At 48.4% G+C, this 67475-nt stretch overlaps 9 protein-coding genes and 1 non-coding gene across 12 annotated transcripts; 3 read left to right on the top strand and 7 right to left on the bottom strand.

The window, feature by feature from the left end:
* Nucleotides 1–4561: 4561 nt before the first annotated feature.
* Nucleotides 4562–6786, bottom strand: LOC100825812 (F-box/LRR-repeat protein At3g26922). Of its 2 annotated transcripts, none has more exons than XM_010233678.3 (3): nt 5776–6786; nt 5474–5623; nt 4562–5339 (listed from the first exon to the last, which is right to left on the bottom strand). In XM_010233678.3, exons 1-3 carry the CDS (start codon nt 6727–6729, stop codon nt 4875–4877), a joined length of 1569 nt encoding a protein of 522 aa, XP_010231980.1. In that variant the 5' UTR covers nt 6730–6786; the 3' UTR covers nt 4562–4874. The 2 variants fall into 2 exon arrangements, with proteins under 2 accessions (XP_010231980.1, XP_010231981.1); XM_010233679.3 differs by having other exon boundaries at nt 5477–5623.
* Nucleotides 6787–9107: 2321 nt separating this feature from the next.
* On the bottom strand, nt 9108–11110 carry LOC100835408 (F-box/FBD/LRR-repeat protein At1g51370). 2 transcript variants are annotated; one of them, XM_014898758.2, is made up of 4 exons: nt 10063–11110; nt 9817–9960; nt 9564–9706; nt 9108–9485 (listed from the first exon to the last, which is right to left on the bottom strand). In XM_014898758.2, the coding sequence occupies exons 1-4, from the start codon at nt 11062–11064 to the stop codon at nt 9338–9340; spliced, it is 1437 nt and encodes a 478-aa protein (XP_014754244.1). In that variant the 5' UTR covers nt 11065–11110; the 3' UTR covers nt 9108–9337. The 2 variants fall into 2 exon arrangements, with proteins under 2 accessions (XP_014754244.1, XP_003569299.1); XM_003569251.4 differs by having other exon boundaries at nt 9108–9706.
* A 471-nt stretch (nt 11111–11581) lies between these two features.
* LOC100835717 (F-box/FBD/LRR-repeat protein At1g13570-like) lies at nt 11582–15797 on the bottom strand. The gene is made up of 4 exons (XM_003569252.4): nt 14774–15797; nt 14538–14681; nt 14094–14450; nt 11582–12004 (listed from the first exon to the last, which is right to left on the bottom strand). Exons 1-3 carry the CDS (start codon nt 15647–15649, stop codon nt 14103–14105), a joined length of 1368 nt encoding a protein of 455 aa, XP_003569300.1. The 5' UTR covers nt 15650–15797; the 3' UTR covers nt 11582–12004; nt 14094–14102.
* Nucleotides 15798–33202: 17405 nt separating this feature from the next.
* LOC100825504 (strigolactone esterase D14) lies at nt 33203–34589 on the bottom strand. The gene is made up of 2 exons (XM_003566789.4): nt 34312–34589; nt 33203–34213 (listed from the first exon to the last, which is right to left on the bottom strand). The coding sequence occupies exons 1-2, from the start codon at nt 34429–34431 to the stop codon at nt 33521–33523; spliced, it is 813 nt and encodes a 270-aa protein (XP_003566837.1). The 5' UTR covers nt 34432–34589; the 3' UTR covers nt 33203–33520.
* Nucleotides 34590–38667: 4078 nt separating this feature from the next.
* Nucleotides 38668–45364, bottom strand: LOC100835101. The gene is made up of 2 exons (XM_003569250.4): nt 44748–45364; nt 38668–38991 (listed from the first exon to the last, which is right to left on the bottom strand). Exon 1 carries the CDS (start codon nt 45231–45233, stop codon nt 44757–44759), a length of 477 nt encoding a protein of 158 aa, XP_003569298.1. The 5' UTR covers nt 45234–45364; the 3' UTR covers nt 38668–38991; nt 44748–44756.
* Nucleotides 42832–42966, top strand: MIR9484 (microRNA MIR9484). The gene has a single exon (NR_127086.1). It is a non-coding gene; the product is annotated as a microRNA MIR9484 (primary transcript).
* A 658-nt stretch (nt 45365–46022) lies between the features above and the next one.
* LOC100834796 (protein SODIUM POTASSIUM ROOT DEFECTIVE 1) lies at nt 46023–47141 on the bottom strand. The gene is made up of 3 exons (XM_003569249.4): nt 46781–47141; nt 46626–46701; nt 46023–46515 (listed from the first exon to the last, which is right to left on the bottom strand). Exons 1-3 carry the CDS (start codon nt 46955–46957, stop codon nt 46388–46390), a joined length of 381 nt encoding a protein of 126 aa, XP_003569297.1. The 5' UTR covers nt 46958–47141; the 3' UTR covers nt 46023–46387.
* A 1418-nt stretch (nt 47142–48559) lies between these two features.
* Nucleotides 48560–54630, bottom strand: LOC100834495 (protein MLN51 homolog). The gene is made up of 12 exons (XM_003569248.4): nt 53935–54630; nt 52794–52893; nt 52435–52721; nt 51524–52314; nt 51309–51423; nt 50760–50879; nt 50364–50407; nt 50223–50268; nt 50052–50124; nt 49890–49967; nt 48995–49081; nt 48560–48886 (listed from the first exon to the last, which is right to left on the bottom strand). The coding sequence occupies exons 1-9, from the start codon at nt 54489–54491 to the stop codon at nt 50097–50099; spliced, it is 2088 nt and encodes a 695-aa protein (XP_003569296.1). The 5' UTR covers nt 54492–54630; the 3' UTR covers nt 48560–48886; nt 48995–49081; nt 49890–49967; nt 50052–50096.
* Nucleotides 54631–60379: 5749 nt separating this feature from the next.
* Nucleotides 60380–61503, top strand: LOC100825199 (WW domain-binding protein 11). Its single transcript, XM_010235139.3, has 2 exons — nt 60380–60915; nt 61014–61503. Exons 1-2 carry the CDS (start codon nt 60417–60419, stop codon nt 61292–61294), a joined length of 780 nt encoding a protein of 259 aa, XP_010233441.1. The 5' UTR covers nt 60380–60416; the 3' UTR covers nt 61295–61503.
* Nucleotides 61504–65883: 4380 nt separating this feature from the next.
* LOC104583289 (formin-like protein 3) lies at nt 65884–67239 on the top strand. Its single transcript, XM_010235138.3, has 2 exons — nt 65884–66497; nt 66604–67239. Exons 1-2 carry the CDS (start codon nt 65963–65965, stop codon nt 66927–66929), a joined length of 861 nt encoding a protein of 286 aa, XP_010233440.1. The 5' UTR covers nt 65884–65962; the 3' UTR covers nt 66930–67239.
* The last annotated feature ends 236 nt before the right edge of the window (nt 67240–67475 follow it).

Here is a 67475-nt window from a genome sequence, read left to right as displayed (position 1 = left end):
CTTGACTTAATTCTTGTGTCTTAGAGTGATGTAATGATATCATTGTTGTTCCAACCTATGGTGAACACATTGCGTGTATGTTGTGAAGTGTTCATCATAGGGAGGCACTGGGGTTTGATTTATGCGCGAGTTAGCATTTGGGACTAAATTGCATAAATTCAATCTCGGGGTCTCACACATACCCTCAGCTCGAAAGCTTTCTCATCCATCTACTCGATCAGTAGTACCAAGGGATGTGCTGGGACATCTCTCCGATAAGAGAACGGCGAAGGAAGTATGGGCCACCATCAAAAACCTCCACTAGGGATCTATTTCAATGCCGACAGTGTCAGATCTCATCGTGCGCTTCAAAGATCACGATGAATGTGTTTCTTTCTGACTTGGTGACGCAAAAGATATGGAACACCTGATGTTGGAAAGAGCAAAGTAGATTAGCCAGAACTCGATGACGAAGGGAGCCTCATTGGACGGATCTGTTGGGTTTTCCCAAAGATCAATCACATGAAGACGCACACGCTCACATGACAATCACCGGATTATGGCCAAAGGCACCTATCGCGCCTTGTCTTTTTTATTTCTTCTCAAATCTCACGGTCTCATGTAGGGAACATGGTCTCACCGAAGAGACTCATCACTGGTTACCGTCTAACAATGCTCTTGAGCTTCATCTCCTCTCGTCGAGACATATGCAGATGACCATCTGCTTCCTTGTATGCGCGCACATCCTTCGCCCACGGTGATACACCTCACCGGACAACCTTTCAACTGTGACATGCTTCCAGCGCAATAGAGCTAGTCTCACACGATGAGCACTTGGACAAAACCACGATTCACGGACTTGACGCTGCCTGAACGTGCTAAACTACACACACATGACTCCTCGAAGACGATCTTGACGAGATTCCCCGGTACCGCACCTTGGCACCACCTAGTGCCTCGGGCGCGGGCATCGGCGGATGTGCGTGGAGTAGCGTTCAGCGGATTTGGATCAAGATATCATCACGGTGGGCCAATTTAGCTCCTAGTAACGGGAGATCATAGTACTGATCGCTGGAAAGTATAGGCATCAGTGTAAACCCAACATGATTAAGCATCAGTAATAAGAAGGACACTCCCTCAAGTTTGTATGCAAGGAAAAGTCAAAGACACTCAGGAAAACACTAAAGAAAAAACTAAGAAGATTGATAGGAAGAAGATAAAGTGATTCAAGTGACGTATCTATAGGCATTCAAGTTAGAGTGCCGCAAGCCACAAAGGGAACAATCTTTAATTTGTCGCCAAAGAACATGGTGAGGAACTGGCATTCTTGATGCCCTAGGCATGCGAGCTAATGGAAGATCAGAAAGTCCCTCTGACTCCATATGCTGAGGAAGGAAGATGGAGGCAATGTGTACCTGAACATTGGTGCAAGCAATCACATGACCAGGGACAAAATCTTATTCTCTAAGATTGTCGACGAGATAGGAGGCATTGTTCTCTTTGGGGGAATTGATCAACCATCAGGATTATTGATTGAGGTAATGCATGTTATGTTTCAAGCTCGTACTATTGAACACAAGGCACTACTAGACGTGTATTACGTTGCCATGTTGAAAAGCTTATACTCTAAGACACATACTACTTGTGGGGATATGGTTGGCTGCGAAACTTGCTCGTTTGGGTGGAAAAGCGCATAGAATCATCTCTATATTCTTAATGTTAATCTATCTTAATTGATTTGTGCTTCTTGGTGGATTATGACGATGAAGCTTAGAAGTAGCATGGAAGGTAGGCCACTTAAATTTCAAGCTCTGCGGATGCTTGGTAAAAAAACATATCGAGTGTGGTATGTCAAAAACAAACGCCCCGCTTTGGTTTTGTTGACTGGTAGCCTCTTGGATGGTCCGGTCTTTTGATGAGATTGATATCTCTCAATTTTTGTATGATGTGACGTTGACGATCCGACTACAGCCTGGTGGCTTGCGCCTTAACAATCTATACACCAACTACAGAAGATTATTGATCAAGACCACGAAGGTCTTTGTTCCTACAATCAATGGAAGAACAAGCAAAACAAGATTAAAAGCAAACACAATCTGATATTGCGAATATACTATATTAAACCGATGTCTTAACGAAACGATAATTTGGGGTACCGAAAACGGTAAAGCGGGTGGTCTAACCAACACAAGCGATTACACGAAGTTGCAACGATGGCTAACTTTTGACCAAATAAAACCCAAGGCTCCATAAGGGACCCGTGAGGTATATAAATGACGAGAAAGAGATATTTTCATGCACCTTGAGGAGGAGGCCAAAATCTAACTCTATCTCTAAATTTCCTAACAAACTACAACTCTTTTCAAAAGAGTTTGTTTTGTCCGCTACGGTCAGCATGCTTCGAATCTCCTTGTGCATGGGACTGGATCCGTGAAAGGTCGCAAAGTTAAATTTCAAACAAGTACTTGTTTGGTTGTTTTGGATTTCGGATGCGGCCTAGATGATTAAATCAATTTTGAGTCTCCCGACAACTCGGACCCGAGTCGGATTAACTTTGAATTCATGATATATTTCTCCAGATAGCTCCGAATCATTGATAACCCACAAGTGTAGGGGGGTTATTGCAGTACCCTTTCGATAAGTATTGATTATCGATCCCACAAGAAGCAGCAGGTAATCTAACCCACTTACACGGCCTTTATGCAGAGCAAATAAATTACAGTTAGCAAAGTTTCATTTAATTGGAATAACTAACCTACTAGATTGAAGGAATTAAAAGAACAGTAAAGTAAATAACAGAAAATTAAATGACTTCTCAGAGAGAGCCCAATTCCCCTTCTCTAGAGGACAAGCCCGCGGTATGCATGGAAGTGTGTGTTTAACAGAGATGTAAGATCCTAGGGGCAGCATGGATTTCATTATCAATCATCTTTCAGCAACAAGATTAAGTAAATAGTCAAAGTAAATTATTCACAGTGCGGAGCCATAAATAGGGGTGCAGTATTAGTGCAATCCCTCTAATGAATGATGCGGGATAAAGGAGTGACAATTGCACGTATCCAATTCTATGACTGAGCAAGAAGGAGGACTTTTTCGGGGACCTTGGAGTTTAATGCAATGGTTGGACTTTATATATATGGTAGGACTTTATATATATAAACATGGTATTAAGATATAAAGTCATAGATGTTGCTTCCAATTCGGATGCACGACGGGTAGCCCTGGGCCGTGGCCAAACAATAGTGTCATAGATGTTTACAACTTTTGCTTAAAAAATTGTTTTTAACTTTTTAATGCTAAAATGTTTTTTTTGTGAAACAGTTACAATTAATTAGATACAAAATGGCATTACCGGTAAAAAAAGATACAAAATGACATATTTCCAATTTTCACACGAAATAGACCATATTTTTTTGGCAACTCTCCAATTTTTGCGGGCACATGGCAACTGCAGTGAATCCAGTAGTGTATCCTGGAGGCATTGTGTTTTGTGGGCCGTCGCTGAAGAATGTAGTAGGTAGACGTCGAAATAGGCCGTCGGTCGGCGGATGAGGGCTAGCATTTTGGGGCTGTGATTATTGTTGGAGGGGCAAATTTTTGGTTGGTGCATGTCGCAATAAGGAAGTTGTCTCAAAGTACTTTTGTAGGATATGATGGTGAGGGTATAGGTGAATATTTTTATAGGACATTTTTCCAGACGGTGGAAGTGAGGTGTTCTGATGACTGGAGCAATCTTGCTGCTGATCCGGAGCCTCAAAGTTTCGGTCGGAGACCACAGAGAAACGATACGAGGGTTGGAAAGGAAGAATCTGAAGCAGTACTAGTCTATAGAGAGAGGTGTGAGAACTATAGAATAGGGGTTAGCCACATTGTCCTACCTATCTGCCGCCTATCTCCGAGGACATACTCAAACATGGAACCTGCCGAGCATTTCTAAATTTTTTGCTAGAACCATGTAGGATATGCATCACCATCATCGCCTCGAGCTTGAGCAATCGAAGGGGTTGAACACTAGCTGTCATGTATCTTGCTCGGGATCTTCTGGTTTAGCTGCCAAACATCATGGCGTTGCAAATTTGTATCCAAATTTGTTTATTTTCAGGCTATGCAATACTTGTGGGAGCATTTTTCTCGTGGTTCAACAAGTGTGGAAAAACGTTGTGGTGATTGTTGCGACTTGCTCGTTAAATCACTACTCCCTCCGTCCGGAAATAATTGACGTTGATTTGTATAATAATCTATACAACTCCACGTCACTTATTTTGGAACGGAGTAAGTATTATTGTCAGTACAACTCGAAAGTAATAATGGCATGATCGTGTATCTTAAAAAAGATTGATATGATTCCTGCAACAGGCACAGGATAATTTACACAGTAGACATGGATGCGCAAACCTGCGCCTATCCACAACTTCCTTTGTACCCATTCAGTAAGCAAGACTGCATTGCAGTGTCAACCAGCTAACTAATCCTTTGTTCTAAACTACGGCCACATCGACAATGTTTGTACCCAAAGGCCACACAAAGAAACGCAAATTAACAAGATGGGTTTGGTCAAAAAAAAATGAACAAGAACGGAAGCAAAAGGAACCCCAGCAGCTTTAACCATACATACGCCCCATAAATATTGTTGCGTGATTGTAAAACCAACAATGTCAGGCAGGTCACACCACGATATAGGTACCAACAAACTACGGAGTAGCAATTAAGTTCGAGTCTGAGAAAAGCTAGTACTAGCTAGCGTCGAATGCAGATAACAAAATAGGAGAGGAGAGAGTAGCAAGTCTTTTGCATAGCTGCTGCCAGTCCAACACTACTAAGTTCTTCAGACAACAAACAACCAAAATGATCGATGCTCTAGCTGCTAATTAACGCTCATCAGTTACTGCATTGCCTTAACCAAGAAACGGGTCACTCAGAGAAAGATCAGATGCTCTGCGGTAGCTCCAATCATGCCCTCGACGTGCACGCACCGCCAACTCACACTCCTTATTGGCCCACTTCATGGTACCCAGCATCCCCAGCATCTCCATGGCCTCCGCCGCACCCACGGAAGGCTTCCCACCGGCCAGCACCAGCACGACGTTCTGCAGCATCTGTGCTCTCCCCAGCACCAACTTGAGGAATCCAAGCTCGTTGACCCCAAAGCTGAACTGATCCAGCACCAGCTTCTTCACATGCGACTCCAGGCACTCGATCGGACCAACCTCCTGCCCGATCATGGAACTGAGCTCGCCAATGCCTTCGCCGCCCTCTTTGTTGTCGTCCTGCTCTTTGTTCTCCTCATTCTCGTCGCCTTCTGAGTTGTCATCCTTCTCCTCCTCTTCCTCGTTCTCGTCGCCGATGGCTCCACAGGACGACTGCAAAATCGAATCAAGCGAAGATATTGGACTGTGTAGCAAAGCGAGTTGTTTACTTATAGTGGTTGTGAAGTCATGATATGCAAATTAATTGCAATGTGAATCAAGCGAGACCAGGGCCAGATCGAACTCACAACCATAACGTGTAGCGTCTCAACTTTGGGAAAGCACCTCAGGAAACTGAGCAAGGTCTTCACTTCCTCCACGTCTCCGAAACCCACCTTCAAAGCTAACACCTTGACACTTGGAACCGTAGCATTTGGGGTCACATTTGTTACCGCAGCCTGCACATAAACACAACGACCGTATAGAGATTAGAGAATGAGCTGAAATCATTTGCGCATCAAATCAGCACATGGATGATGTATTACGATGGATTGGTCAAGACACTGAATCATAGACATATAAGAAGGGGGGAAATTGGCCAGAGCGAGACCTTGATGATGGTGTTGCCGATCTCAAGCATGTGGGTGGCCGTGTCCAAGTAGCCAAGCACGGTGAGCTCATGAGCATTTCCAATCTTGACCTTCATTGTGCGTCTACTAGTTCCAGCGGAGTGGAGGATGAGCCGCTGAAGGTGTGGGGCGGCCACGACGGCGAGCTCTTCCGCCATGGACATCCAGAAGATCATGCAGAGCAGGCTCTCGCTGCGGATTCGAACGCTCGAGGGGAAGCCGTAGCTGAGGATGAGCCCAAAAATCTGGAGATCCGGGCTGCAGTCGAATAGGTACTCGAGGTCGCACTCCTGCATGATTGTGTGGCAGATGCCGAGCTCCTGGAGGTGGGGGAAGACGGCGGGGCCGCGCGAGAGGCGGGAGGTGTCGGCGAAGTGCCAGACGCCGAGGTAGAGGCGGCGGAGCGAGGCGCAGCGGAGGATGGTCGCCGGCAGGGGCACGTCGAGGGGCCAGGGGCGGTTGACGAGGACGAGGCTCTCCACGCCCTTGGCGGCGAAGAGGCGGAGCCACTTGGCGAGCGCCTTCTCCCGGTCGCCCATGAAGTTCCAGGAGAGGTGGACCCAGCGGAAGGGGCCCGGGTGGGAGACGAGGACGCGCGAGACGTCGGCGGCAAGGGTGCCCCAGTCGATGCCGTCCGACATGTACGACAGCCGGAAGAGGTGGCGATCTTCGAGGGCGAGCGGGGTGGAGCGCCAGAGGCCGCGCCAGCGAGGGGAGAGCGTGGTGGTGCGGGCGGCGTCCTTGACGGGGAGGCGGGAGATGATGTTGCGCAGGAGGTCGTCGGGGAGGGCGCTGATGCGGTCCTCGCCACCTTCGCCGTCGACGGCGTCGGAGGAGGAGGACGAGCCGGCGTCGTAGGGCAGGAAATTGCCGGTGAAGGGGGTTTCCGGAAGGCAGGGATGTAGGAGTTGTAAGATGTGTGCGCCGGCCATCATTGGGAGCGAGCAGCGAATGGGAAGGCGCCGGTTCCTTCCTGCCGACCAGCGAGAGGGAGATGGAGTAGTCGAGTGGTCTGTCTTGTTCTTATAGAGGCGGCCGGATCGGGAACTTGTTAGGGTTTCGCGTTCGTGGGCCGCCGGATGCAGAAGGGAGCGTCTGGGCCCGTCTCGTTTGTTTGTTCCTTCCTCCGTCCTTCACGGCAGGATGTGTTAAACTAATCACGCCACGTTGAATACTTGAATCTAAGCTGGATCACTGGCTCTTGCACTTTGTTATGCCCTAAAAGTACGTGCATTGATGTCAAAAGAGCGCCATGCTGATTGATGAGTTTGTCAATTAGTACAGTAATAATTATACTAAATTACTAATCCCAAGAACACAAAGTTACCAAATAATTTAATCGACACAGCAGGTGAAGATCTCGGCCTGTGCATATGATAAGACGTCCATCGTTATTAATTAATTAAAAAGCAACGAACGTCGAACATGTCAGACAAAAAAAACTGTACCAACCTACCACAAATTTTGTAATAAGTGACTCAGAGGGTGGATTTCACGGATGTACAGGTAACGACTGTCACTCAATCAAACAAAACATACACAACTTCAAGAGAGCGAGCCTAGCTCACTTGGTTAGGAGAGTGGGTGTACAATCCCAACACCTGAGGCGGGTCAACTTTGACTGATCATAGATCTTGTGTTTCCATCAGAATTTCGCGCGTACTTTCGTCGAAGCCTTCATTGCCAACAAACTCTCTACCTGCTGACTACATCTCGTTAGCTCGATACCACTAGAAGAGATGCTTGAAGAACGAGACATTCCATCCCATCCCATTTCTGGTCGTTGTCGCACCACCTTCAATACACCTCCTATGGTGACAAAGGGACGTCTTCCTGTCGACACAAACAACATATATGGCAAGATGGGCAGCACGCACAGCACATGGCCAGTGATCATATTTGTGTACAACCTTCCTCCATGGTTAATCATGAAGAGGAGTACTTCACCCTTAGAGCAGCGTTGCTGACTTGTGTGCATGACTACCCAGCAAATGGTAATACATCATGCCAGTGCACAAAAGGGTACAACGCATGTACAAAGTGCGCGGAGAATACAATATCGGAGATGTTGCCCACATCACGCAAAATTGTGTACATGGGACACCGACGGTGGTTGCACCCTAAAGACCCGTGGAGGCTTGATGCGGTGAGCTTCAACGGAAAGGAAGAGCACGAGGGTAAACCTAGGGAAAAGTCTGACTTTAAAATCTACGATATTGTCAAGGATCTGTAGGTTAGGCCTGGGAAAAAAGAAAATGTCAAAGATAAGGACGGCCCGGACACCTCCGTGTGGAAAAGGAGGTCTGTATTCTGGGGCCTGCCATACTGGCCACACTTGCGATGCCGACACAGCATTGATGTGATGCATGTCGAGAAAAATGTATGTGACGTTGTGTTGGGATTGCTGATGAACATCCCTGACAAAACGAAAGACGGACCGAATGCAAGAAAAGACTTAGAAATTTTGAAGATACGGAAAGAACTGTGAGCAGAAAAAAAAGAGTCACCGGAAGACAAAAATGATTTCGTGACGGTGACTACACGTTTTAATCCTGCTTGTTACAATCTGAGCAAGGACGAGCGAGTACCTAGCGTGCTCCCATGCCCACATGCAGGAGATTTACCCTAGTAATTTGAACCGTCATCGATTTGTATCGAATCATGGGGAAGACTTGCGGACCAAAGGATCCAAATGGTCCTGGCAAATACCAGGTCGATTCACATTGCCCAACACGGCCAAGACTCAGAACTATCTTAGCCGACCCAATCTAGTTGTTGTTCTTTTTCTTTCCTTTATTTTCTTTTTTTGGCGAAGTGATGAAATCTAGCTCTGCACTACAGGCTTATTGCTCAGGGCCTCGAAGCTGGGTGAACTTTTGTCTTCGACACCTTCCTGGCTAGATTATTCTATCCTCTCTTCTTAATGCAAAGGCAGAGCACCTGCTATTTCCGTTAAAAAAAAAGATTATTCTATCCTGCCCTAGAACCTTCTCTGTATTGTTTTCCGCGGAGTGGTTATTGGGTCGTAGACAAAACGGCAACATTAGACCTTACAGGCAATGACAACACAAACTGACAATCACCCATCAGAATGAATGAATCAACAACCGAAGAAGCTTATACTAGTTTGTGCAAATTTGCACTATCAGTACCACCTAAGCCTGTACCAATCTGCTATGAAAACAACTGAACAATACAAGAATAGATAAAGTCGATCACGAGAATACAGCAGCACCAAGCCACCAAGCACAACACATGAGATGCACTATATCCGCAGTGTAATCAGTTAATGGCAATACAGGAGCATGAGACATTGCGTGCACGATATCTCTAATTCTCTGATAAACTGCATTATTCAATACTGTGTTCTCTTTTCCGCGAACCAGAAAAACATGTATAAGCCCAGAATCAATAATCTAGATAAGTGCCTTGCTTACGGATATATGGTACTCAGACAATCGAAGTACTTGACTAGTTTAGCAAAAGAGATGGAAATGATGTATCACGATTGGGTATCAGCTATGGCTAGCACCTGGATCAGCCTCAGCAATCGAAAGGGTCACTCAGGGAGAGATCAGACGCTATGCGGAAGCTCCAAGAGCTGCCCCCGTTGCGCACCAAGATTGTGAATTTTGGGTCTCTGTTGGCCCGCTTGGTGCTGCAAGCCAAAGGTTTCAGCTTGGCCACCAGCCTGCCCTCAGAAGAAGGATCTCCATCAGCCAACACAACCACCATATTCAGCAGATGCCGTGCTCTCTCAACGACGAACCTGAGGAATGCGAGTTCGCTGCGGTTTCCTCGGAAGTTCTTGAACACCACCTTCTTGATGTGCGACTGCAGGCATTCGATGGGCCCAACATCCTGCCAGAACTTGAAGTTGAGCTTGCCAGTGGGCTCATCAGGTTCAGTAGACTGCAGAATAATCATTTAAATAGTTCTATCAATTACATACCGCAACGACGCGCTAGAGCCTATAGATGTTATAAAATTGCTGGATGAGGAGATTGGGGTTGGAATCTCACCATGACATGCAATGTCTCGACATTGGGAAAGCATCTCAGGAAGGTCGGTAGCATCTTGGCCTCCTTGCGTACTCCAAATCGCACCCTCAATGCCAGGATCTCGACACTTGGAGCGGTGGTGAGGGGGCTGGGCTTTGTCCCAGACTACAGTTCATGTGCAATTCACCATGAATCACAATGACATGGATGATTACAATACATCTGTGCATATGTATGTAACACATAGCTGCGAAAATTATGCTATACCTCGATGACGGTGTTGGCGATCTCCAGCACATGGATGCATGGCTCCAAGTAGCCGAGCACCTTCAGCTTCGGTGCGTGGCCAATCTTGACCCTGATGCGGAAGTTCTTCTCGAGCCCGGCACCAGGGCACTCGTTCCACAGGATGAGGCGCTCGAGACGCGGGGCGACGACCACGGCGAGCGCGTCCGCGATGGACATCCAGAAGAGCACACAACGGAGGCTGCGGCTGCGGACCCGGACGTCGCGCGGGGTGTCGTAGCAGGAGACGAGCGCGAGCTTCTCCAGCACGGGGCTGCACTGGAGTAGGCGGTCAAGGTCCTTGGCCTTGATGTCGGTGCGACAGAAGCCAAGCTCGACAAGGTGCGGGAAGACGTGGGCGCCGCGGGGAAGGTCCTCTGTGTCCGGGAACTTATTCCAGAGGCCGAGGTACAGGCGGCGGAGGGAGGCGACGCTGAGGATCTCGGCGGGGAGGTTGTTTTTGAAGGGCCAGTTGGGGAAGTTGACGAGGACGAGATCCTGGACTCCCTTGGCGGCGAAGAGGCGAAGCCAGCGGACGAGCGCGCTGCCGTCGCGGGCGGCCGCGTAGTTGCAGACCGCGGTGAGGCGGACGCAGCGGAAGGGTCCTTGGTGACCGGCGAGGATGCGGGAGACGGTGTCGGTGAGGGCGTGCCAGTCGGTGAGCGCGAAGCAGTAGTCGTCGTCGTCGTCATCATCATCGTCGCTGCAGGGGAGGATGTCGCTGTCGTCGAGGACGAGAGGCGTGGATGCCCGTAGGCTGCGCCAGCGCGGGGAGATCGCGGCGGTGCGCGCTGCGTCCTTGACGGGGAGGCGGGAGACGATGTCGGAGAGCAGCACGTCGGGGAGGCGGCTGATGCGGTCCTCGCCGCCGCCGCAAGGGGAGGTGGCGGAGAAGTCGGCGGAGAGGGAGCCGTCGGAGGTGGAGGATTGCGCCGGGGGGACGCAGGCCAAGATGGACCGCATGATGGCGCTCATGGTGCCCATCGTCGCCGGCCGCGCCGGGAGGGGACGAAAGGGAGGCTTTGGCCTTTGAGGAATGCAGGGGAAGGGAGCAGTTGATGGAAGCGGTGCCTGTTTTTGTCGTTTTGCATTCTTTGCAAGAGACGCTGTAGGGTTTGGTGCCTGCTGGGCCGAATGTTGGGGACTGAGTTTCTCCTGGGCCCATCAGCCGAGTTATTTTTTTTCTGTCGAAAGAACCGGCACTAATTAATTACTCCATCAAAATGTTACATGTATCTAGCCGTTTTTTAAACATACATACATTCATATTTGGAGAAATATGAGAAAATTAGTATGCATCCGAGGGAGTAAATTGTTTTTTTACAGCCAATACAGCTACATTTAAAAAAGATTGTGCAGTTATCAGTGTATTTTTTTTTCAAAAAAAAGACAGTACTGATCAACTAGTACGACAACCAGTACTGGTTAACAAAAGCATGAGTTGTGCCGACATAATCAAACGCTAAATGAGCTAAGCTGAACGCAAATGAATATTCACTGATTTAGATATTTCCGTCGTCATAAACTTTATAGCAGTTTCGTGTTTGGGCATTTCACATGGTTCCAACTCCACTTTAAAATTTAAAGGATTGCCCAGTCGCCTGAACATTTTACAAATGCCCTGTTTTAACAGCAGGAACCGCAGAACTGGTCAATAAAATTTAGGCAATCACATGTCATCATGAAGGCTTTTATTCCGAAGAAACTTAATTCGAGTTAAACATGAGTAGGGATGAAATTTGCAAGATGTACTCCAAGCACGAGCAACAGCACACACACAGCATAAGCTTCACCAATCCAGATTAAAATGGCTCTGTCCTGTCACAATTGCTGCTCGATTCGGTTACAAGCTTCACGATTCCAGATTAAGATGGCTCCTGGGTTGACAGTCTTCTGTGGCAAATTGGAAGAGCTAACGCAACACCTGAAAGATGGCATGTGTCACAAGTCTGAACTCAACAGATCAATCAAAATATAGTAGCTATACCTACAAAACCTATTTTCTTGAAAAGTAAAATAAATTCACTTTATTTCACATCACAAAATTGAGAGATGAAAAAACTATTAACATTACCGAATATAATATTTAGCTTGCAGTACCATAGGGAAGTCTGAAGGTGCAAAACATAAAGATAAAGTGAGCAGTGCATCAACTGGAAATTCAAAGTGGTGCACAAGAACACATGCTCTCAGGTGAAAATACAACATTCCGAGTGTCAAAAATATTCAAAACAATTTACACATACATGTTCCTGTATTTTATATGCTTGTAAACTTTCATGGAAAATATAAGAATTGTGTCCTGTGTAAAAAGAAAATGTTACTGCATTAAAACTACTCCCTCCGTCCAACAAAAGATGTCTCAACTTTGACAAAATTTGAATGCATCTATACACTAAGTCATGTCTAGATACATCCAAATTTTGACAAACTTGAGACATCTTTTGTTGGACGGAGGGAGTACTTTTTTAAGAGCATTGGAGTTGTCTATTTTGTACAGAGCGTTGAGCGTTCATTTTTCGATGAAAATTAACAAACAAAGGACACAAGATTGTATATGTGCAAAAATTCAGAATTTCTTGACAAGTTTAAGTTTTTTTGTTACTGTTCATCCTGGAAGCATGTGCTTGCAGGAGCCAAAACACTGTGCACTACACAGGATGCGCCGCTCTAGCTGTGGACCAGAAATGTACACACACCAGAAGCTGTGGATGCCAAAACCAACATGTGGGCAGGTGCCGACTGTAGCTGATGAAATGCAATAGTCTACGGAGTAGAGCCATGGATAAGGACTCAAGACCATTCTCAAAACTCCATGGATCTCCTAAGTTGAGTGTAGCTGCTAGGCTGATGCAGCTGCACAACAGGCGTGCGCAGTTGCATATTTTGTTACATTCCCACCAGCCATGTTCACTTGGTTGACAATTGCAGATGACAGCTCATATGAATATATCCAAATCGTAAATGGTTCTCATGAGAACAGTGAAGGGAATATATTTGTGTTAATTATACTACGTAAAGCGTGCATCATCCTTGTCCTGCTGCTTACAGTAGATCAAAAGTATGATGACAAGCCAAAGCCAAAAGATTGTTTGAGATAAGGTAAAACCACATACAGACTAGGAAACCAGCAATAGTGAGTACTACAGCGTACAAAAGTAACAGCACCTTACCATAAGTTTTACAAAGCGATTATAGTTTCCTGTTAGGAATTTGCCACCACCTAAGGCCCATAAAAAAGTACAAAGCCCTAAAACAACTCCAACCCAGTTGTCTAGGGGGCAATGTAAGACAATGGGATGTGCTCACTTACAGACCGCAGATTGATCATTTCATCATTGTCTGATCTCTGGTCTCTATGCTTGTTCCATCTTGTATTTACTATGCTACCTCTTCTACGCGTTCTCAATTTTTTATGCTTCTCGTTCTAGCTAGCCCCGTCCCTGCTAAAATGTGACATGTCTCCCTCCCATATACCGATTGATCAGAATAATTGATGTTTGAGGCTTTGGGCGTAAGACACATCGATGTCATAGCCAAGAAAGGTTTCTCAATCAAACACCTAGACCATTCAAAACAAATAAACACATTTCTGATCAATGGTACCAGAACAAAGCACGGTTATCATGCTTTTTTAATACGTCAAGATATCGTCGCCACAACGACGCTAGAACGTTGTGGCACCCCTCCAGGCCTTGGCATGTAACCTCGCAATAGGATCGGGCCTGTGGCGTCGCTACGTCCGGTAACTTTTTATGACATATGGAAGGTCACATTTTGAGCTTACTAGACAAATAGTAACAGCTAGAAGACAGGGAGTCTATAGCAATTAGCAACACAGAGGGACTTCAATGGGGATAAAATAGTGCAAGGTTTGTTTGACTAGAAACCAAGTATAAGAACAACTCTCATATTGCTATGAGATGCAGATTTTGCTACTGAGGGGCCCATGGAAACATGACACAGAAAGTAAGAACATACTGTACGAACAACAGAGTGAGGCTTGAGAGTACCTCCCAAAATCAGCAATCAAATGGGTCACTCTGTGATATGTCACTCGCTCTTTGGAAGCTCCATGCATGGGACACATCTTGCCTCTCCACCGTCACTGTAGCATCTGCAGATACACACCCTTCTGAAGATAAACGACTTAGCACAACATCTCTAGAGCAACCATCAACCACAAAAACGCGCATCTCCTCCAACATTTGGGCTCTTTCCATGACAAACTTTACAAATGCCAGCTCGGTATCCTCTCCTCGGGCAGCTTCGAACACAAACTTTTTGATATGTGAATTAACACATTCGGTGTAGCCTACTTGATCCCAGAATTCGACATCAACGTTCACTGGTGATTCAGAAGGAGTGGACTGTATTCAAAGAAAGTGAACAATTTAACTCAAAAAGGCGCAAGCGCAAACCATGATGTAAATGATGAAGTGACTGGGAATTGATACCATGATATGCAGGGTTTCTAGGCACGGGAAGCATCTAAGTAAGGCCGGCACTAGCTTGACTTGCTCCTCGACTCCAAATTGCACCTTCAATGCCAATGTCCTGAGAGTCCGAACCATAGCATTTGGCTTAACCTTTATCCCATCCTAAAAATATAATGCATGGGAAAGCAATTATGTATTGTATTACCATCTAATTGTGGGAAATAAGATGATGCCACAAGCAAAATTCAGATCACCTTGATGACAGTCGGACCGATCTTGAGCTGATGCAGTCCAACATCGAAGTAGCCAAAAACTTTCAGCTTCGGCGCGTTAATGATCTTGACGTGAGTAGAGGCATGGACGGTCGGCTCCAACAGCAACCGCTCCAGGTTGGGGGCATCGTCGAGGTGCACCTCTCTGACCATGGACCTCCAGACCACCAGGTATTGGAGGCTTCCCGACCAAATGTGGACATACCTTGGGCAGTCCTGTGTCAGCACGAGCGCGAGGCTCTCAAGCTCGGGGCAGCGCGGGAGCACGGCGTGGAGCTCGCGGTCCTGCACGGAGCAATGTACAATCCCGAGCTCCTGCAGGCTGACGAAGGCCGGAGGGAGGCCGGAGGTGTCCGGGAACCGGCAGAGGCCGAGCCAGAGGCGGCGGAGGGACGCGCATCCGAGGAGGCCGGAGGGCGGACGCCAATCACATTCCTCCTCGGTCCAGGAGCCGTTGACGACGACGAGGTCGTCGACGTTCTTGTCCGCGAGGGAGGCGAACCAGGAAGCGACGACGTCGGGAACCTCGGAAGCGAGGCGCGCGGAGGAGAGGCGGGCGGAGGCGACGGGGCCCGGGTGGGAGGCGAGCGCGGCAGTAACGGCGGCAGGAACAAGGCCGTCGTCGTCGAGGCGGAGAGGGGTGGAGGCCCAGAGGCTGCGCCAGCGGGAGGAGAGGGCGGTGGTGCAGGCAGCGTGCTTGGTGGGGAGGCGGGAGATGATGTTGCGGAGGATCGCGTCGGGGAGGGCGCTGATGCGGTCCTCGTCGTCAGAGGCGGCGGGGGAGGAGGAAAGGGATGCGGTGGTGGAAACGGGGGATGGCGGGAGGTAGGAGAGGACGGCGGCGAGGGTTTCCTCCATGGTGGTGGTGACGACAGTTGTCGGCGGACTCGGCGCAGTACTGGAGGAGGCGGCGGAATGGGGAGAGATCTACCGGAGCATGAGCGGAAGACATCTGGGCCGGAGCCCGGATGAGGGTCAGTGGGCTGCAAAACCTCCAGGTGACGCCGACGCCATCTGCACCCCCAACCACCTGTCCATCTCTTTTTTTTTTTATCTTTACTACAACTTAATTTGCAGTTCGGTACGTGCGAAGATTTCCGACCGTCGGTCAGCCCACCCGCCCGCCCGCTCGATCGCAAGAAGGAAAAAAATCTTCCCGCACAAAAAAAAACCTCGCCCGATCTGTCTCTCTCGACTTGGTGCTGGCACCCTCCCCTCCCCCGGCGCGGCCGCCTTCCCTGTGCACGTGCAGCTGCGCCCCAGCCGGACCAGCCGCTCAACATCGCCCGTGATCACCCACAGCCGCTCTCGCACGCCTCCGCAACCGGCAGCACCAATGTCGGCCCGCCAGCCAAGCGCCGCTGCCCCAGCTTCCGGGCACCCAGCCCCCGCTGAGCCTTGCCGGCCGCCCACCGCAGAAGAGATCCGGGGCCGCTGCCCTAGCGCCACGCCCCGAACTGACCGACTCCGGCTCCTCTACTCCGGCACCTCGCCCGCCTCTCCGGCCACACGACGTCACCACAACCACCAGCAAGCAGCGATGCCAACGGCCCCTCCGTGCCTCTCTGTCGGCGCGTCGTCACCTCTGGCAACAGCAAGGCGGCGATCCTCCGCCGCTGCTCTCTCCACGCTTCGTCATTATAGGCAGCATCAACGACCCATCTTTAGTAAGTTAGCAGCAAGAATAGGTCTTTTTGTCAGTTCGATCTTTTTGTACTGATGCGCCTGTGATGTTATAATAATCATGAACACTTTGCTTATTAATCATGAACACGTAGCTGATATGAAATAATAAACGTGTGCTAAAACTTGGTTGTTGTACAGGAGAGAAAGGTAACAACCAGCTCAAATATTGATTGTTATACAACCTGCTGAAACTTCACCATGGGAACTGTATGTCGGTATGTATACCTAATGGGTGGACCCAGAAAAAAAACATTTTAGAGGGGGCAAAAACGGATAAATGGGCTAAGTGAGGGCATTTACTTGTAGTATGGGCAATATGCTACTGGACCAAAAAAAATAAGTGGGGGCATTTGCCCCCATAGGCCTTAACGTGGGTCCGCCGGTATAGCCACATGTGTTGTTTAAATACACAAAGTAGGTGAAGGATTAATAGTAGAGTAGCAATGCTTGCTGGTGCATTTTTCCAAATTTCTTAAATAGACGCAGAGATACTCTCTTTGAGTAATGCACTTTCCCCTTTTGTGTAAACATCCTTTTGTTTGTCCGGTCAGATGGTGGAAAATAACAGATTTGGGTTATGTTTACTTCACCTTCAGTGGAAATCTTGCACTATTTTCAATTTTGGAACAGAAACCGACAATTCTTCTACTTGTACTAGATCATCAACTGCTTGGTGCACTTCAAGTGGACAGCTTTGGGAGTTGGTTAGGCACCATTTTTTATGCCATAATTTTCCCAACTCGAACAAGTTTTCAGTAAGTTGTACTTTCAGATATTAAATTGTTGTCTAAATTTTCCTTTTTGTGATCATTATTGCAATAGGGTTTAGCGGCAAGTGCAGGTTGCTCTCGTGATGTCCGGCACCGAGGAGGGTTTAGCAGCATCCCTAGGTGATTACGCTTATGTTCTTGTTGTTTAAACAAATTTTGTCCAGTGAGGGAGAGAGTGCAGGTTAACCTTTGAGAATTTAAGCTTCAGAGAAAAAGAGTTGACAGAGGTAAAAAAAGCTTATGTTCTTGTTGTTTAACCACTTGGATGGCTTGGTGATAAATCAGTTTCAGGCCTTGTGTATAATAGCAGGCTGTGTCAAATTAGAAAATCGTTAGTTCTATTAAAAAGTAAAATCTGGGAGTATGTATGTTGTACACACTACACAAGCTTGTGTTTGATCTGAGAACTGCAATTGGTCACAAAAATCCTTGATATAATTAAGGCGGTGTTGCTTCATATGTCTATGCTCTGGTTGTATGCTTGTTCAACTAGCAACAGGCTTATAATTTTTGGTTCAGAGAAATGGATGCACTGGAGTAGCATATATGTGTAAGTTCAAGTTTCTGTACAAGTGCATGGCTGTCTAGACAATCTTATTCTTTCAAAAAATTATTCACGTAGAGCCAGGGACATAGCTATTTATGTATTTTTCTGTTTGCTGACATGTTTAGGTACAAAAACAGAGTATATCTAGAAACCAATCCTTGATAGCAAGCACTTGGGTTTTTTTACTTGTGGGGTTGGGTGGATTTGTAGAGGGACGTGGGAGAATTATCCTAAGCCATATGGTCGAGGAGGTGGATGCACACTTACAGGCTAAATTTGTTTCATTTTAAAACTCAGCTGCATGTCATTTCATGTTGGTCTTTTGGAAGGAAAGACAGTGCATATTATGTGGTACAGAATTCGAAGCTAAGTTCTTCAGAGAAAATATCGTATATGGCGTGTAAGTTCTTCAAGTAGATAATGCATTGCTTATTTGAGTGTTAATTTTCCACTCTTCTGTATATGTAGGATGGTTAAATCCAAGCTTTGATCCTCCATTTTAATTTTAATTTTTCTTTTCCACAGGTGATGCTTCATGTGAACGGTGATCAAATCTGAATACATTAGCACATAAATTTCTATTGGTTACGATGCATCTTCTACATAAATTTCTACTCTGAATGTTTAAAGGATGGCAGAACTGCATGTTTCTAGAGTAACTATCAGAGGAGAGAAAAGTTCAGACTTCATAAAAAGAGGAACAAAGGCACGTTACGCTGACAGATGCCAACAGTAATGGCTCCTTTCTTTTCACCTGTCTTGATCGTAATTTGTATGCATAATTCTGATTGCATTGGGTCAGGCCTTTCCACTTTACCGTGATTGTTTTCCCAATGCTAATTTTGTGTTAAACTCATTGAGTGGTGTTCAGCTCTCTTTTGCACAAAAATTTGTGTCGTACCAATGGCCCACGGGGTCCCACTGATACGGGACGCGTGGGTCGCCAGTAACGAAGCCCCGTCAGGAAGGCCACCCAGAAAGCGACGAGTCCGGGAAGCCTGCCTCGAGGAGACGGCCTTTGGCGAAGTTAAAGGCTAAGGGCCGAGTACAAGATGCCCTTGGGAACCCCGGTCCCGGGAAGCTGAAGGAATGCCTCCCGGCAACTAGCAGGTGCGCTAGCCGGGAAGGTGCACCCCAGCAACCCGCGCTCGGGCATACAGGCGGGACCCGCAGAACAGTGAAGACAGGACAAGACGGCGGGTGCAGTGCATTTAATGTACCGACAGGAGTCTTATCGGCAGGCCTAGCCTTGCTGAGAAAGGCTAGGGCGACTACCCTGCGAACCGTTTTTTCCTACCGTGTACAGTGACAGGGTGCTGCATGGCGTCCAGCGCGGATCAACCAAAGTGTATCTCGTGTGGCCGTGACACGCATCTGGGAAACGTGTCACGCTGCATGGTTAGGCACCTGTGTTATCCCATTGGCTATAAAAGGAGGATCAATGCCACCGGTCAAAGGGTTCCAACCCCAGTTACTAGAACATAGCATCGCATTCACCCAAGTAGCCAACCCGGGAACTCCCCGGGTGATCTGTACACACTCAAACTTGTGAATACAACTCAAAGCAGGACATAGGATATTACACCTCCGGGTGGCCGGAACCTGGGTAAACTCTCGTGTATACACTTCGTGTCTATCGTCACACCAGCGATCGCCGGAGCGATCACCTTGCCCTCCGCCGAACCAAAAAGGGGGTGCTCAGCATCCCCGGTGCCGGAGACCGTGCTCCGACATTTGGCGCGCCAGGTAGGGGGGCCTGCATAGAGCTTCTGGTAACCGCCGGCATCATCGTCACCAACATCGGCTCCTTCGTCTGCATCGCGTTTACTCGCGAGCTGCGCCGGGTGACGTGGCCTCGCAAGTTCGAGCGCCGACGCTCCGGACGTACGATGGGACCGTGAACCCCAAGGATTTTCTCCTGACCTACACGTTGGGCATGCACGCCATTGGCGCCGACGACAAGGTCAGGGCCAACTGGTTTCCGATGGTCCTCAAAGGATCAGTGAGGACTTGGTTGATCAACTTGCCCGCCGGGTCCATAGCCTCCTGGGCTGACCTGCGCGAGCAGTTCGTGAAGGCGTTCCAAGGCGGCTACAAGCGCCCGCGAACCCTTGCGGAACTGCACACGGTCGTGCAGAAACCGAGGGAGACGTTGCAGGACTTCACCAACAGGTTCTCCAACCTCTCCTACTCCATCCCTGAGGCGGAAGCGGCCGCCATCACCAACACGTACGCCATCAACGTCCGGGACCCGAAGATGCGTGAGAAGCTCAACACGCACCGGATCCGGACCACAAGGTATCTCTACGCTCTCGCGCACAAGTGCGCGATGGTCGAGGAAGGGCGCTTGGCGCCCGAGCTTGCCGCCAAAGCAGCGGCAAACCCACCGAAGGGCTCCAGGAAGAAGAGCTCCCGAAAACGCGGCGGTAAGCAAGTGCTTGCCGCGGAGCCGGGGGCTCCCCAGAGGCCCGCCCAGAAGGCGGCGGCGGCGGGAGCATCGGGTAGCAAGACGGCAGCGGCCGCGCGCTGCCCCATCCACACCAACGCCACCCACGACGCGCAGGACTGCCTCACTCTCCAGACCATCAAGGAGAAGGGCGAGCAGCGCCCCGAGGAACGCCGCGCTGCCGGGGCTTGCTTCAACTGCGGGGACATTGGGCACCTCTCCCGGGACTGCCCGAACAACCCCCGCGGCGGAGCAAGCCGGGACGCAGCCGGCGGCGACAAAGGAGAACCCGCGGGGGGTCGCGGTCAGGCCCGCGGCGGCAAGGACCGGCCTCCCCGGGGACGCGACAAGCCTCACGCTGAGCAGCGCGAGGATGTCTACAGCGACGACGATGACGACGACGAGCCCGGCTTCCAGGAGCCTCGCGACGTCGTCTGCATCCACGGGGGAGCGTATGCTCTCACGTCTCACGCCGCCGTGAAGCGGTTCACGTGTGAGGTCTGCGTCCTCCTCCCCAGCATGGAGGCACAGCAGCCGTTGAGATGGTCGCATGTGCCGATCACCTTCAACTCAGACGATCACCCGATCCGTCCCTTGGGTTCAGGGTACGCCCCCTCGTAGTGTCGCTGATCATAAACAATGTGACGGTGACCAAGGTACTGGTGGACAGCGGGGCAAGCCTCAACCTGCTGTCGGCCAAGCTGGTGGAGAAGCTTCAGCTGCCCCTGGAGCAGATGAAGCCCACCGACCCGTTCCGGGGGATCAACCCTGGAGTGGTGCAGCCCATGGGGCGAATCACGCTCCCGGTGACCTTCGGTTCCCGGGAAGCGTTTCGGACTGAGCACATCATTTTCGATGTGGCTCACACCCCGTTGCCATACAACGGGATCATTGGTCGGCCAACGCTGATCAAGTTCATGGCGGCAACCCATTGCACCTACGGTGTGATGACGATGCCGTTAACATACAACGTACTCTCCATCAAGTGCGACCTGAAGGACGCTGCTTGGTGCGTGGGCGATGTCGTGAAGACCTCCGCAGTGGTGGATCCCGGCGACTACGACGTTGCGAGGACCGAGGATCCACTTGCGGGTGAACAACCCGCACAAAAGAAGGCACGATCCGCTCCCGGACAGGACACCGGGGGCAGCTCCAACTCTAGCCCGCGCGTTAGCAAGGGCGCGAAGCTGAAGGACGAGGGCACCAAGGTCAAGAAGGTGCCCCTGCATGCCGGCAACGAGGCACGCACCGTCTCCATCGGTGCGAGCCTCAGCGACAAATAGGAAAGCGCCCTCGTCGCCTTCCTCCGGGAGAACTCTGATGTGTTCGCTTGGGAGCCGTCAGATCTTCCCGGAGTCCCTAGGGAGGTGATCGAGCATCGGCTGGCAGTGCGCCTGGACGCGCGGCCCGTCAAGCAGAAGGTTCGCCGGCAAGCACAAGAATGCAAGGACTTCATCCAGCAGGAAGTGGAGAAGCTCAAGAATGCTGGGACGATCAGGGAAGTGTTGTACCCCACTTGGTTAGCAAACCCTGTTGTAGTCCCTAAAGCTGGAAATAAATTGCGCATGTGTGTAGATTTTACTGATCTTAACCGCGAATGTCCAAAGGACCCCTTCCCTGTACCCCGTATCGATCAAATAGTAGATTCTACAGCGGGTTGTGAGTCTTTGTGCTTTCTAGATGCCTTCACCGGCTACCATCAGATCAAGATGGCAGACGAAGACGAGGAGAAAATAGCGTTTATCATCCCGGTTGGCTGCTACTGTTACACGTGCATGCTTTTCGGGTTGAAGAACGCGGGCTCGACATTTTAGCGTGCCCTGTGTGAGGGTCTGGGGCCCCAGCTAGGCCGGAACATCGAGGCCTACATGGACGATATCATCGTCAAGTCACGGCGTAGGGACTCGCTCGTCGGTGACCTGCAGGAGACGTTCAACAACCTCCGCAGGATCAAACTCAAGGTTAACCCCGAGAAGTGCACGTTCGGTGTGGACTCGGGACACTTGCTGGGCTTCTTGGTTTCTCACAGGGGAATCGAAGCCAATCCACAGAAGATCGTGGCGATCGAGAAGATGGAGGCACCCCACATGGTTAGAGACGTCCAGCGCCTCAACAGGTGCGTTGCGGCGCTTGGGCGTTTCATCTCAAGGCTGGGCGAGCGAGCCCTGCCTTTCTTCAAGGTGATGAAGAAGAAGGCTCCAATCAGTTGGACCCCTGAGGCGGAAGCGGCGTTCCAGGACCTGAAGAGGTACCTGAAGTCGCCGCCGGTCCTCGTCGCCCCCAAGCCGGGCGAGCCGTTGCTGCTGTACCTAGCAGCGACGGACCAGGTAGTGAGCTCCGTGCTCGTTGCCGAGAGGGAAGAGCAAGTCCCGGGGGCTGAGGCGGAAGGACCGGGGGCTCCCGGCGTGCCGAAGGAACCCCCGGCTACCTCCTCTGCCCCCGGATCTGAGGGACAGCCCACGCAGGCTGCCCCCCGCAAGCGGCTAGTGCAGCATCCCGTGTACTTTGTTAGCGCGGTGCTGCGCGCTGCCCGGGTACGGTACCCGCAGGTCCAGAAGCTTCTGCTTGGGATCCTGCTCGCTTCAAGGAAGCTGCGCCATTACTTTCAGGCGCACAGCATCACGGTGGTGTCAGGGTTCTGCTTGGAGAGGGCTCTCACCAACCGTGAAGCCACCCGAAGGGTGGCCGAGTGGAGAATGGAGCTAGCAGAGTTCAGGCTGCGTTTCGCAAACACCAAGAGCATCAAGAGCACCACTCTCGCTAATTTCATCGCGGAGTGGACATCGACAAGCATAGAGGAAGAAGAGCCAGAAGCGAGCCTTCCCGGCAGATTGGACGAAGAGTACTGGGTCATGTACTTCGACGGCGCCTTCTGCTTGCAGGGCGCCGGTGCCGGAGTGGTGATCGAGTCACCCACCGGGGATCAGCCCAAGTTCGTGATACAGCTCGACTTCGCCAACTCTACCAACAACACGGCAGAGTACGAGGGGCTACTTGCCGGGTTGCGCGCGGCGATCGCCCTCGACGTCAAGTGCTTGGTTGTTCGCAGAGACTTCCAACTCGTGATCAACCAGGTAAACAAGGACTACAACCGACCTCAGATGGCGGCGTACGTGGAGGAAGTGCGAAAATGGGAGTCCAAGTTCAAAGGACTTCGATTTGAGCACGTAAAGCGCAAGGACAACTTTGTTGCGGACGAACTGTCCAAGTGGGCAGCGGAACGCAGCAAGGTGCCTCCTGGGGTGTTCGTGCAGAGGCAGTCGAAGCCCTCTGTCGACCTCAAGACAGTTGACGGGGAAGCCCATCCGGCAACTCAAGGTGACCCTGCAGCTGCAAGGGATTATGCCGCCAAGTTGGTGGCGTATATTAGCCGGGAGCCAGCACCCTGGGGGACGGATATTATTCGCTACCTCAGGGACGGGACCCTCCCGGAGGAAGACGTTGCCGCGGAGCGAGTAGCCCGGCAAGCTAAGATGTACGCCCTGGTGGACGGAGAACTCTACCGAAGGCGTCCTAACGGAGTCATGCTCCTTTGCGTGCCCCAGGAAGAAGGGCCCGCGTTGCTGGAGGATATACATCGAGGCACATGCTCGCACCATGTGGCCTCCAGGGCACTAGCCGGGAAAGCGTTTCGGCACGGCTTCTACTGGCCGACAGCACTAGCCGATGCCGAACAATTAGTCAAGACCTGTGAAGCATGCCAGTTTCACGCCAAGAAGAGCAACTAACCAGCGCAAGCCCTGCAAGTCATCCCGTCCTCGTGGCCGTTCACGGTCTAGGGGCTGGACCTCGTCGGCAAGTTGCCGAGAGCAGTTGGCGGCTACGAGTACCTGCTCGTGGCCATCGACAAGTTTTTGAAGTGGATCGAGGTGGAGCCTGTCCGAACCATCACGGCGCAAGCAGCCATCAAGTTCTTCAAGGGTATTGTGCGCCTATTTGGAGTGCCTAACGGCATCATCACGGACAATGGCACGCATTTCACTAGTGCGGTGTTCCAAGCTTACTGTGAGGACATGGGCACTAAGATTCACTTTGCCTCTGTTGCTCATCCCAGGAGCAATGGGCAAGTTGAGCGAGCCAACGCAGAAGTGCTGCGAGGGCTCAAGACGACAACCTTTGACAAGCTCAAAGGCCACGCGAAACACTGGGTTGAAGAACTCCAGCCCGTCCTGTGGTCACTGCGGACCACACCAAGTCGGGCGAGGGTCAAACTCCGTTTGCCCTCATCTACGGGGCAGAAGTTGTGCCGCCCCTCGAGCTCAAGTATGGGTCACCTCGGGTACGCGCGTACGGCGACAAGAGCCAACACACGCAGAGGATTGATGACCTTACCTTCATCGAGGAGATTCGATGCCGGGCTGTTGTACGACCTGCAAGCTACTAACAGGGACTCCGTTGTTATCACGACAGGAGAGTCCGTCCTCGGGGGCTCGACGTTGGAGACCTCGTCCTGCGCCGGGTACAAGGAACGAAGGCCGGGAACAAGTTGAGTCCAATCTGGGAAGGCCCTTTCCGGGTAGTGCAGGTGACCAGACCGGGGGCTGTCCGGCTCGAAACCGAAGAAGGCTTGCCGGTGCCCAATAGTTGGAACATTGAGCACCTGCGCAAGTTCTACCCGTGAAACGGTGGTGCCTTACCCACGGGTGACGCTGCGGCAGCATGACTTTAAGCTAGTGTAGCCGGGCAAGGCAAAATTGTAATCCGCTAGCACAACGTTGAATAAAGATAAGTGTTCCTTTGGTGAATATTGTGCTTTGCTATTTATGAATGCTTCTGTCTCCTGCTCTAGGTGCACAGAATTGTCTCCTCATCCTTGGCTGTGAGCAGGGGGCTGCTGGAACCCCGAAAACCAAGCTTGTTGCCGAGACGGCCCGGAACGATGCCTAGCAGTTGCCGGACCCGTCCGCAACGTGCTATGTGCCAGCGAGGCACCATGAAAACGTAAAGATGCTCACAACCAGGTCTGAGGTCGACTCTTCTGTGCCCGGGGACTGGGAGGCAGGAGGTTATCCAGTTTATACTGTTTTTCGTGCATTTCGAAAAAAAATTGTTAGGTACCTTGGGCACTGTAGGAATCTGACATGCAGGATAGAGATAAGGCAAAGGCACACTGTGACGCTCGTGGGGTGGTCACGGGTGTCGTCGTCTTGCGAGTAAATTGTACATATATGACAATTACTTCGAGGCTTGATGCAGGAAACTGAGACAGGGCCGGTGCCTCCACGCGGCGACTGGTGGTCCCGAGCGTGTGGAGGCAAGAGCAGCGCTTTGGCTATTTAAGGAGACTAGGGCAAGTGCAACACCACCAACGGGCTAGAAGGAAAGAGATGTCGCAGAGAGGCGATGGTGGTGCATTCCTCTGCGCTTGTCGCTGAGGTGTTCCCACCATCGCGGCCCTGTCACATCTCTTATGAAACGACACCAGAAATAGCGATGAGACAAGCGAGAGGCGTCGTAAAGACGTGGTGGTGGTGCATGCCTCCGCAGCTCCGAGGGTGCCGCTGGAGGGTGCACTGCCACCGCTTCCTTGCCACGGCTCTCAACAAGGTGCAACAAGTCCAAAGAGAACGGGAAGCTAATTATCTCATTTTGAGTCCTTGGTTTTTCCCTTTAGTAACACTGGTTTGCTGGGGTAGGCTCGGTCCCTATGTTGCCGGAGCATAGAAGGAAGCTTGCAGGGTGAGGACGCCCCCCACACGTGGCTCGCGGGTCCGTCCCGGAGGCGTGCGCGCTGGGTTAGTTAACCTGCCGGCGGAGCGACTAGCCGCTGCCGTTTGGTCCTAGGTTGCCACCGCGGGTCCGTCCCGGGTCCCTAGTCTGGCCAAGCACGTGGTTGGCGAGTCCTCAGGTACGCAAGGCTAAAGCACGAGAAGGACATAGCTCCTCCCCGGCAAGCTAGTCTTAGGCAAAGAAACGAGTAAAAGTGGCATTGGATATATTGAAGCTTGAGCAAAACAAGTTGCCAAATAACACTGGAGATGATAAGGGAAAGCTAACATTAAAAGTTCTAAGGCGCCACCCGCCACTTGCAGGAAAATAAAAAAAAAAGAAAAAGGGAGGAAACTACGCGGGAGGTGCTCTCGGGGTGGTTGCGTCGGTGTCAGGTGCGTCCTCGGCATCGGGGGCTTCTCCGGCAACCTCCTCAGCATCGGCTTCGTCTTCGTCGACCTTGCTCTGCATCTGCGCCACCATCTCGTCCACGACGCCCTGCACCGCTTCCCGGTGGTTCTTGGCTTCTTCTTCGTCCGACCAGGCGTCGAAGACCGACTCGAACGGGAAGTCAGGGTGGGCGGAGTGGACCCGGGTGAGAATTTGCCCGACGACATGCTCGGCCGCAAGGCCGACTTGCCGGTCCCCGAAGGCCGTCACACAGCTCTGCAGGCCGCTCGGCCGGCCGACGAAGTCTGCGAAGAATGAAGTGAAGCTCCCCATGTCTGCCCCATCAAAGGAAGCCACGGGGATCTCGAACCCCTGCAGCGCCTCCACCACCGATTCGGCCAGCTTCTTCAGCCTGGCCACCTCCCCTGTCCTGCGGGCCCGTCGCTCGATACACGCATCGCGAGCCTCCTGGCCTGCAGCTTGTGCTCGCGGCACTCGGACTTCAGCCTACCGATCTCCGACGCCTTCTTGGTGTTGTCGTCGTCGATCAGCCAGAGTTCCTGCCGCACCATGTCGAGCTCGCCCTGAAGGGACGAGCTGGCATCTTGGGCGGCCCCGCAAGCTCGCGCTCCCGGGTGTGGGCCTGGTCCTGCAGCTCCTTCTCCTGGCGCGCTGAGGCTTCAGCTGCTGTTGCAGTCGCCGTCTCCAGCTCTCCGACCTCGCGGCGGAGGTGCTGGATCTCCAGGGAGTAGCCGGACAGTAAGTCCGTCTTCTCCCGGAGACGCCCTTGGAACGAGTCCAGAGCCGCCTGGTGCTCCTCCTCGCTCTTGGCGTGTGTGGCCTTCACCAACTCGTGCTCCCGCTGGTGCTCTTGCTGGAGATCCCACAACTGCTGGAGGACCTGCGCCTCCGGCACCCCTTGCACAGCAGGCGTTGCCCCGGCTTGCCCCGCCTGCTGGACCTTCTCCCGGAGCCGATGCAACTCGGTACGCTGCTCCTACGCTTCCCGTCGTGCTGCGCCCAGCTCCGCCACGACGCAGGCGTGGTGCTACTACGCGTCGTTGAAGAAATCGACGAACATCCGCTGCTGCTGCTGGATGTTGCCTATTGCTGAAGAGCTCCAACGGAGGAAACCTCCGCCGGAGCATCGTCGTCGACCTCGCCAGTCAGGTCGATTACCTGCACCTCTGCTGGCGCGAGCGTAGCCGGAACCCCTCCAGCAGCTGCACAAACGGCACCTGCGTCAAGCATGGGAAATGGCGCGGGTAGATAGAAGAAACGCTGGAACTCGCACGTACCTGCCGCCGAGCCGGTTCCCTGCGAGCTCGGATCGGGGGACCCAAGGGTCCCCAGCGGCCGCTGCCGCCATCACAACCACTTCGTCAGCGGCATCTTGGTCGCCGCCGCCCGGTGCCGGGCGTGGCTTCTTGGTTGGGGCTGCCGGCGACGCGCTGGTCTGGCCCCTCTTCCTCGACGAACTGGAAAGCGCAAAAATAAATTAGTCAGGCACAAAATAATTTCGTAAAATCAAAGGTGTTCTGGACAACATTGGACTTAACCCGCCAGTTTGAGCTTGAGCACCCTGTCCGCCAGGATGCTCCTCGCCAGACGGCCGCTTCGCACGGGGGGAGCTGTTGGAGTCGCCGAGGTGGTCGGGGCGGCTGCTGCAGCCGCGTCGCTGCCGCCGGAGGCCCCAGCCCCCGCGTCGCCGTGAGGCCCCTGGAGCTGCGAGCTGGCCTCCCGCCTGCCCGCCCGCTCCGCCGCGAACCGCCCGTCTTCCTCCTCGTCGTCCTCCTCTGGCACGACCCCGCCGGCTGCCGGGGGCGCGTCGTCGTCGTCGTCGCTGAGGTCTCCTCCGACACCCAACGAGGAGTCGTCCGAGTCCGAGCCCTCTGCCTTGGCGGAGGCTTGGCCCTGGCCCCCTTTCCCCGAGCCGAAAGCCGGCTCCTTGCCCTTCTGGGGCCTGGGCGGCGGGGGGGAGGGTTGCGCCGAGGGGTCCTCCACGATCCTCCACTCATCGCAGAGTGGGAGTCCCCCACTCGTCGCAGAGTGGGAGATCCCGGGCTCCCGGGTTCGGGATCCCGGCGTGGAGCGGTTGCGCTCCAAGCGGGGCAGCCGGTAAGGTTCGTCCTCGCCGGTGATACCCTTCACCCAGAACTGCTCTTCCTTCGGGAGGAGGTCCGTGCGCTGCAACCGGGTCCGGTCGCCGGCCCCGGTGTACATCCATGCCGGATGCGAGCGCTGCTGCAGGGGGGCCACGCGCCTCCCGATGAAGTGGCGCGCCACATCCGTGTCCGTGATCCCAGCCTCACGGAGCGCCTTGATCTTCGCGCAGATTGGGGCCACCTCCTCGTCCTTCTGGTCACGGATCGTCCAGTTGTCATAGCCCTTCGGAGGCCCGAGGGGCTCCTCGTGGAACTCCTGGAGCTCGTCGGTGCGCACGCAGCACCAGTCACGGCGCCATTCGTGCTTGATCTTTTTCTTCCCCAGCTCGATGAATTCCCACTTGATCCTGTCGCGGAATCGGAACACTACTCCCGAGGACAGGGGAGCCTTCTCCACCCTCGGGTAGTAGTAGTAGTGGCGGAATAGCACCACCGACAGCATCACCCCCATGAACGCTTCACATAGGTGCTGGAAAACAGCCAATGTGAAGAACGACGTGGGGTGAAGATGCGCCATGATGAGCCTGTAGGTCTCCATGATGGCTGAAAGGAAGTAGGAGTGCGGCGGCACGAACCCGGCAAGGATGAACCTCCCGAAGATCCAGAAGTAGTGCCCTTCGCGCTCCGCACCGACGGGGAGGACCCGCGTCGGCCCGTGCTCATTGTGCTTGGTGGCCAGCGCCAAGTCCAGCTTGTCGACCCCCTCGCCATTGTACGCGCGGGTGGAGAAGGTGAACTTAGCCTGCATTTCCTCCTCCTTCCGGGCCCTGTCCGACAGCTCCTTCTTGCTGGCCTTGTCCCCTTTGCTGGTGCTCCCCTTGGGATGGTTCTGGCCCTTGGAAGACATCGAAGGAGGTGGAGAGGTGGTTTGGTTGGAGTTGGGGAGTGGGGAGCTTGGGAGGAGGCAATGGCAGGAGCGAGAGACAATGGGGAGTGCCCGCCGCCGGCCTTTGGGTATTTATCGGGGCTGGCTGGCTGCAACGGACACCCCCACGATTGGCAATAAAGAGCCCTAAAAAATCGGAGATTAAGAGAAGGATGCGCGACGTGGCCTTAACTCTTTGGTGATTAAGGAGGATAAGGCACGAAATCGTGCGTCCGACCGTTCCGCTCGGAGGAGTGGGACTATAAATGCAGGCCCGCGAGGCCGGGTGCCAGGGGGTTTCCCCCCTTGGGACCCACGCGTTGGATAGGGCGTAGCCCGGCAACCGACCGAGGATAGCACTTGCTGGAAGCTTCAAGGCTGCCGGCCCACGCCCGGGGGCTACTGTCGTACCAGTGGCCCATGGGGTCCCACTGATACTGGACGCGTGGGTCGCCAGTAACGAAGCCCCGTCAGGAAGGCCTCCCGGGAAGCGACGAGTCCGGGAAGCCTGCCTCGAGGAGACGGCCTTTGGCAAAGTAAAAAGCTAAGGGCCGAGTACCAGATGCCCCCGGGAACCCCAGTCCCGGGAAGCTGAAGGAACGCCTCCCGGCAACTAGCAGGTGCGCTAGCCAGGAAGGTGCACCCCAGCAACCCGCGCTTGGGCATACAGGCGGGACCCGAAGAACAGTGAAGACAGGACAAGACGGCGGGCGCAGCGTATTTAATGCACCGACAGGAGTCTTATCGGCAGGCCTAGCCTTGCTGAGCAAGGCTAGGGCGACTACCCTGCGAACCGTTTTTTCCTACCGTGTACAGTAGACAATGCGCTGCATGGCGTCCAGCGCGGATCAACCAAAGTGTATCTCGTGTGGCCGTGACACGCGTCTGGGAAACGTGTCACGCTGCATGGTTAGCCACCTGTGGAATCCCTTGGCTATAAAAGGAGGACCAATGCCACCGGTCAAAAGGTTCCAACCCCAGTTACTAGAGCATAGCATCGCATTCACCCATGTAGCCAACCCGGGAACTCCCCAGGTGATCTTTACGCACTCAAACTTGTGAATACAACTCAAAGCAGGACGTAGGGTATTACACCTCCGGGTGGCCCGAACCTGGGTAAACTCTCATGTCTACACTTCGTGTCTATCGCCACGCCGGCGATCGCCGGAGCGATCACCTCGTCCTCCACCGAACCAAAAAGGGGTGCTCGGCATCCCCGATGCCGGAGATCGTGCTCCGACAATTTGGTTAAAAGGGACTACACAAATCGGTGTATATATATAGATAGATAGATAGATAGATAGATAGATAGATATATATATATATATATATATATATAAGACATGGTCTTAAGATATTATTCAATCATATTGATTATAGTGGACCATAATCATCTAAAGAGGCTTGTTATCATCTGAAGTGAGCATAAATACATTGGTTGGGAGGTCTTATTAATGGCCTGATGTGTTCCTATCCAGTTTTCCTTGTTCCTATCCAAGGTTGTTTCAGTGTGCTGTTGATTAAGAATTGATAGCATTATCTAAAAAAACTAAGAATTGATCTTGTATGATTTGCTAATGCTACTCCCTCATGTCCATAACAAGTGTCTCAGATTATTCCAAACGTTAGAGAAGTTGTGTGAAGAAGAGCAAGGTGAAGCTTCTGTTTGTGTGCTCTTTGTGGGATTTTTTTTCTTCGCTGCTCCTTTTTTGATTATCTGATTTATGATATTTATCTGCTGTAAATATGAGGATTGCAGTTCTGGGAAAGAATAGAAGAGGAATAAATCAAGAGTAACTAGTTTCAAGTGCAAAGATAATTGATGTATATATTTCTAGAGTTGTAAAGGAAAGATGGAGGAGTTCTTGCTTTTGGTGCCAGTTCAAGTTCTCCTGTGCATTCAAGACATCATAATCCTAGGGTACTTATTTCACAAAACAAGACAACCATTTTTTTTTCATTTTTTTGCAGATGAAAATGGTTTGCTCGCTATCTGTTACTTGCATTCAGGATGTATTATCACGAACATGTGTTATACATGAAATCATTTTTATCTGTAAAGTGAAATTGTTCTATCGGTTGGAAATTTATGGCGCCGACACTTGTCAAGAAGATTGATTCAAAATATGTGACCTGGGGCAGCTCGTTGCCAGCAGCGGACTTGCGGGACGGCGAAGGGCGTGGCGCTTTGCTCTACAACGCACGGAGAGAGGGGAAAGATGGTCGGGATAACAAGGAGCTCACCATGTGCAACTGAGAGGTCGGGAGCGGCGGAGAGCACCGTGAAGAGGTCCTTGACCGAGGCAGAGCATCGAGGCGGGGGAAGCTCAGGCATGCGGGAGTTGAGGAGGAGCATCAGACAGTTCAACATCTTTGGGATAGCAAGGTGGTCGTAGTGGAATGGTCTAAAGGTAAACTCTTTTGTCGATCCGTAGCAACGCACCGGCACTCCACTAGTCTTAATCTCAATTAGCAAATGGATGGGTCCCACGTTCCTCTCCCCACTCTAAAGTCCATCTTCTCTCACACCGGCCATGGCTGTGGCTGACCCCGTGCCGTTCCCATGGCTGGGCGTGAACTTCTTCCTCAAGGACGGCATGGGCGCCTCTGCCGCCTCGCTGCAGATCCTCCAGGCATCCCCCAACCTTCCCATGGTCGCCAAGCTGCTCCTCGGTCTCCTCTCCGACGTTGTTCCTGTCCGCGGCTACCGGCACCTGCCCATGGTCCCCTCGCCGACCAAGATCGAGGGCGCTCGCAGCCATCTCTCCTGCGAGCCGCCGCTCTTGCAGCCCCTCTCGGTCTCCATCATGTACCATGTGATTTTTTATTTTTGATCCATCATGTACCATGATTTGTGCTATGATTTTGGAGTACCATGTGATTTTTTATTTTTGATCCATCATGAACCATGATTTTGTGCTGTTATTTTGGAGTACCATGTGAATTTGTGGTTCCATCTTTAAAAATTAGTTGAGAAGGTAGCTAGTCGTTGGGTAGTGAATTTTTGTGCTGTGATTTTTTAGTACCATCATGTACATTGGGTACATGACAACGTACTTATATTTTATGAATGTTTGTGTTGTGATTTTATATTGGTACATGATGTACACAGTCTTGATATGAGGTACTTAAAAATTGTTAAGGTACATGTGATGTACCCATACGATGGACTAGTCTCAGAAGAGGTAGCAAATTTTGACAGATTTATTTTTCTGATACATGTGATGTACCACACCATATACTCGTCTCATAAGTCCATATACACGACGTACTATGTAGTAAGAAATAAAATTAGTACATTTGTTTATGTACCTTCATTTGGTGTACATGTACCTGACACACTATACTATATACTAGGGAATAAAATTAGTACAAAGAAAACCAAGTGTGAGTGAAAAAAAAAATAGGTATGTGATGTGGCTGACACAAACAAGAGAGAATCAAAGTTTGAAAAAGTAGGAGAGAAAAAACGTTAGGGTCCCATCCAAAAACATTTAATCACCTATATCTAATATAGTGGTCCCACCCCATGTATTAGCATGCGCGTGTGGAGGAATGAGTGCTAATATTACGATAGGTGCGGATGCCGTCAGCGTCACCGTCTCGGCTTTATTAGTGGGCTAGTAACAGGCTGGATACAAGTGCTTCAACGGGCTCTCTCTCTACACCAGCATTTGCGACACCTCTAAAAAAAGCCATTTTTCGCTCAATAAAAAATCTAAAAAAAGCATTTGCGACACTATAGCCGTATACATGGAGTAATCTTTTTCTCTAAAAAAACATGGAGTAATATTTTACGACACGGAAAAAAATTATCTTGCGAACAGCATGCATGCAATAATCAGAAGTTTTTTTACTGTAAAAAAAGCATCAGAAGTTTTCTCCTTGCAAGGAAAAACACAACACGTCCTAACAAAACAGCAAGATGCAACGGGATGTCACAATACCTAATTAACATACACATTCCAAGCGCGAAGCACATCAGAATTGAATGTTTCTACAGAATATAACGAAACCCAAACGCAGCATACGACACAAACAGAGACCAAATAAGCAAACCAAGTGACGAACAGCAGTACTTTTACACCCTTTTTTTTTGACAGCGCAGTACTTTTACACTTTCACACGATGACGTCAAAAATCCCCATTAATTAATCCATCACCTCCGCCTCCGCCTCCGGAAGGCCGAGGAGCACGCGGTCGAGTATCCCGATCAGCTCGCCGGGCGCGAGGAGCTGCGGGAAATGGCCGACGGAGTCGATGACCTCCAGAGCGGCGCTCTTCAAGCGTGCCTGCATGTACCGGCCAACTCCGGGCGGCGCGGCGAAGTCCCGGGACACGTGCACCAGGGTGCAGGGCACGGCGACGCGGCCCAGCACCTGGCGCTGGTCGCCCAGGAAGAGCATGCGGGCCAGCCCGTGGGCCACCCTGGGGTCCATGGCCAGGAAGCTCCGCGCCACTACGGGCTCCACCTCCACGGAGCCCACGACGAGCGCCACGAAGCCCACGGCCCAGGACCGGAAGTCGGACCGGATGGCCGCCAGCATCGCGTGGATGTCCGGCGCGTCGAAGCCGCCCTCGTAGCCCGCCGTGTTCATGTACCTCGGGGAGGCGCCGATGAGGACCAGGTGGGCGAAGAGGTCCGGCCGCTTGACTGAAGCGATGCATCCTATCATGCCGGCCATGGAGTGCCCCACGTACACCGCGCCGCTCAGCTCCGCCGAGTCCATCAGCGCCACCAGCGCGTCCGCGAACCTGGAGAACGTGTAGCGCTCTTCTTCCTCTTCTTCCTCCTCCGCCTCTCCGGCGCCGGCAGCGGAGAAATCCCAGTCGAAGAGGAGCACCTGCATATGCAAGTAGTAATAGTACATATTTGTTTCAAGCTAGCTAGGTGCATGCATGTCCTAGCATGTAAATGAGATAGGCGTTATGCGTATAGTACCTTGTTGTTCTTTGACAGGTGAGGCAGCACCTTGTCCCAGATGGCCTGGCTCCCTCCATAGCCATGGGACAGAACCAGGGTCCTCTCCCCACACCCCACAATTCTTGGATTTAGGTACATGGCTCGCTTGTCCAGAGAGACATGCACAGCAGAGAGAGTTAACGATCGTGTCTGTGTTTTTAGGATTGCTCCATATAGCTAGGCGCCTAGGTCGTATGTATAGAAACCACAAGGATTGCCAGCAGTGAGTCAACTGTACAGCAGTAGTTGTTTCTCCATATTACGTAACAGGTACTCCCTCCGTCATATAACTCTTGTCGAAATATTACATATATCTAGATTTTTTTAAATAAATACATTCATTTTTGGGCAAATTTGAGACAACAATTATGAGACGGAGGGAGTACTTCGGTACTTGAACTTTTGCATGCTGTCGAATAGCATAGAAATGAAACATGTCATTCCGGTGTGAAAACTATATGTATGCACAACTAAATGAGAGTTGGAGGTCCAGTTGGGGGCCGGTGGGGTGGTGGCGGCCTGAATGTTGTGTGCCTGAATGATGATTCAGATGCGGAGTCTATAGCTAGTTTGTGGAGGGATCTTCCCTTTTCCGTTTGAACTTGTAATTTTCAACTACCATGACTCTGTAAATTTCATTAATCTAAGGTTGTGGTGCAGCTACATATATATGGTTAGTAATGGGGCAAAAGAAAGTCCTATAAGACCCAGTGTTACTGTGTTAGACCAACCAAACCTCGTTAGATCTCTTGATCTCCCAACGCTCGCAATCAAAGAGATTCAAAGATGGATCAATGGGTCCAACACCGAGTCTTTTTGCATTAGGTCATATAGGATTTTATTTTCCGCCCAAGAATGTCTCAAAATAACTGACAGCTCGTTTGAGATCCATCCTTTCATTTCATTTGGTAGAAATGAAATGAAATCCATTTTTTTTGTTTAATTTGAATTCCGGATTCAAAAATCATGTTTGTCTACACATGAATTTATAGAGTGAGAGACAATTCCAAATAAATGATGGCTTTTAGAGGGAAATTGGGGATTAGTTATAGTGTGATTCCATGAAATCTGAAATTGAAATCCTGTGATCAATTCCGTACCAACCAAACAAGTTGATTTGTGAAATTCAAAATAAATTCCAGAATTACAGGCCCAAATGACGGGTGCCAAACGAGTTGTGAGTGTAAAACCTTTTTTCTCCGGTCAAATGATGGTCAGTGATTCAGCACCACTTTTTTTTTCTTTCAAAGATTCACTCTCCCCTTGTTAAAACCTCATCTCTCTTTCTTCCTACGCCAATCATCACAATTTTAAAAGGCAACTACCAGTACTCCCTCCGTCCCATAATTCTTGTTTCAAATTTGTCCAAAAATGAATATATCTATTTTTAAAAAGCGTATATTTCGATAAAAATTATGGGACAGAGGGAGAATATTTTTGTGTCTCTGTCGCGTGTGGCAAGGAGAATCCTGGAAAAGTGCTTGTTTGTCGTGTGGCTGTGTAGGCGTCTACTGTAGAGTCCAATGTACTAAAATAATGCACTTGCATTAGGAAGGGAATCAATCCATATGATCATCGATCTCCTACGTATCCCTATCCTTAATAACAGCCTCAGCCAACGACCCCTTGTAAGTATAATTGGGGACTGACGAATCTAATTAGCAAGAACACACCAATGCACTGATCATCAAGCCTATATATACATCAAAACATCTTACTCTAGCTCGTATATACTATAGCTAGCATGCATGCATGTTACTCTGAAACTTCTGCGTAGTTTTCAATGCTAGACCACAAACGAACATCATAATTAAGTACTAGCTAGCTAGCTAGGAAATATGTGATCGATGAGTATTACTAACAAAAAACTATGAAATTGGGAACATGCATGTAGTCGCTAGAACAAGATTTTGTTAAATCTTAATTCGTCCAGTAACCTCCAAGTATAAGCACTTCCCATATCCTGTGATTTTGCAAACATGTTTTTTTCGAGAAAGTTAAGGGCCTCTTTGATTCGTAGGATTGGAAAAGTAAAGGAATAGGAAAAATGTAGGATTGCAATGCCATGTCCACTTGAACCCTATACATAGGATTATGTTTGCATCAAAGTTTGTTTGATTGAATCAAAGGATTTCTTTCAAGAGGTTGGAATGGATGTAAATTTTCCTATGGAATGTAGTACAAATGAATCATTAGAAAAAATTCCTATAGGATTTAATTCTATGAATCAAACGACCAACATAGGAAAAATTTCTAAGGATTTCAAACCTTCAAAGTTCCTATGAAAATCCTTTGAATCAAAGGAGGCCTAAAGTAGGCACGAGCTAGGTAACACATACATGTGAAACCTAGGTTTGGTACTATAATTGAGGAGGGGTAGCATATACGGAGTAACAATTTGCTGCCCTAGCTTCCAAGTTATTGTAAGGTGATGCAAACTGTACTCCACTATTAGTTGCAGCTATATGGCGTGTTTATATATGTACGGGGTCAGATTCCGGTGAGAAGGCGGCCATAATATAATGTTATGTGCATATCTCATGACCTCCGAACATCATGTGCATCAAAGATTTCCTGGTATATCTTATTTGTGTGCGCTGTTTGGATGATTCAATTGGGGCCAAAAAGGTCATGGATGGAACCACATACCTAACCTAAGCCATGAATGGAGGAGACTGGTCAGAGAGGTTGCAAGAACAAGTGGCCAAGTTGTACCGCTCTCTCCAGCAGTCCAGCGCATGTGTCCAAAACACAACTTTTCGCGCATGTAGTTGAAATTTGGAACAACGTTAGTCTTTGGTACGTTTTCAACGGTATTGGTCGTTGTATATAGCTCGTGACCCATGCGAGGGCAAAGAAAACTGAAGGCAGACGTAATACATACTGTATTAATGTGTAGTGTACTAAACTTCACCACCTTTCTTATTTTAATTTTACTTCTCTATGTTCGACGAATTGTTTAGCTTCGTTAAGTCAAACGCAAATGGCACCATCAAGTTAATTATTTGTACATATTCATATGAAAATCATTACTACTGCAGTTCCAGGCTGGAAATTGTGCAAAGTCAGAACTGCATCAATTAAAAATGGAACGGCGGAATGAGAATCGTCTTTATCCCCGATGACCATGCATGTATACTTTTTCTGATCTACTCAGTATGTACTCGATCGGAATAATATTATTTTCCTCACACTACTTCCAGGCTTTTCATTTCCTACTATTTCCAATTTTCAAACTATTCTGTATCTTGTTAGTATTTTCAATCCATCGGTCAGTACTAGTTTTGAGAAGGCCCTCCACCTTTTCGAATCCCTGGACTTTTGATCCGACTTTTCTGCCAAGGAAAAAGACTAATTACACGTTACACGATCAGAGCTTTCAGGTTGGAAATGAGGAGCATATATCCCTGCGAGCATGCATACACGTGCGAAGACGCATTTATTCGGCGGCGATTGCACGAGGAAAATTAAGCATGGAAGAGTACGCACGGCACGGGTACATCGATCCACGTCTTAATAGCTAGCTTGATTCGCGACACTTGCAAGTGGATTTGTATTGACGCGTGCAGTCCGCTGATTGATAATTAACCGTACGGTTTTTCTTTTTCACCTTGTGGCGTGCGTGCGTGCCATTCCTGAGATGGCAATTGGACAGGTGATTAACGCGCAAACTCATCCAGACAATCATTACCTCTGTTTGCATAGTCCAATTTGCTACTGTGCTCCCTTTGTTCCTAAATGTAAAACATTTTGGTACTTTAGTAGTCCCTTCTCGATTACCAGTTAGAGAAGAATGGATTCTAACATTAGCTTGATCTTTTTAGAAGAAGAAAAAACTTTGCTACTCTTGACATATGCACCAACTAATAAGAATGCACACATACATAAAATAGTTACAAAATTACCGAAGACAACAAACGACCCAAAGGCCAGCTTTGTCAAAGAATTTGAGCTGGCATTTTCCAGCATCAAAGCTTGTCCATATATCTGCGAACCCGCCTGTCCATGAACTGTACTTTGCCATGCCGGTTAATGTAGATGTAGAAGTCTACGGGAGGGCAAAGACGAACCTGGATTCGATGTCTACATTTCTTCTTTCCATGGTTTCCAAAGATACTCTGCGCCGCTAGTTTTTGAGCAATATAGTTGCAGCTGCAAGGACGCATGGTGTCTCTTCTCTCTTGTGCAGGAAAATGCAACGGTTACAACCTGACGCATAGTCAGTGACTATCTTCCTACTCTATGGAGAGTATATGGTGACGATTTTCGGACTACTTTCCTATTCCTAGGAGTGCGGCCGTCAGACACACCCACAAACAAAAAGATAGTGGCCAATTCAAGAAACGTCCATTCGACAAGATTTTCTGTATTTGATAATGATTAATGTACCCGGGAGGTTATATGTTCCACACCAGATGCCTTATATTACAAACTGAACAAGAATGGTTACCATTTTCCAGGACCATATGGTGACAAGCCATCCAGCGGATAACAAGAACCACTTACATTATTCCGGTTTCTTGGTGTGGAGTGGCCTGCTTAGCGATTCAGGTTTATACACAGGTAAATACAAAGGAGGTAGCGAAAAGATTAAAACAGATCCTGCTTGATACCGGGGCTACTTGACGATGCCATACCATGAGGCTACACGTGAGATGCCTGCAAACGAGAAGAGATACTTCAGTGTTCCATTTAACAAAACAAAATAGGATTATACAAAGATCACACAGATCTTGTGGCAACCGGATAGCTGCCTAAGGCCTTGCTTGGAATGTTGTACAGGTTCTTAACTTCTTATACAACCAAGTCACTTATTTCTGGCCAGAGGTAGTATTTTTTGTGTGTGAGGAGCTGGAATTTAGTTCATTAGTTCAACTCTCGCAAAAGTTGAACTAAATACCAGTCCTTCCAGCATCCAAGCAGGCCCTAAGTATTAGAGATCAACACACAGACCACTAGCACACTTAACTTCATCTGAATAGGTAACTGGTATGTTGGTTCAAGTTCTTCACACACTTACTAAACAAATTTACTGGTATTTCGGCTATGTGATCCCTGTTTTCTTGTTACATGAATATGCAGTGAATTTGTTTGTTAACTTTTTGAGCTTCCGTGACTGAATGCAGGACATAAAGCATAAACTTGCTGGTTTAAAAAAGGTGACTGCGTCCCTTGTGGCTTTGTGCAGTTGATCTGCATCATTGTTTCACTTATATGATGCCTACGCCATGACGTTATTAGATCCTGTAAAGGCTAGAAGCCCAACACACCTCTGCTCAATAAATCTATAACTTGCGTAGTGGTTTAGTCAGGTCACTGTGCTGTACTCCACTTATCAAAATCAAATCACCAAGCTACACAAATTGCAGTCTTTTAAACCAAGACAAAACAGTACAACAGAAATACCATCCATAGTCTCATGAAAAAAAAAGAGATCAAGCAACTCTAGTGCAACCCTGTGTTAAAAGCTAGCAATTCATACAACGCAAGCACACAGCAAATCAAATCTGATTGAATCCCAGACCTTGAGGTGTTATGCATGTGATAGTTGTAACATGATCTCTTACAAGTAAAACTAAAGAGGTGGTAATGGAGGAGCAGGAGCCCATCCAGCAGCAACCAAAGTTGTTTGCCAGAAACCAGATATCTCCCACAGAAACCCTACAGCTGCTATGAACTTCCCTGATTATATATTTATTTACTTGCGTCATACTCACTCCACAGAGTATTTTGTATATTATTCTGCTCTTCGCTAATGTCATCAGTTTGGACGCAAACTACATAATTTTATCTAGTTCAGATCCAAACACCCTACCTGCCAACCCTGTCTAGACGACAAGACCGCACTGCTTTTCAGGTGAGCTGCTAGAGAAACTACAACTCCACCACTGCCCATCTAGCAAGTGTCAGTTTTTTTTTCACACTTCTAGCAAGTGTCAGTTAATTTGCATAATAATACAATTAACTTAATATTAGTGATGGCTGGATCAGCCTTTTACTTGACTTCCAATATCCACCTTCCATTCATAAATATATGACTTCTTAGAAAGCATGCAGTCAAACTTCTATGATTGTTTACTACTGATATGTGTAAAAACATTTAAACAGTAAAATGAAAATTGTATCAGTGAATTTATCAGATACATGTTTTAGACCGTGTCAACATATAAAACTTCATGTATTTACAAACAGATGGAGCATATTTTTACGTCCTTAACTTGGAATTCAGCTGTGTAGTCATAAATGAGACGATCCATTAGAGCTGCTCTCTGTTTACCCAACATGTCAGGCACATTCATATTGCCAGTATGGAGCACTCATGGAAGACCATAGACCATAGTAAAGGACCTCTTGAGCTTTGAACAACTTTGGCTCACTTTGCAGTCGATGAACTATATCGTGCTGAGACTGAGCTTAATTGTTGGTTAACCAAACAGTAAAATAGGCTGAAGTTGGTTCAAAAGGCTGGATTATTGTGATCCACCACAACGTCAAACACAGCTTTACACCATGACTACTTACCTCTGATTCCTGGTACTTTGCCCAACATGGTGCTCTCAGTACTTATGCATGTACCGGGTACAGGTAAGGCCAGTATACTTACTTTGAAGGTACCAGAAGTGGTTTCAAAAATAAATTAGATTCCAATAGCGTACTTTGCTGGTACGCTTCGTAACCAACAGAGTCCCAGCCCATCAGGTTGTATAAATCCTGCCTAGAGGCTGGAGCAGGACATGTCATAACGCCCCCCACTCTTACTCATCACGCACAAGCTCAAGCAAGCACGCTGGCCAAAGGGTGAGGCAATGACGCTTCAGAAATCTTCGGCAAGGCAGCTTCCTACACCTGCAGAAAACTCCCTTCACCCTCATTCGCCTCCCTCCTTCGCACACAAGAGATGGGGACACAACAGTGAGGGCTCCAGGAGACACCAACCCCTCTGTCCCTTCTTTTCTCTCCTTGATTTTGTTCTGATCTTTACATGGTTGTGAAAGTGAATTAGGTCTGCTATGATTGACTGAGTTCTTATACTACGCTTGAATCACTAGGGATGCTAATGGATAATGACAATAAGTAGTGCAACTCAAGAAAGAGGAGCTTTGGGTGCAATCTCCTCTTAGCAAGTTCATCTGGAGATGGAATCAGAGATATTTGACATATACGAACATACCGCATACATACCGCCGTATTTTAGAAGTTAAATGCTAACGGCTGTGAGCTCACTAAATCAGAATGAAACGTTTCTAGTTTTGGTACCTTTTCTATTTGTCAAAAAACTCTGCACTTGTTGTTTTTTTTGGCGGACTCTACTGCAAATTTGGACAGACTCTATTGCATTTTTTAAAAGTCAACTTTCTCGGTAGCTGCATCACGCAAACAAAACTAAGAAAAAAAGAAACAAGATGAAAAAATAATAAAGGGAAGAAACTACTAGCAGTAATATCAGAAACAAAATTAAGAAACTACCGCTAGTTAACATGTAGTGCTTACTATAAGGTGTTTACTAGATTCTTATCATATACATGTGCACTGGGGAAACTAACTCTTTCATAAAAATAGGGGGAAAATGCTAAATATGTTTGGCCTGGATAGTACATCAGAAGCATCATGCTCCTGGTGTTTGCCCATATTGGTGTGGTGGGCGTGGGGGCAGGGAGCCAAGGAGGACGTTGCACGAAACAAAAAGAATCCTAAGTATACGGTGGTCAGGGTGTGCATTCGGTTATTTCGGTTTCGGTTAATACGTTTTTTTGGTAAATATGGTTGTTGTATACGGTTCAGTTTTGGTGATAACCAATCAATTTTGGCTTGGTTTCAGTAATAACCAAATTAACAAAAGTTGACGCGAATTTTCCAGCAACTTATCACATGTTTTACTTTCCAATGTCACTGCCTCCAATCAATTTTGGTTTGGTTTCAGTTTTGAACTAAGCCTAGTTCAAAACTGCGACACTTATTTTGGATCGGAGGGGGTATGAAACATTAATTAGCTCACAAATGCCTATCTATGCTCTTTTTTTAGTCAATTAACAATCTGCACAGCTAGTAACCCTGAGCAATTAATCTAGGCTTCATCCAACTTCTATCTTTTACACATATAAAGACAGGGAGATGGCATGAACAGGATGAAATTTTCGCAACACATCTGCACTGGCTGCTTGCAGCTACGAGGCATCTGTCTGACTCCCCTGCGCAGGGCACACGAGTAGCACAGCAGCACATTGACCGAATCTCGGAAGAGTAAAGAAAAATTCAATCAGAACAGGCGCACAGGCTGGACAGCTACCTTTAATGGGCCATGGCCCAATAAACTCAGCTATCGGGCCAAGCAAAATGTAAAACAGAACAGGCGCACAAGCTGTAAGTTTAGTACCACCTCGGCTAGCTACAAAGAAAGAAAGCTCAGCAAGGCTATACATATAGCAGGTCGCTGACCTTGTAATTGCAAGTTCTATGCTGGTGCCAAGACACATTGTGTGGACCTGGTGGTGGGCAGTGAATCCTAGTGCAGGGAGAAGTCGGTCTTGACAAGCATACCCACACTAAGTGATGGGGGTCGGAGAGACCCCAATGTGGGCAGACCCTGTCCTCAGCACGCTCATCAAGACTGGCTTCTACCTGGACTAGGACTCCCCTCCGAACCTTAGAGCATCTCCACTGGAGGTCCCTAAAGGCACCCCAAACGGGCTTGGGGGGCGCCGGCGCAAAAAAACCCACCCAGCCCCCCCGGACGCATCAAAGCCACGGGCCCGCCTTGTCAGCGAGACGTTATCGTCTTCACTGCCTCCCCTCGTCTCCCGAGCCGCTTAATGGCGCTGCCGCCGGTCAAAGGCGCTGTTGCGTCCCGTCAATGCCACGTGCCGTGCTCCTGCCCTGCCGCCTTCTCACGCTTTCCCACCACCTTTCCGCCCTGTCTTCCCGCCTTTTCCAGCGCTATATAGCCGCGCCCCTGTTTTGCCCGCGCTCACCATTACCACGCCTCCAGCCCCCTCGCCCTCCCCATCTCCACCGCAATTCGTATTAAATAAAAAACACCATGGAATTTATTTATTTTTTTGCGAAAACACCATGGAAATGTTGTTGTCTAAGTATACAAAATTTATGTTTGACTCGAGAACTGAAGTACAGAGCTCATAACCCTTGTACCTTAGGCTGCTCTACAGCACAAAAATAGCCATTCATGTAAGAGTGCAGGAATTATTGATTACACAAATGAATTAGCATTAGGTACACACATACTATTTTTCATTTGATAATTGATTGATTTCCACATTTGTGCTGCTTCAGTAGGTATTTACCTTGCAGCTAACTCAAACTATCAATGGATTGTTCAGTATGAGTGGTTTTTCAATAAATGTATATTTACTATACGCTGTCCTACCGCCCAGGGATTTACATAGCATTGCAGGAATTAACATTTTGCTAACTTGAACTAAGAAATCAAGTAAATCAGAACTTGCGTACTTCAACTGCAAAGCTACCTAGTCACAAGCAAGGAGGCCTTGAGTTAATTCCAGCATATTAAAAAGTAACTAAGAAAGTAATTAATGATTGTGCTCTAAAACATTATTTTAATTTTTTGTTTATTTTGAAAATAAAATTAGATGTATTCTGGAAAATATCTTGAGATTACAGAATTCGAGTTACTTAAGGAAACTATAACACCAAGGAATCTTCTGACCACAATAATCAGAGATAACTATATTAAGCAACTGTTATGTACTACCACCTTGCTTAATTTACACAGGATAGTCCTATATTTCTATTATCCTGCAGATCAACAAATGGCAAAGCAAACAACTCCTATGTACTGGCATACAACAATGACAACCTTCATATAATAAGAAATGATCTTCCATAACAGATACTAAAACGAAGTTGAAGAATTACAGTGACAACAAAAGAATGAAGGTGGAGAATCAGAATATATGGTGATTGCTGAAGTACAACCATAAACAAGCAAGTATCAAGAAGAAATGGTGAACTGCAATCATAAAAAAGCATATCAAAGTGAAGTGATATTGTAAACAAGAAAATTACTTGACTCTACTATGCAGTTACTGAAACTAGTCCTAAGTCGACACAGTTAGCACTATGACAATCAAAACTAGCATTAAGAACATACAGTCCTCCATATGGCCCTATCTCATACTTATTCTTGAAAGCTGAAAATGATGATGTTAGCTACCAGACCAAAAACAACAGTTTTTCCGAAACAATAAACAGAGATCATTCCAACCTACTATTAAGCAAGAAAATGATAGTACTGAAATTGAGAAATTATAATCCATACATGAACAAGCTAGCGATAACACAGACGATGTGTTCTTACTTATAGACTCCACAACAAGCAAACAATCGTGCTCTGCCAGGAAATTAGAAATTGAGGTGTAGTAGTATAGCAGTAGTAGTACCTTGTTGACCTAAGAGGCGGCCTTGGCGGGGCATTCGAGGCTGGCGTTGAAGTGGCGTGCGGGGAACTTGGCGGAGACGGAGCCCACCTCGAAGACGAGCTGGTCTCCGTCAGCGCGGATGCCGGTGATGGACCACCAGCGGAAGAAGGCCTTGACGCGGATGCCGCTGAGCCCGGAGATGCGACGGTCGTCGAGGTGGCCGGTGAGGCGGTCGTTGAAATTGGCGAGGTAGCTCCCCGCGGGTAGCACGATGCGGCAGCTGGAGGTTAGGTCGACGGCGAAGTCCCCTGATCCGGCGTCGAGGGTGTAGCCCCGGACGTTGGCTGGAAGCAGGCCCCGCGGGAAGCCGCGGAGGCGGAGCTCGTCGTACGCGGTGGGGTTGGGCCCAGCGGCGTCGGAGCTGGCGAGAGGGAGGAGGAGGGCCGCGGCGAGCAGGGCGGCGACGGGGAGGAGGAGGAGGTGGCGGGATTGAGAGGGTTTCGCCATTGCCGTGAGCCCAAGGGGAGGAGAGAGTCACGGATACGACGTGGAAGTGGAACGGTGGAGTCGTGTCCAAAGGACGGCCGCTTTCTAAGTCGCGGCTTCCGTCACCGCTCCCGCCGTCCCGCGTGCACGGCGGCGCTAGCCGCTAGGTGACTTTTCAATTAGGAAAAAAAAAATCCAGCCATTGATTTTTCTTTCCGCTCTTTCCAATATTTAAAAATCATGAAAAGAAAGTCACGAAGTAGGCGAACTAGAAATTATGAAGAACAATCGAAGTGATTTGGCAACATACTTGCATCTATAATTGCCCAAAAATGGTACTGTTCTCACTTGAGTCTTTTTTTATTTCTATTGGGGCCCATTTTTATTTGTGTTGGGATCAGATTTGGGTTCCCTCTTTTTTGTACCGTGATTATTCGTTGTGTGTGTGTGTCTGTTGCCTGACAAAATTGAATATTTTATGACATTCATTTTCTTGACAGAATATTTTATGACTTGTTAATGGTGAAAGAGGAACTCTAGTACACAAATGCAGTCAAAAACTCAGTGCACCTCAGAAAACTACCTATTGTTGACACTTCTCAGCAGCAACTCATCTCAACCACTGGTCGATCCATCAAAGAGTTGCTGTCATAATTAAGTACTTGCCTCTCAAAATAATAATTAAATACGGAGTCGTTGCAAGCGATTGAGACCAAGTTGCTTTTAAGAGAGCCCTACGCTCAAGGATGACCGTGACTTCTAAAAAAAAGATGAGCGTGCATCGTCAGTTCGCATTTTACACCGATCTTGTAACGAAAACGTTTCATGCTGATAAAGTTTGGAGCATTTGATTATTATGGTTAGATTTTACATTGTTCACTCCAGATTACGTCTTTTAGTAGAATGATCACGATCTAATTGATTTCTGCCGTAGCGCGTGCCTTTGAAGCATCTTCTGTGCCTGACGAAACGTTAGTACTGTACTTGGCAGTACAATGGAGTTGGGGGCCCAAATGAGTGCTCCCGTTTTCTCATTCCAGATCCAAACCGACTCGCAAAAAAAGAAGAGAGCGCACATAATTCCGACGAGTGCAGATCACTAGACACCGGACGAAGTCTGCAGTGGCATCGACCGCGAAACAGCACAAGAACGAGCGCTGCTTGCCACCAGCTGCCTAGGGAGCCACCAGAATGTGGGCGTACTTGATCACCTTGGAGACGCTCTCCAGGACCTCCGCGGGCGTCACGTCCCCAACCACGGTCACCCTCTTGATCCCCAGCTCTATTTTGACGGACACCACTCCTGAATCCGGCACACAGAAATCAAAACCAGAGTTTATTGCTTACCGTCGGTCGCCATAAAACAAGGGGGAGATACTCAGATACCACAACTCTGCGTGAATACGTACGTACCTTCCAGCTTGGAGATCTGCTTCTCGACCTTCCTCGCGCAGCCATGGCAGTGCATGGACACATTCAGGGCCACCGTCTGTGAAAGACATGAATTTAAGTTCAAGGACAATGTCTGAGAGAAATATGCTTCTGAATTTCACGCTTTGTAGATTCACCTTTCGCTCGGCTGCTGACGCCGCCTTGGGTGGTTGGTCGTCGAGATCTGTGACCGGCACGATCTGATTCTGGACCCGGTGACTCCTCAGCAGCCCGTTCCTCTCGTGGCATTCCTCGTCTTCCTCCCTGCCGGAGGAGCCTCTCGGCAACCAACGCAGAGCTTTCTTCAGACTCATTGCTGCTGCTGCCGTGTACGGGATAGACGTAATAAACGGCAAGCAGGTAACCGGAGTCGTCGGGCTAGAATGTAACAGTTATATATAGAGAGAGAGGTAGCGCGGGTCTGTCAGCTGCTGGCTGCTGCTAAACACGCATGCGCCGGAAAGCCAATGTTACTAGTGCGTCGTTGAATTGCCTCTCAGAAGTATAGACTAAACAAGATGATTTTCTAGACTCCCTGGACCCTGGTGGATACATCCGTCCAACTACTTGCTAATTGAAACAATTGGAAAAGCATCTGTACCGGCTAGTGTGGGGAATTTGATGGCGTTAGGTGATCCATAGAAGAACATATATGTTAGGCAAGAATTGGCAGGAGCATTTTGATTATTTTTTTTGAAGATATCAAAAGCTTTGCCTGAGGATAAAGCATGAGAAAAACACAAACACAAGTGCAATGCAGTGTTTGAGCCACTCCGATGGCCGTCAACGCCACACAAATGTTACAGACAAGCCTCACACCGCAGAACGACAACTCCCCCGCTCCGGGCAGTCGACACCATTGAGGGGAGGGAAGACAAGGAGACACCATCCACGACATGACCATCGACACAGGAGAGGGAGGCCAACTCGCCAAAATGGGAATTGGGCCTCGCTTGCGCAGCAACATCCAAGATGAAAGAGACGCCAGAAGCCCGAGGTCGAGCCATCCGCAACGAATCCACACCCGCCGCGAGGTCGTGCACTAGCCTGGTCAACCCCTCTGCCACCTAAATGGACCAAAGTCAATGCCCAACACACAATCAGCAATTCGGCGTTCACTCACTAACCGACCGCAGACCGCCGACAACTCCCATAGCTCGCAAGGTGAGTCTCTAAGGTTTTCACCTGCGAGACCAAAAGGATGGAACAGGTACCACGACGGCGTCTCCAAGAAGGTGCACGGTACCTGAGAGCGTTGCCATCGTCAGAACTGGTTGCGGCACACCAAAAACCTAGCAGAAATCTTGGAAAACTAAGAAAGCAGTCGCACGTTGTCAAATATACACCTATTCGCTGCTTCCACACATGCCACATCAAAGCAAGATTAATAGTTTAGCCCGCTGCTGGCTATAAGCTTTTGCCATGTCATTTTTAGCTAACATATAGTTAGCATGTATAATAGGTGGTTACAAGAATGTACTACTTTGTTATGAAGAGGTCCACATTGTAGTCTCATAAAACGCCTAGGAACACGTGCTGCAGCTGGCTATTAAATAGTAGCCCACTTCTCTTCTCTCTTCTTTTTTCTTTTCTCCAACTAAATAAAGATATAATATTTAAATCCTTAAAGCCTGCTTACATCGAGGTCAGCCGCCACGAGCCATGCTGGCGCGGTTGGGGACATCATATGGATCATTACATTCCACCACGAATCAATGGATAGGTGATCCCCAAAACGCCAGAGGGGTCCCGTGACTAGAGGCTAGAGCTCAATGAGGTCCCACACCGTAGAAGAAAACAGGCACTCCATGCGTAGATGGGATGCCGACTCCAGATTTCTCAGAAATACAGAGAAATACACACACAAGTTCAACGGATGAAGATAAGTACTACCCGCAAAAAAAAACAGATGAAGATAAGTACAGTAAAGGATGACTAAATGGAAGAAAACTAACTCGGTACACTCATTCAAGGTGAAGAGTATCGCAAAGCTCACCCACATTTCCACATGTTCCAAAAGATAAAACTGCAGCAATAAAGCCACTTGTTCTTGCCAATACCGCTATAAGAGGATAGGTGTATCAGACTGACATCAACTGGAGTCACTAACAAAATTTACTAAAAAGCCAAACTTTTATCAATCAACGCAGATCATTATTCTTAGCACTCTTCAAGAACCACCCACATCTTCAGACGACACCAACGAATTTTACATTTCCAGACTCATCACAACCGAGCAACACCTAAAATTTCATGATGATGATATTAACCACATTGTTCAAAACTGAAATGCTGCTTACAAAAATACATTTCCTCCAGTGTTACTTCGTTTTCTTATAAAAAAGACTTACCACAACTCAAGCAACAAATGCCACCCCTGCTCTGCTGTGAGGTGACCCCCATCAGATAACTACAGCTCGAGCAGGCATCTATAAGACCTGCCAAATGCACGACACAAATCATATTTAAGTCAGAAAGCACAACCCAGGTACCCAATTGCCAAAGAGATACCGGCATATCCTATCAAACACCGATATATACATAACATAATGGTTCCATAATAGTTAGCATTTTATCAAATAGGAAACACACTTAAGCGGACACACCAACTTGCATGTGGGTGCATCCACCTGCACATCACTTTGATTGCTCAACATCCCCACGCACGCATGTAATATTCTGTCTTCAGACCTAGGTCAGGCGGTAGGAAATCCTTCTCTAGATCCAGGGATCGTAATCAAGACTGGTAAGTTCTTAACACCAAACCCAATGACTAAGTTATCACTCAGTTCCTTACCCACTTTGATGAAAGATGTTATCTAAGCAACTTCATTTGGGTTTGAAATACTTGCCCATTCGGATTTTCTAGGCTTTTTCCCCTCCCAAAATCCCTTTTGATCTCACAATTAATAGGGCAAGCATGTTAAAATGAGGTAGTACTGGTTTGTTTCAATATGAGCTAAAATGACATGAAAACATGCGTAGTAGCTCCAACAGATCTGGCAGGCAGGCATAAGTAACAACTCTGACAACTAAGCTTTTTTTTGTTTTTGTTTGTGGCAAGTCCCTTGTTGCGATTCAGTGATCAACATCCGAGAAATAAATACCACGGAATGGAAAGGAAGAAAACAAAATATTATCCACTAAAAAAGCCAAGCATCTCAAATTACAAAAAAGATCGTTGTTCACTCAAATGATGTGTCTCCGCAAGTTAAGGAAATTGCAAATGCCGGAATAGAACAGTACCTAACATAACTTAGGACACGAAGCCACCCCAAGTGCTCCAGATCATAACTGGATATCACAAAGGGCCTAAAATAGGACCTGCATAAGCATATGCCACAATTAGTTTACAGAGAGAGAGAGAGAGAGAGAGAGGGGCATCATCAGAAACAATGCATAACTGACCTTATGAAGCTTATTCAGATGCAATTCACCTTCTTATATGGTGCGTCACTGACTGAAGTTCATCTCTGAGTATCTGTGGTACAAGAGGCATAAGTAAGCTGGCAGTTCTTGTGCAAAAACAGTGTAAATAAGACTAGCTTCGCGTCAAGATAATGTTAGAGAATATCTTGCCTCCTAGGCTTGTTCTGACGCTGATCAAGCTCTTCAGTCACAACATCTGCATTACAGATTATAGACAAATGGAAGCGCTTATAAATTGTAATGTATGCTAAGAGTTCTTTAGGAGAATGGCATTACATGGGAGCAACTTACCATTTGGAGGAGGAGATTTGGCACCTTTGCTAATGTTAGCTTCCCTGTAATAATAAATATACTTGTTCATGCCATTATTGTTTGAAAAAAATCATGGATGACGCCAAATACATATTCAAATAGATTATGCAAGCAGGAACATGGGCAAAGACAAAATTACAAGCATCGGAATTGGAAAAAATATCTACAATACATTGCTAGTTTTTAATGAACCGGAAGGAGCACTGCCATTCATTCAGAAGAAAACAAAGATTGTTATGTACAAACGAGCTCAATAATCAAGAAAATGCTAGTAGTTGTGCATGTTTACACAGCTTATCAGAACTGATATCAGTTCATTCTAGAAGTGGCTGATTTAGAAGATGTGAACATGCACTTAATCAAAACTACAATTACCTGGATGGAATGGATGATGAAGTCTGTCCTGAAGACCTAGAGTAAAAGCTCGGATCAAGGGCAATGTAAGGAGGATATGATCCTCCAAAAGCCCCAGCTGCACCAGCCAATAGTGGCAACCTATTACCATGATTTGAAAAATGTTGTAAGACAGACCAAAACTTATGCAGAAAATAACAGGCTGTTCTCAGACGAAATAAGAATTCCTCTCAGAGTACTGTGGGGCAACACAAAAGTGTATGAGAGGTCCAATGAGATATTTGATAACACAAAAAGGAAGAACATATGAGTGCAAAGAGATTTCAACTCTCAAGCTGTCAAGCATCCCTTCAACATATCAACTCTTTCTGTCATAGTTTAATGACATGAAAAATGTAGTATAAGCAAGCAAGATGTAGTCAGTGCTCCGTTGTGAGAAACAGCAAGACACATTTGTTGTCTTATGAACTCCTTGAACAACTACATTAAGTATCACCGCAACAGATGCTATTTCGTAGATAGTGATTAAATCTAACAGAGACAACTGCAAGTCGATGCAGTGAAATATACCATGCCATTTCGTTATTTCCCATTCCCAGCTGCTGTTGAGCAACGTAGCCAGGGAGGGCCATACCAACAGTAGGACCCCCATGGCCACCTGGATGCTGGCCACCAAATTGCATCACTGCATTAAGGATAGATAGAAAATGCATGGTTCAAGCAGTTTCATTAGAAGAAAACAAATTATTACAAGAAACGCCAATTGGATGATTAAAAATGCAAACCTGGCAGGAGAGCTGGAGTGCCAGGAAAATTTTGCTCGCCCTGGGCAAGACCAACAGCTCCAGCAGCCCCAATAACCTGGGCTCCACCATACATGAAGGAGCCCCGTCCAGCTTCTTTGTTGGTCTTTTCCACCTCAGATGACAGAGTCTTGGATTGGTTTGAACTAGAATATGAACCATTCTCACCGCTTTCAGTTGATCTAGCAGGGAGATGCTGAGCAGTTGGTGAAGAATTGCCGATCCGATGGTTCAATTGCTGAGCTGGCATTCTCATTGCAAGTTGAGTAGGTACTTGGCCTGACTTCTGGTGCATAACCGAGTTGTGATTTTGCTGTTGTGTAGAAATTCTAGAAGTTTGGTGAAATGATGAAGTGGGCTGATTTTCTCCTTGAGCCCTGACACTAGGGGATTGGCCAGCAGATGCTGCAAACCCTGATGAATTCGATGATGCACCCGCAGTTCTTGCAGGAGATGGTCTAACAGGACCCTCGGCATGAAATCGATCCCTCCCACCATAATCCGTGGCTGTTCTCCCTCTAACTGCTGGACCAGATTGTGGCTTCATGTTCTCAGATGGGAAAACTTTATTCGAACCTCCTGCTTGTACGTCCCTTCTTTGAGCTCCCGCGTGATTGGATGCGCCAGAGGGATAAAACGGTGGTGACGCAGAATTTAAGCTTGAATTGACAACATTCTTTGTAGCAGGAGCTGCTTCTGAATGTGCATTAGAAATTTGACCAAGCTCTCTGACGACTGTGGAATGGGAGGCAGGTTCTCGAGATCTTGTTGGCCTGAAAATGAGACAGAACAATTGCATGAGAGAAACACCACCTACTGTTTACTGAACAAGCAAAGCTGCAGCATTAACAAACCTATTTGCATTCAAGTACCCCAAGATATTTGTCACTTACTGTTTACGTTGGAATCCAACAACCTCTCGGTTGTTCTTTGCAATTGTATCATAGCGTCTGGGTCCTCTCCCCCGGACAACCTTTTGAGGCCGGTTTTGGTTGTCGGTACGGTTATGGTTGTCGCTACGGTTATGGTTATCGCTGCGGTTATGGTTGTCGCTACGGTTTTGGTTGTCGCCATCTTCATTGTAACTGCGGTATCTCCCTCCTCTGGAAGACCCACGAGCAGTACCTCGGGTTCTACCTCCACCACGACCTCTAAAACGACCTCTTGACATTCTCTTGTCCTGCAATAGAGGTTTGACATCAATATTTGTCAACAAAAATGTTTTTGCAGATTACAGGAAATGACGAATTACTTCGTAGCGCTCCTCATGCACGTTCATTTCCTCAAATCTGTCATGCACCCAAGCTTGATCGTCTTTAGCATCCCACAACTTCCTCCCACCAAGCATTCGCCTAGTTTACAAAGAAAATATGAGCACATGTGTAGGATAAAATTAAACATTGATTACGGCCAACATTATCCAATGTTTCAAACATAGGCGCTGACAAAACCCAAACAAGTTGGGGTAGGCTAGATATGAAACCCAAACAAAAAACATAAATAAATTGACTTAACCGAAACTGCAAAAAAAAACAGTTAAAACTACTTATGATTAGATCCAAAAGGAAGTTCATAGACTGATTACAGCCACCACAGTATGTTGACCCTCCCGACCAAGGAAACAGTTTGCAATGGAAAATACAACACTATTTCAAGAGGAAAATGGAAACATATGGCATTACAACATGTAGAACATAGCTTCAATAGAATTACATTTTTAGTAGTACTTTGGTCTGCGGAAAACCGTAGAAAAATTTGGACGATTGAATTCCTTTAGGAGGAATATACCTACAGTGTTGTTTGGAACTAGGGATTCCTTTCAAATTGGAACATAAAGTAGAAAATTTGGAGGACTGAATTCATATAAGAAGAGTTCCTATGGCGAAGTTTGGAACTCAGGATTCCTTTCAAATTCCTATGGAGCATTCAATAGGAATTTTGGAGGAAAACAATCACATGTTTTTTCCTGTGTGGTACCCGAACGGCACTTCTGAAGTTTTCCTGTGTTTTTAAAATTCAGGGTACATGACACCCCAATTCCTGCATTTGCCAATGATGTTGTTTTCAAGTTCATGTGCTCCAAACAGGGCCTACATTTGCCAATCATAAATCTCTACTACCATCCCAGCATTTTAACAGACCAAATTAACTCATAACAACTTTAAAGCAACTATCAATTAGTGAAGATGAAGTCTGTTTGTGCTGGAGTTTTTGCACTCCAGAAGTACTTGGTTTTCTATGAACTGCCTCGCCTAAGCCTATCATCAGCACCTAAGCTTTTTTGGCTAAATTTTAGATTGCCCCAACTTACTAAAGGTTAATATCGCATGGTGATACTACACTAGCACACTTCCAAGGCTGCAACTGATGGTATAGTTTTTAGAAAGCCACACCTGCGTCGGCCGCGGCCGTCCTCCTGGAAGCGATCATCGTGCATGTAGAAGGCACCGGAGGTGGGCACCGCGAACGGTTCCTGCTCCTTCTTCTCTTCCCCATCAGCCTCCGCCTCCGCTCCCTCCTCCCCAGCTTTCTCACCCTCCTCTCCCTGGCCGGCGGTGCCCTCCTTGGGCGGCACCGCGCGGCCGTCGTACTCCTCCTCAAGCCCCTCGCCCACTTCTTCCTCCAGTAAATCATCGTAGTACTCCTCTTCCTCCTCGTCCTCGTAATCCTCCGGGGCGCCCTGGCCGTCGTCCTCGTGGTCGGGATCGATCCGCGCCCTGGGCGGGCGCCTCCCTTCCTCGGACCCCTCGTCGTCGCTGGCCTCCCGGCGACGCATCTCCGGGAGCGCATCGTCGGGGTCGCTCACGTACTCCTCATCCACCTCTGACTCCTCCGCCTGCTCCCCAGTCTCGGCCGCATCCTCGGGCTCGGGCGTCAGCGGTGCTGCGGGGGGCTTCTCGGCGGCGGGGGCCTGTTCCGGCTGCGCGTCCGGGGTCGGCGGGTCGGCCATGAGCGAGGGAAGCAACCCTAGATTTGAGTTGCGGTGTGGTAGAGATTTTTTTTTCCTCTCGGTGGGTTTGGTTTTGTGGGTAGAGAGTTCGAATCGAAGGGGGGAGGAGAGCAGGGGAGAACCGTGGGAGCAGGAAGCGAGTCAAGCGAGCGACTCGTGGAACGGAAAGATGGATTACGGGGTGGGCTGACAGAGATTGAAACAGACGGGGCCCGTGTGACGGATACGGCACGGGGCGTGATGACACTCTTCTTCGAGTTGCGCTCGTGACGGGCTTTCTCGTTTGTTTTGGATCTTCGAACAGAGTAGATCGTTTGGGTGGGAATTGCAAGTTTTGGTCAGTCTTGTATAAAAATCTAAGTGGGTTAATGCAGGACGGAGGAAGATCGCATGATAAAAACCACAGATTTAACACTTAGGGGAGAATGCATGGCATGAGGGAGCTTGCACGTTGAGGAGATTCAAAAACAAATCCAGCCCGCTGTTTGGATATTTTGCATGCAGCTACCTTTGTCTTCTTCGCCTCCTGCCACGGCCGTTGCTGCGCAGCCTGCCACCAGTCTCCTTCGCGTGGGTTGCCGTTTGCCTTGCCACGGGTCGGCGGAGCATGTCACTCTTCACCTTGGCGCGGGTCACTGGAGTTCGTCGTCTGGCCATGCATAGCCGTCACTATCTCATCACAACGCTACCGAGGGGAGATGAGACGAGGGGATCGAACGGACCAATGGTGAAGAGAAGCGACAAGGAAGGAAGCGGGATGTGGAGGTGGCGAGGGGCTAGGGTGGGATGTGGCAGCGACAATGGTAGGACAGGATGTGGAATCGGCGAGGGCACCGGCATAGGGGAATGATGGTAAATGAAATCGATGGGGAGAGGAGTTGATGGGGATTAGGGGGGGGGGGGGGGGGCAGCGTTGCACGAGAAAAATAACTAAATTGACCCATGAAGACCGAGAGACCTCCTTTTGCATTGGTTACACTTACGAGCAAGGCCTGGGCAACCAAACACCTCAAATTTGCACCGCGGTGCGTGGCAGATGCAATGGAACCAACCAACCCCTTATTTTTTTCTAGATGCATGACGATTTTATTTTTGTCCACATATACAATAAATGTTTTTAGAGTAAATTTCACAAACCACATTTCTTGGGGTTAGGATTTCAACGGGCCACAGTTATGACTAATAGTCTCACAAAACCACATTTTTTCGGGCAGATTTTCTCACAGAACCCAAATTAGGTAATTAAGAGCGTTTGATGGTGTTTCTGACAAGTTGGACCCACATGTCGGATGCCGGTCGGACAGGTCGAACCGTTTTTTTTGTCCACGTCAGCTTTTGCCCGACACCCTGATAAGCTCCTCTGTCTACTCAGGAAATCCCGAGTCGATCCTGGCATCCGACATGTGGGTCCCGCTTGTCAGTAACACCATCAAACGCTCTTCATTACCTGATTTGGGTTCTGGCAGAAGATCTGCCCGAAAAAGTGTGGTTTTGTGAGACTATTAGTCATAACCGTGGCCCGTTGAAACCCTAACTCTAAGAAGTGTGGTTTTGTGAAATTTACTCATGTTTTTATTCATGTGCAACCTGTATCAAAGGTTTTGCTAGACGTGAATCCAGAAAAACTGCCCAGCTATTGTTTCTCACTAGTACAATGCCCGTGCGTTACAACGGGAGGAAAAAGATCTATGTCATGGAGTGTCACGGAAACCAGCCGGTTTCACCGTGGCTATGCCCATCAATTCAGCTGGGCCACTTGATACATGTCGTCTCCACCTCAGCCCACTCCACAAAGGTCTTCTAAACCGTCATAGTTAGTACTGACAGATGATTTAAGTTTCATTCTTCTCGCCTGAGAATTCCAGTGTATGGAAATGGCCTAACTGAAGCAGCATATCACTCTTGAAATTTGTGCAATGCAATTTTGTTATTTACATGACCATCTGAATCTATCGGCTTCATGCATATGCATACCAAATTAACCAGATGCATTTCCACAATCAGGCTTAGAATCCAAGAGTGAATCTGCATTCCCCAAAGATTCTTCTCAAAACAGTAGCACACCAAAATGTAGCTTTCTTTTTGCTATTTGCTGTTTCTTGTTGTTGCTCTCGCTTGTCTGCTGTTTTGTGTATCTTGAGCATTACTACTCTTGACAAGTTTGTCCTTGTCAAAAACCTTGTAAATTCCAACTCTTATTTATGAAATCAGCGCTGCCCTTTCGTCAAAAAAGGAAAAAAACATTAGCTCCATTCATGCAACCAAATCATGCACCTGAAGCTTAATTTGGCAAATGCTTAAGTATTACATCTGAAAAATGATACATTACGACCAGAACAGTACTGTTCCTAGTAATGCTAGTTAGTTGCACGGAACCTGAAGAAAACTGGACACACACTTAGACACAGCGAATAATCAAATCGACAAAATTACTCTTGAGCTGGGCGGAGGTGGTGGAGGAGGACGCGGCGGCTGCTGTAGCGGTGGAGCCCGACGTCCAAACACTGCTTTGGTTTGTCGCCGCCGGCCGAGGCGCCGTCTCATCTTCTTCCCGGCCAAGAATTCCCTCCAGTGAGGCCACGAACTTGTCCACGTCCTTGTCGGCTTCAACAGGGGAACTTCTTGTCCCGCAAGACCGTGAAGAAGCGGCGCCCCAGCACCGCGCTCGCGCCGGCCCGCTCGATGCAGAGATTGAGGAGGGATATCTCGCTGGAATTGGAGGAGGCGGCGGCCCGGGAGGGTAGGGACTGACGGACAAAGGAAGCCTCGAGGCGCTGCTGCAGGAAGCGAAGAAGATGCCGCCGCCGACGGTGATGCTGCCGGTGTTAAGGTGCGGCTGCGGAGGAGTCTCTCTGGCTCTCTGGCCCGTACCGTTGTTGCGCTGGATGTGGAGATTGGGGAGGGGATCGAGAAGACAAACCCTGTTCTCATCCGTTTTCTCCACACGAAAGCGCCCAGACGACGTACGAAGGCGCCTGACGACGACGACGGAAACGTTAGTCCTTTTATTATTAGGTAGAGAGAAAAAAAACAGTAACTCGAGTAGTTGCAAACTGCTTGTGCGGTTGTGCCTGGAACGCCGGTCACACTGGAACCATGAGCCGATGAGCTACCGCCGCTCTACGCACGGAACCCCCATATTCTATACCGGCCGGCCAACAACTCTGGCTACCCACAAAACCACGACCCGCTGAGGTATAAACCAAACACCAAGAAGCCGTTCGAGCGAATTCCCCTGCCTGTCTCGATCTGCGACGATCGGTCGGCGCGCGGCCGGCATGGGACGTGTCGCGGCGTTGGCGGCGGTCGGGCTCCTCGCGGGATCCGTGATCGTCGCGGCGGCCGGAGGCGGCGTGGGCAGGCCCTGCTTCGACGCGTGCTTCGACCAGTGCGTGCCGCGCGAGGCGTTCTGGTTCTGCCAGTTCTCCTGCTACCACCGGTGCTCCGGCGGCCACGCGGCGGAGGCTCGTGGCGTCGGCGGATCGGGCGACTGCGAGCACTCGTGCGTGCTCTCCATGTGCGGCCAGCTCCAGCCGGGCAGCAAGATGATGGCGGTGTGCCGGGACACGTGCCGGAAGAGCTACGCGGCGGAGGGGTGCAGGCGGCAGATCAGCACTAGTGCCAGTTCGGCGGTCATGTGAAATATGTGATGTCATGCTGCCGGGCTGATGCTAATGCTAGCTAGCTAACGAGCTTGAGAATTGAGAGGGACGAGTTTGTTCGATGTGATTAACAAAACTCAATCTTATGAAAAGTATAAATGATACTCCGTACTTAATTATACAGATCGGTGCTAGCTATAACTAATTAGCGGCATGCACTGGTGGAGTCATTGTTAGTGCAAATATTCAGAACAAGTTCACCGTGCCACCAATATGTTACGCTGCCTAATTTTTTTCGCTGGACTACTGATGCTCAGTTTTTTTTTTGGCTGAACCGTGATGCGTATAAGAAGTTGTTTTTCTTTTTGAAGTACTGACGTTATATTAAAATGAAATCTATGTACAGCAAAAGGTGTAAAAAAAGAGAACTGGAGAAAAAGGTTCAATCTATGTCTACCCGAAAGAATCGATCCAGTTCTTAAAATTGCAATAGGCCTTTCTCTCTTGTGTGTGCAAAACAAGATTTAGTTCATTCTTGAAGATCTTCCTACATACATCTAAAATTACAATAGGCCTATCTTTTCTCACTGGACTACGTACTGGTGCTCTGTTTATTTTTTTTATTTGTTTCTGAACTGTTATGCGTTTCAGCCTTTGTTGAAACAGCAGGGACAACATTAGGAGAAGCTTGCTTAGACAGAACAAGAGAAATAAGCATAGACAAAAAGAGAGAGAAAGAGAGGGAGAGAGAGAGAGAGAAATGAGGAAAAAGAAATGGGAGTGTCTATTTCTCAGTCAAGTAAAAATCTTAAATCTCAATCGACTTATCAGAGCCGTATGATTTGGACTTTGACATCATCCAAACTCTACCCATCATCGATCGTTTTGAATCTTAACACACAAACCCGAGTGAGGAATCGACTTATCCTTATAACTAAAAATTATGCAACTTTGGTATAGCAAAATCGAAAAGAAATTTGGCTACGGAAACAAGATTATCACGATCCGTTGTAACGTCAAATACAATCTAAATTTTTACGGAAGATACACACGAAAAATCCAAAATATGTGTGAACATTAAATAAAACGGTGGAATCTGAATGTCATGGCTTGTTAGAGTAAGAATTAATGAACCACAAGAATTGCCGAGAAAAAGTGCTTACATGACACCACCGGAAAACTGCATGTATTTTGACGAGAGAGAGAGAGAGAGGAGAGAGAGAGAACACGAAAATGTGTTTCCCACTAGAACAAAGGTTCAAAATTCTGTTTGGAACAAAAATTTAAGTACACATTGAAATGAGCAAAATATTAGAAATTTTGAAAACTACTCATTGCATCCATATTAATTGTCTCAAATTTTTCCAAATATGTATGTATTTATGCCTAAAAAGCATCTAGATACGCGGTGGCGGATCCAGGATTGTCCAAAGAGTGTGGCTAAACTAGATCAAGCATGGAAACCTAGGGCTAATCCTTTGTTAGCTAATTTTTTTTTTTTGCCAAATCACTAATGATTTGTACATGTTGTTATTTCGACAATTAATATGGAGGGGGGGGCGAGTATTTCAGAATTCTGTGCTTAAAATTCCATCGAAAGTTTACCAAAAATATCAAAACATGAGTAGAACATAAATTTTTCCATTACAAGTTAATTATTTGATTCTCGTGCAAAAAGGAAAAATAACCTGCTAGATATTTTAGAATAAAGCAAGTTCACATATACTACTATTTTGAGTGGGCTCGAATTGTAGTCACATCGATTTTTTTTCCTAGTGAAAGGCTAAATTTTTTTAGACCCATCAAATTCGAGAAATTTCTATTAGAACTCCCCAAAAAAGAGAATTAGCAAAACCAAAATTAAGCCATATGTGTGAGATAGTACTTGACGAATTATAGAGCGGATGAATCCTGACCAAAACTCAAAAACAGAAAACACCGACGTCTATGCTAAAATCATACTACACGAGAAATTGAACTGATCGATTCCAACACTTCAAGCCGCGTACGAAATTAAAGTGGCGAAGAAACCAGCTGATGGATTCATGCGCAACGCATGCAAATGCAAGCTGCCGCGGCGCGAGCAAATTTAGCATGGAGTGGAGGTACGTAGTTGCCAGACGCGTGCTGCAACTCTGTCAGCTCTAGCTTACGAACCGATTCAGTTTGCACTGTCTCGTTCTGTCCTTCACTCGAACGGCATGCATGTGCATGTCCACGACACGGCTCGCCATCCGGGCCCTATATATACCCACCTTCTTCTGCGAAAGCTAGCCACACACACAGATTTGACCAGCCCATCGACGATCGATCCTCCGGAAGCATGGCGGCGCCCAAGATCGCCGTGGTCCTCCTGGCCGTGGCGGCGGCGCTCTTCGCCGCTGCGGGGGCAGCGAACCCGCCCAAAGATGGAGCCGGCCAGTGCTTTCAGTGCTACTCCTCTTGCCTGCACAAGTGCGCCGGCGGCTCCGGCTCCATCCGCCCTATCAATGGCACTCGGCCTGGCGGTGGCGCCAACATAGTCGACGCATTCACCGTCCGCTCCACCGGCGATGGTACAACGATGGCCACAGCCGCCGATGCCGCAGTCGCCCCAGCCCCCAGCGGCGACAAGGACAAGGGCAAGGACAAGGACAAGGATAAGGACAAAGACGAGGATGAGGACGAAGACGAGGACGAGGACCGCGGCGATAGCGCCGGCGCCGGCAGCTGGTACGACTACTACAAGTGCAAGAAGACGTGCCTGGTGGACTGCTACAAGGACCTGCCGCCGGTGTGCTTCAGGATGTGCGTCGCGGAAACCTGCCTCGCCCTGCCACCATGTACGTAACTACCCAAAGCACATCTTAAACTTGCTTAATTATAGGTACCTTTGCTAATGCGCTGCTTATGCTTTCTTTGCGTTTTGATTAATTTACAGGCAACCAAACGGCTTGCTTCAAAGCATGCGGGTACAAATGCTTCCACAGCCAGCCCAGCCCCGGTCCGAAGCCCCCCAGCCCCGCACCACCGAAGCCCTCGCCTCCGCGCCCACCGAAGCCCACACCTCCACCGCCGGCGCCGACTCCTCCTCCTCCGATGCCCATGCCTCCGCCTCCGACGCCCATGCCACCACCAACTCCCATGCCTCCGATGCCGCCAATGCCTCCCATGCCGCCGATGCCACCAATGCCTCCCATGCCGCCGATGCCGCGCCACTGATGCCCTAGGAAAAGTTTGCTTAAGTACCAATGTCCTGTGCTTTATCCAACAAATTAGATGCATGTATACTTATTCTTTGCCACCGGGGATAAAAGAAGAAACACATATATATGATGATAATTGTTTATGATTCTAAATTAACCTTTTTATATTGATTTTCGTGTCAGATATCATAAAAAATATTTGTTATAGAGATTTGAGTTATTTAACTCTTATTATCTTACATTTCCTGTTGCCTATACAAGTCGTCGCCTTGTCGAGTATGAGTTTTGGGACCAGTACAATGCAATTTGAGACTAGTACGATGTAGTATTAGCAAACGTAAACACCATATGCTGAATCCACACGCCCGCGTGGGCCCACCACCCTTGCTTTATCTCTTACTTTCTGACTTTCCGCTGGTGGCGGAGTGTGAGCCAAACATAAGAGAGGGCCAATTATATATCAAAATACACAATATACATGAAAAAGAAATAGAAAAAATTTATAGTGTATATATATCAATCAACCGATTGAGTCAACACGTACAAGACATCTCAATTCTCAATCAAATAATCAGAATTCACACATAGAAAATACTAACCACTATGATAGTTGTGCGCCGGGCAGTGGGACGTCTGCAATAGAGGCATGCACACGGCGTGCAGAGCTACCAAAAAGAAAGTGATTGAGAAGGGAGATCAGAATAAAGGAAGACCTAGCGTCAGTTGTCGCCTGTCAGATGGTCAGGTTAGCAGATCGCCATTGGAGAAGAGGAGACAAAGAGGTCGATGATTTTGTGGATTGTGGCATTCTGTCTTTGATTGGGATGTCGAATTGGAAAAAGATTATCTTTAGATGGGTTAGACCACTACAGTAGGCCAGAGTGCACTGTGTCTGACTTTTGAAGTAGACAATGCTACCAAATGGTTACAAACTCTTGTTAGTCTGGTGGCATCAGTGCTATACCCTAAATTTTTGTTATTAAAAGTTTGTGGTGTATCAAGAAATTATGTTCTGAGTACAATCGTGTGTGATTTGGCACGGGGGCACTAATACACCCTTTGCTAAAGGCCATATGGGTCACCTCATTGTCTTTTCCGTGTCTTCTGAACTTGAATGCATGGGTATATCAAAAGTAACGATGTTCTTAATATCTGCGCACAACCACGCCGCAGATCGCCGAGTGATCACCCTCAGGGTTTTGAACAAACGATAGACTCGTAGAGAACGCTTTCCAGGATAATCAGCCATGACGAATGCTACTCTCTCCGATACATTGTACTAAATCTGCGACACTTATTATGGATAAGAGGGAGTAATCTTAAGCCTCCAGGGCATGCCACGCTTCCGCCATTTTTGCACTTGGGCAATTACCAATTAAATTCCAGGCTAAAACAAGAACTTAAAGATTAGCAATTGGCCATGTATCGCTCGGCTCTTATTTTACAAGATGTTGTATTAAACGAGCACTACAATTTTTTCCTTCCTGGGCCGCACCCCCTCGCTCCTTCTGGGCCCATCTCGCCGCTGAGTGACCCACTGACTCCTCCCGCCCATTTTTTTTTGACACCCCCGACCGTTTTTCCTCCTTCCATCACCTGATCACCCCACGCCCGCCCTACCTTGCCCTGCTGGGTCCTCCGCCCATGAGCACCAACATGCGCCGCCTCGACCATCTCCTCACGCCCCCTGCGTCGGCGATCCCATCCCCGCCTCCCGCGTTTGTCCCGGGTCCTCCTTCGCCCGCTCCGACGCTTTCCCAAGGGCGCCACTGCGGATGCCAAGCCCGAGGAATCCGCAGGGAGGAGCACACAGATGCTACTCGCGATGGCCAGATTGAGTAGACGCGGTGTCCTGGCCTCCTCTTATGGCATCTGCGCCGCATGGAGCTTGGGGAGATTTGATTTTTTTTCCCTAGGTTACGAATTGGGGAGATGAAACAGGGAGCTAAAGGGTGGAATAGGTTCGTGGAGTGATCGGAGGAGAAACTGTCGGTAGCAAGAGAATCGAAGGGGGGAATTGGCGGCACTCGCGCAAGGAGGAAGACGAGCGAGATGTGCCACAAGGAGAGAGGGGCGGCGGTGCTCGCGCGAGGAGGAGAAAAAGGGAAAGATAGATGGGGCCTGCGGCTCAAGAAGAAAGAGGGAAAGATAGATGGGCTCCAGCCCACAAGAGGGGATCTAAAAAAAATGAAGTGTCTGATCTGATTCAGCAGATTGGAAATACTAGCCTAATCTCTGGTGTGGCCGTATAATCTTTTTGATGTTGTAAAGTACAAAATTACCCTTTTGTAATTAGCTTTGAGATCCATCTCAGCATTGAGAACCCAGCCCTTTCTCACTTTTGAACGGAGCCATGATACAATACATTACCGCGCGCATGATAGTTGTCCTCCATTCCGGTTGCATCTCGCCAATAGCACAAATGGCCATGGGGCTAGATGGTGTCTGTTAGCCTGAACGGCAAGCCTGTTAGGAGGAACTTGTGCCTTCCAAATTTCTTAAAGTGCTCTCGAGTGCGTAACACAGAGAGACGCGGGGGTTTTGTGCTGCTGTTTTTTTTCTTTTTCTTTTTTCGAAATGCGGGCCTTTGTTAACCGTCATAACTTTGTAACACAAAGAATACAGCGGTGGCTAGGAGCAGTACAGGAACCACAACCTGATCCACAGGACGCCCGATAGCAGAAGCCTGGCTGAGTTGGTTCATGGGGTTAATTAGGGGTATGTAATATGTTGGGTGCTCAATAGTTGAAAAATTGACTGTAACTAAATTTTAAAACAGATAGCTGTCAAACTGACATTTTTCTAAAGAATAGTTCTTGTGTTTATCCTTTTCTTTTTGAGGTCTTCGTAAGGTCTTTCTTGTGCTCTCCATAAACAATACCTTCCTTACCAATCTGATTGATCAGGCTGAGACAGAATAAAAGGGCATATGAAATGAGGACAGTGACGAAATAACAGAGTTGACAAGCTGGAGTTTGCCACGTAGGAAAGCATACTAGAGAAGCAAATAAATCTCTGCTCAATTCTCTCAATCAAAGGCATAAATTCCTGAATCTTTGTCTTGGCGGTACCAAGGGAAGCCCAAGATAGGTGAATTTCGTTTTTTACTCCCTAGTTTTATTTTTGTGACACAATATACCCCATTTAACAGAATTTATACTCCCTTACCCTATTTAAACAAAATTGCGACACAAATCATCCCATACAGTGTTTTTTCCCAATTTTTCCAAATTATGATAGGTTGGGCCCGCACTTCAGGCTTATGTCTTCCCCACCTCAGCTTCTAGATTAAGCATATGTATACATCTATGTGCACATACGTCCAGCTCTAACCAGAGTGCTTGATTTGCCTTGATTAAACGTACGTCTGGACGTGACTGCATATATGGCTCAGGCACGCCAAGGCTGATTGAATCTTAGATCCTCTACATATCAAAGGCTGATTGATTCATAGATTATAGACTAAAGATCCGCTCCCGTCGCAAAGGCTGGCACGTACGCATGCAGAAAGCTAGCAAGAGATACTTGCTCAATAGTTGAAAAATTGACCTATCTTGGGCTTCCCCTTGATACCGCCAAGCCAAAGATTCAGGAATTTATGCCTTTGATTGAGAGAATTGAGCAGAGATTTACTTGCTTCTCTAGTATGCTTTCATATGTGGCAAACTCCAGCTTGTCAACTCCGTTCTTTCATCACCTGCCCACATTTCATATGCACTTTTATTCTGTCCCAGCGTGATCAATCAGATTGTTAAGGAAGGTATTGTTTATGGAGAGCACAAGAAAGACCTTACGAAGACCTCAAAAAGAAAAGGATAAACACAAGAACTATTCTTTAGAAAAATGTCAGTTGGACAGCTATCTGTTTTAAAATTTAGTTACAGTCATTTTTTCAACTATTGAGCACCCAACATATTACATACCCCTAAAGATCTCATATACTTTAGGTGTTTTCCCTACAATATTTTTCGGCGTTGTGTTTTCAGTGGGAATGACGTACCCGTCAACTACGAGCCGCCTGTGGTGACTTCGTCAATCTTAAGATGATGTGTTAGACCAGTCTCTCGGAGGTGCTAGGGTATGCGTGCGTGTGTTCTTAAGGATGAGTGTGCGTGCGTGCTTGTGAGCGTTGCGTCCGTACTGTGTTTACTAAAAGAAAACTATCAAGTATCTCTGCTAAATTCCTGAAAGCATACATATCTCTGCTGAGACACCATGGTTACTGAACATAGCAAAGTTGGTTCTGTTTTACACGCGTGTACCACTTAGATTTCCCCTGGGCCCTGGCACGTACGCATGCAGAAAGATACTAACAGAACAACATAAGCCTGCAACAGTTGAAGCCCGCAGGAAATGAATGAAACTGATACGAAACAAATCAACCGATGTTCATGCGCAACGCATGTGCCGAGCTGCCGCGAGCAAATTAAGCATGGAGGTCCGTGGTTGCCGGACGCGTGCTGCTGCATCTCTGTCAGAACGACGTACCGGCGGTTCAGTTTCGCATTCTTGTCTCGTGGGCATGCACTCACTCCAATGGCAACGGCAGTTAGCAACTTAGCGCGCGCCCGCCCGCCCTATATGTACCCACCTTCTTCTGCAAACCCAGCCACACACACACACACACTGATCCAATATTACTCCATCCATCGGGCAGGAGCTCGCCGCGGAAGAGCGCGCGAGCATGGTGGCGGCCAAGATGGCCGTCGTCCTCCTCCTGGCCGTGGCGTGGCTCTTTGCCGCGGCGGGGGCAGCCAAGGATGAAGCCCAGTGCGGGCAGTGCTACACCTCCTGCGTGCGCAAGTGCGAGAAAGACGACGACGACGACTCCATCCGCGCCATCAACCGCACTCGGCCCGCCGTCAGCAAAACCCATGGGGCAGTCACCCACTTGACCGGCGACGGCGATACGCCGGCCACCGTCGGCTCGGCCGATCGCCCTCTAGCCGCTGCCACGAAAACTGTCACGCCCTACGACGACAGCTACGACGACAAAGACGACGACGACAAGGATGACAAGGACGACAAGGATGACAAAGACGATGACGACAAGGACGACGACGATGACGACGACAACGACGATGATGACCACGATGATGATGACGACGACGATGACGATGACGAGTGCAAGACGACGTGCGTGGTGAACTGCTACCAGGACCTGCCGCCGGTGTGCTACAAGATGTGCGTCGTGGAGACCTGCCTCACCGTGCCCCCATGTACGTACACGTACCCACCGTATATCATGCATTCGTGCTAGCTGCTAATTCATGCACTGCTTAGTTTTGTGAACTTGATTTTCTGTATTTCGTTTTGATTTTGCAGACAAACGGGCGGGTTGCTACAGCAGCTGCGCGCACAAATGCTACCATCGCCACCACGGCCACAAGCATAAGCACAAGCCAAAGCCGAAGCCCTCACCAAAGCCGCCCACGCCAAAACCGACGCCTGCGCCGCCAAAGAAGCCGCTGAAGCCCAAGCCCAAGCCCAAGCCCCAGCCCCAGCCCAAGCCCAAGTGCCCGTGCGCACCGAAGCCGGCCCTGCCCAAGCCTAAGCCGCCGTGCGCACCAAAGCCGGCGCCGCCCAAGCCCAAGCCCCCGTGCCCGCCAATGAAGAACGTGCCGGCATTGGCCAACACCACCAACAACTGATGGAGAGCAGAGTTTAATTGCTATACAAATACATGAATATATATATATATATATATAGATATATATGTATGTATGTATTTATGTAGAGATTATGCTATGGATGAACAAGAAATTGATCCGTAATGTATACGGGCTGGTATATATTGTATAGCAGATCACACACAGGTATATTAAATCATGTGTTACTAAATCCGGTATTCTGTATCTACGTATAGTATGCACGGTGTAATGATCTTAATTAGGGAATACATACGCACTAATCTCCCACATATTCTGTCTTAAAATGTCACGGTGCCTATGTTGTTCGTTACGCTTGAATTTCAGTACGAAGGCTTTCACGAAATAGACGCACCGCGTCTTGTAAACTATGATGATAATCAGGTTCGCCCAATCAGCTTATAGCTTTTACCACTTCTCGCAACCCTTCTTTTCTTTCGCGAGTCTATTAAATTGCAGTTGGTGGTGGGACGAGTGGGCGTACGTTAGTAGAAGCACTTCCCTAGCTTAGTAGAAGACTTTCAAAAAAAAACCTGCAACTGTACAATT

This window comes from Brachypodium distachyon, chromosome 2 (genome assembly GCF_000005505.3).
Source record: "Brachypodium distachyon strain Bd21 chromosome 2, Brachypodium_distachyon_v3.0, whole genome shotgun sequence".
Classification (NCBI taxonomy): domain Eukaryota; kingdom Viridiplantae; phylum Streptophyta; class Magnoliopsida; order Poales; family Poaceae; genus Brachypodium; species Brachypodium distachyon.
This window is presented reverse-complemented; position numbering and strand designations above follow the sequence as displayed.

Excerpts from the sequence above, each read along its gene's own strand:
- LOC104583289 (XM_010235138.3), top strand. The coding sequence starts at position 65,963 with ATGGTGGCGGCCAAGATGGCCGTCGTCCTCCTCCTGGCCGTGGCGTGG. Across the intron at positions 66,498-66,603 it reads CTGCCTCACCGTGCCCCCAT|ACAAACGGGCGGGTTGCTAC; the intron begins GTACGTACACGT and ends TTGATTTTGCAG.
- LOC100834495 (XM_003569248.4), bottom strand. The coding sequence starts at position 54,491 with ATGGCCGACCCGCCGACCCCGGACGCGCAGCCGGAACAGGCCCCCGCC. Across the intron at positions 52,722-52,793 it reads TGCATGAGGAGCGCTACGAA|GACAAGAGAATGTCAAGAGG; the intron begins GTAATTCGTCAT and ends CCTCTATTGCAG. Across the intron at positions 50,125-50,222 it reads CGTCAGAACAAGCCTAGGAG|ATACTCAGAGATGAACTTCA; the intron begins GCAAGATATTCT and ends CTTGTACCACAG.
- LOC100825199 (XM_010235139.3), top strand. The coding sequence starts at position 60,417 with ATGGCGGCGCCCAAGATCGCCGTGGTCCTCCTGGCCGTGGCGGCGGCG. Across the intron at positions 60,916-61,013 it reads CTGCCTCGCCCTGCCACCAT|GCAACCAAACGGCTTGCTTC; the intron begins GTACGTAACTAC and ends ATTAATTTACAG.
- LOC100834796 (XM_003569249.4), bottom strand. The coding sequence starts at position 46,957 with ATGAGTCTGAAGAAAGCTCTGCGTTGGTTGCCGAGAGGCTCCTCCGGC. Across the intron at positions 46,702-46,780 it reads CGTCAGCAGCCGAGCGAAAG|ACGGTGGCCCTGAATGTGTC; the intron begins GTGAATCTACAA and ends TGTCTTTCACAG. Across the intron at positions 46,516-46,625 it reads GCAGATCTCCAAGCTGGAAG|GAGTGGTGTCCGTCAAAATA; the intron begins GTACGTACGTAT and ends TGCCGGATTCAG.
- LOC100835101 (XM_003569250.4), bottom strand. The coding sequence starts at position 45,233 with ATGGCGAAACCCTCTCAATCCCGCCACCTCCTCCTCCTCCCCGTCGCC.
- LOC100835717 (XM_003569252.4), bottom strand. The coding sequence starts at position 15,649 with ATGGAGGAAACCCTCGCCGCCGTCCTCTCCTACCTCCCGCCATCCCCC. Across the intron at positions 14,682-14,773 it reads TCGGTCCGACTGTCATCAAG|GATGGGATAAAGGTTAAGCC; the intron begins GTGATCTGAATT and ends TTATATTTTTAG. Across the intron at positions 14,451-14,537 it reads TAGAAACCCTGCATATCATG|TCCACTCCTTCTGAATCACC; the intron begins GTATCAATTCCC and ends CTTTGAATACAG.
- LOC100825504 (XM_003566789.4), bottom strand. The coding sequence starts at position 34,431 with ATGTACCTAAATCCAAGAATTGTGGGGTGTGGGGAGAGGACCCTGGTT. Across the intron at positions 34,214-34,311 it reads ACCTGTCAAAGAACAACAAG|GTGCTCCTCTTCGACTGGGA; the intron begins GTACTATACGCA and ends TTGCATATGCAG.
- LOC100825812 (XM_010233678.3), bottom strand. The coding sequence starts at position 6,729 with ATGATGGCCGGCGCACACATCTTACAACTCCTACATCCCTGCCTTCCG. Across the intron at positions 5,624-5,775 it reads TCGGCAACACCATCATCAAG|GCTGCGGTAACAAATGTGAC; the intron begins GTCTCGCTCTGG and ends GTTTATGTGCAG. Across the intron at positions 5,340-5,473 it reads AGACGCTACACGTTATGGTT|TCGTCCTGTGGAGCCATCGG; the intron begins GTGAGTTCGATC and ends TCGATTTTGCAG.
- LOC100835408 (XM_003569251.4), bottom strand. The coding sequence starts at position 11,064 with ATGGGCACCATGAGCGCCATCATGCGGTCCATCTTGGCCTGCGTCCCC. Across the intron at positions 9,961-10,062 it reads TCGCCAACACCGTCATCGAG|TCTGGGACAAAGCCCAGCCC; the intron begins GTATAGCATAAT and ends CATGAACTGTAG. Across the intron at positions 9,707-9,816 it reads TCGAGACATTGCATGTCATG|TCTACTGAACCTGATGAGCC; the intron begins GTGAGATTCCAA and ends ATTATTCTGCAG.